The sequence below is a fragment of the Cupressus sempervirens genome, chromosome 10 (assembly GCF_028749045.1).
Source record: "Cupressus sempervirens isolate cs-2001-9-10 chromosome 10, ASM2874904v1, whole genome shotgun sequence".
Lineage (NCBI taxonomy): Eukaryota > Viridiplantae > Streptophyta > Pinopsida > Cupressales > Cupressaceae > Cupressus > Cupressus sempervirens.
In genome coordinates this window covers 780,590,184-780,662,272 of record NC_143127.1, presented here as the reverse complement: position 1 = coordinate 780,662,272, position 72,089 = coordinate 780,590,184, and the positions used below count along the sequence as shown (strand labels likewise).

Below are 72,089 nucleotides of genomic sequence, written 5' to 3'. Positions count from 1 at the left end.
TTCATTTCTTCACTCCACACTCCATGAGGAAGAGGAGTAAGATTACAAGTACCGGAAATGCAGTAAGTTAAATAGGAAGCCATATAAAAATCCTCTCAAAATTCTTTGGCATGTTTGAGTTGAGACCTCATTGAACTAGCAATAATATCTACCCAATCCATCCATTGTTCACCCTTTAAAATGATTTCTATATACCTATACATCCATTCTTTAAAAAGAAGCAATAGTGTCTCTTGAAATTAGGAATATCGCATTGCCATTTTTACTTACAATACTCTTGCTTTTAACATCATAGTGATCAATATGGATTTTTAGGAGTTCAGGACTCACAAAGGCTGAGGGGAAAGTGGTAGCCTCAACCAACCCACTAGTTAAGACTTCCATAAATCCATTTACTTCATTAGCATATTCAAGAAAATTTTCCTATAAATTCTCCAACTTCACCACTTGCAAATTCATATCAAAGATGACTAGTTTTCTACATTTTAGGCTTGAGACATTACCAAAGAAATGCAATACTAACCTCATTCTCAACCAAAAAACAAGGCTTCAAATAGATAAAGCTTTCAAAATATAGAGATTTGCAGAACAAAACAAGGATTGCTAAGTTCTCACCTATATTCTGCTAAGAAATCAACAATTTTCTCTATTTCCCTCAATAGCTCCTTCGCCACACTTTCAATTCTTTGCATGATAATTAAAAAGGAAATTGAAAGAGTTTTTCTTAAAAGAAAGTGTTTACATGCAAAAGTATAAGATGATTAGTAGGCATTAATGACACATCACCTCTTGTTAACCTTCTCACATTCGAAATCCTTGTTGCATGAATTTTTATTTAATGATTTCTTTTTTGGATGTATTGATAATGATTAGTTTAATGCGACATCCAATCAATTTTCTAGTTGAAGATTTCCCACTTTCCCAATAATGATGACTTCCTTCCTTGGAAATAGAAATGTGCTTTTTATGACTATTCTCTAACAAGATCATTAATTGTCTCACAAGATGATGATGTGTTGTTCTTCAAGATTTGAAATTGCCAAACACCTCCACCATTAAAAAACTTTGAACTACTTCAAATTTAGGTTTGAAGTGGTTCAAATTGATTCAGAAGAAAGCTCCATTAGGTTGATGTGCATCACCTACCAAAAAAATTGTTAGTATAAAAACTTTGGTTGAACTGCTTTGAACTACTTCGAATTGAGGTTTGAAGTGGTTCAAAGTGGTTCAAGGGAAGGGATCGTGACCACGAGAAATAGTTACTTCAACCATTCTCTTTGGGAGATGGTGAATATATGGGCGACAAGAAAATGACTTCAATAATTGAATGGGCAAACATTTGAAGGAAAAACCTTTGGGACTTGGCGACTCTATATGCAACTAACAATAGCAAAAAAGATGAATCTTATCCATAGATTCATACCTAACCCTAAGTCCTCTAGTCTTCTTAAGGAGGATGAAACCATAAACTTCATAACAAGCATGTATGGAATTGAAGGAGAAGAATAGTGAAATTTGCATGCGAAAAGCCAAGCATTCCTGGAGGCTTAGAATTTGTCGAGAGAAAATTGCAAAATTAGTTTGAGAAGAACAAAGGATAGAGGATAAAAAATTGAAATATTAGATCAAAGAGGAACAATAATGACACAATAAATATTTGATCTTTAATCTGGCTACCAGAGCTAATCACAAAATCTATGCTGAAACATCCTAACAGGTGATTTTAGTTAAATCTCCTAAGCAGTCTAGTCCTAACAATCTATTGTAAATCCTTTAATAAGGTGACATTCCAATTGGATGTTCTAAAAGTAGTTTAGCCAAGCACACTTCTAACAAGGTGGGACTTAACATTCCTTGTAAGCCTTTAATAGGGAAGGCCTTTCATAGGGCAGATCATGTATCGTGGTCAACACTTTGTCACTATAATTTGTGACACTTTATTGTTGTAGTAGTGAAGAATTGTGGGTGTCATTCTCACCCCAATTTTACCTTCTCATTTGGAGGGTTTTTGGGTAATCATATCAGGTGTAAAGTGTGTGTGTGTGTGTGTGTGTGTGTGTGTGTGTGTGTGTGTGTGTGTGTGTGTGTGTGTGTGTGTGTTTATATGTTTGTTATTTACAATTTAGATATTATATGCATTTAATGAAGTGGTGAAAGTTTTAGTTGTTAGAGTTTGAACTTTTGATTTCACCCCACCACACCCCACCACCCCCCCCGCCCCCACCCCCCCCAACCCACCACACCCCCTTAGAAGTGTGAGATTGACACCATAAAGCTATTTGTAGATGGCCAATCTAGTGAATGTGATGCATCAATTGTAGATCTAATGGAAAAAAATAGAGCACAAGTTGAAGAGATTAGAACTCTCAAGTTGGAGCAAGAATCACAAGCTATACTACTCTGTGAGGTGACTAAACAAAAGAAGAAAGCTATAGAAGACCAGGTCATGATTGAAGAAGACAAAAGAATTTTGGCAAATAGATTGGAAGAAAAGTCAAAAAAGTTATATAGCATCTCAAACATGCAATTGGATACCTTAAGCGAAATGAAAAATGCTCATCATGTGTTGAATGTCAAGGACATTGAAATAACCATGTTGAAGCTCCAGAATGAACAACTGCTAATGACTTAAAAAGAGAAAAGGAATTTGCTGAAAGTTTCAACAACCCAAATAAAACCATCAAGTACTTTGAGAAACTACTATTATCACCTAGATCTAGTAGAGATACATTAGGATTGGGCTGCACAAGCATTGAAGAAGGACAATCATCTAAAGCTGCTAAAGAAAGGAACAATAAAGGTAATAATTCCAAACCTACTTGTCATAATTATGGTAAGAAAGGATATATAGCTAATGTATGCATGAGAAAGAATGAAAATTTGAATGCTAAGCCTAAGAATATGACTGATTTCCACAAGTGCAATAAACAAGGTCATCAAGCACATGAATCTGGAACTAGAACCATGCATGCACCAAAATTTGAAGGACATTGCTACAATTGTCAAAAGTATGAACATAGAGCCTTTCAATGCAAATTAAAGTCCACATGGTCATCAAGAAAGCCAAGAAAACTCCTATAAATAGGATTAAAATACAAGATATAGCTATCACTACTGTCAAGAATATGAATATGTACCTAAAAACTGCAATAGGACTCACTTCAATGGTAGCTACAAGAGATGGTTGAGTCAAACCACATGTTTTAGCTGTCACAAGATTGATCATATTAGTAAGCAATTTCCAACTAGATCCAAGGCACCAAATTGTGAATTTGATAAAGTTCAAGGCAAGGTAGATGTTGAACACATCATAAATGAGATTGAAAAGACATGGAAGAAGATAGATGTTGGCAATACATCAAATGGAGAAGAGATCAGTTCACCCAATGGGTCAAGTGGTCACACTACATCAAATTAAGTAAATAAAAGGTATGTGGGAATGATACTTAAAGTGTGTTGCATTATACATCAATTCCAAAAGAAATTAGCACTAAAATGATTACAATAACATGAATTACGATGCAAGAAAATGTGGAAAAATCAAGATTAAATCTTCAAGTTTTCATGTTATTGCTAAGTATGAAAAGTCTAATTTCATGTATGACAAGTAAAAACCTAGTTAATGTCAAGCTGCTAGTCAAAGATAGTTAGAGCTGAGTCTATAGTAGCTTCCGAGTGAAGGAAGTCTCTATAGATGTTAGATGGAATACTAATTGTGTTGATGTCAAGTTTTACAATTGTACACATACCAAGCATTAATTGGAAAGTTTTGAAGGGTATAAGGTTGATTTTCATCTATTTCTCCTCATTATGAATTCAAAGAAAGAATGAGAAAAGTGAAGAAATGATTCACAAACCAGTTTGAAGTGTTTGCAAGGATTCTAGTGATGATCAAAGACTAGTTCATCAAATTTTAAAGGTATTCTTCATAAATTGAGTTGCACAATTTAAATTTGGTAAACCCTAGTTTGACAAAATGGCCTCTAGTTTGAAGAATGCAAAAGAGAAGGAAGCCTTTAGGATCAATTAGTTAGTAATGAGGTCAAACAACCAAATTTCAAGGCCATCCTAGACATTCCTTATAAACAAGATCTATTAGGCACATTATCCATGAATCTACCTAAAGTCATAATAGTACAAGATGTGAGAAAATGGAGATAAGACAAGCATATGATAAACTATGTGAAAATGAAGTCTTGATGGAAGAATTTAAGATTGTGGAGAGAAAGTTTGACTCATGCACTGGATTTTCCCATGATTTTCAAAACTGAATGAATAAAAATAGTTTTGAGTAGAATTCATGATGGATGTCTATGGTTAGAGGGTGGACTTATCAAGATTTCAAAAATAATTGTTCATAGGGTGACTAGTTGTCCAACACCAGATTGGCCAAAGACCCTACATAGTGACTCCAAAGAGGTAATTGAGAAAAATAAGTGCTAAATGGAACAAGCATAGAATGACCATAGATAACATTACAGATCCTTTACTTGACTTTGTAATAAGGGCTAACTCCCACAAGTTCTATCAGTCAAGTAGGTTATACAATGTACCCTACATAGCAGTTGATGTTGGTTACAAAATTGTCAAGAAAGATCATACCTATGATCTTGCAAAATTTCAATTACAATAGATAAATGAGAACCTAGGTGTCATTAGGAAGACAAAAAGTAAACAATGTAAATTTGGATCAATACTTGTGTGCATATTATTCTATGTACAAACTAAATTCCCATCTTTTGGAAAAGTTGGATGGAAGACAAATAGATCAATGGTTGTCCAAATTAATGAGTATATTGAGAAAATGGGAGAGAACTTTGAGGCAGTTATGAAAAGTTATTTTGAAGACTTCAAGAAGTCTATGAAGCAAAGGTTGAAGATGCCTGTCTCCTTAGTAGACCAACACTACAATGACATATGTTTTCTTGTGGATATTGATTACACATACATTCAAGCAACAGTGCCTAGGGTAAAATGGTTAAGCCCCGTAGGCTATGAGATCAATGTTGATGAAGCCTTAGCTACCATTATTGTACTCCTAGAAGAGGAGATTGATAAAATAGAAAAAAATATTTGGTAACTATGATGTAATGAAATATAAAGTTGAAATTTAGTTGAAGACAACTTCCACACTAAAGAAGAAAGAAAAATTAGTCAAGAAATTAAAGGCAAAATTTGGAGAAATTGTAGAAGAAGATGAAGAAGAAGATGATGAAGAGGATGAAGAGGAAGAAGAGGAAGAAGAGGTACAAACACAAGGAATGGGTGAAGACATTAAAGAGGAAGGTTTGAATGAAGGGGAAATCAAAGAGGCACCCAATTAGCACCTAAGAAGAGAAAAGCCAAGGCACAACCTATGGCTAAACCAAAACAAAAGAATACTGTCAAGGCCAATCCAAAAAACCTAACAACACCAACAACCAGGGCAAGTACATGCTCTACTATTCACAAGGCCAAAGGCTACTGAATAGAAGTTCCCAGTGTAGAAGAAACAAAGGAGAAAATACATTGCAGAACCAAAAATAGATGATGAGAGAATAGAGTCTAAAGATACAAGTCATTTTAGAGTGGTAAGTCATGCACCTAAATCTAATCTTGAGAATATCTTTGATAATGTTAACAACAATGTAGACTTAACAAGATAAAAAATTATTAACTTTGAAAAGCTTGGTAGAGAAGAGTAGAACCAAGTAGAAGAGTCAGTTTATGAAATGATATCTAAGTTCAAGAACACTCCACTTGAATTAGACAATACAATGCCAAAGGAGTTATATACAATTGTAGAAAATAAGTGGCACTACTGCTTGAACCTAGAGAAACAAATAAGGGAATTAACACTAGCCTAGGTGATGCAAGATTTGACAAGAGGAAAATTTTTCAAGGAAAATAAGAAGTATGGTAATAGATTTGCACCTAAATATAGAGCATTTAGCATATTTCAGAACAATATTGAAGATGTTGTGAAGAAATCCACTCAAATGTGGAAATTGATCTATGGATTAAAAATTATTAAGGAAGGAGAGGAAGATCCTTTTGAGGGAAGAAACAATGGAGATGAAGAGGAAGACAAGGAAGATGAAATAGTGAAAGGAAAAGATGATACTACTATGGAGGAGACAAAAAAGAAGATAGATGAGATGGCTATAGCTAAAGAGCAGTAGGAAGAACAAAGTGTGCAAGACACACAAATGTCAACTATGAGCCCTCCACATGATACAGGTATGCCTACAAAAACTATAACTATTAAGGATGTTCCTAATAGTTCATCTTAGAACATCAACCCCTTAACTGGAAAAGATCTTAAAATGATTCTTGACCAATTCACATTATATGCTAGATTATGTGAGAATCCAATATTGGTCAGTGTTGATAAACTTTAGAAGGTAGTAGCTGACATTACAAGGGATAAGGTGAACACAAAAGAACCACCTTCTGCTATCCCTTCAGCTACTAGTCCTCAACCTTTAGTACAAACATTAGAAGACACATCTTCAAAGGATGACACAACATTAAAAATTGATAAAGTTGAACAAAAACAAGTAGAAGAAGAAAAGACTATAGAAGAAAAAATAGGACAAATAGATACATTTGTACCTAATGCACAAACACAATGTGCAACTCAAATAATTATAATTGACTAAGGTAGACCTTATGAAAGCAAGGACACATCAAAGGAGAAGGAGCAAGAGGCCACTCAAGAATTGGTAACATTACCAACATCTAGCACTCCTACAAAAGTCCTTTAGGATCCCAACACTAAATTTGTACCACTGTAGATCTCAACACTAGGCTCAAGTTCATCTAAGGTTGCCAAGGTAATTCACTATGGAGATGCAACTCTAGATGAAGAAATATTGATACACAAGTATGATTATGCAACTATGACATTAGAATAGATAGGCATAATGTAACAAGCCTTAGAAAAGAAGAAAAATCAAGAAATACTCCAAAAAGGAATATAGACAGAGGCAAGCATTATAGAAAATCAAAGATAGCTTTTAGCTTGCCAACACCTAAAGAGTCAAAGCCACTACTAGAATAGTTATCAAATATTGTGGAATAGATGAACAATGAAGACCAGGATACCAATGCTAAACTTATGGAATGGTTTGAAAGGAAATTTCAAGGGAAAGTAAATGAGAAGATATCTAGTGACATAGCACTAGCACAAGTTCAATTGGCTACAAAAATTGAGAAAGTGAAGAAGGTACTTGAGAACATATTCTCATTGTACACTAAACTACATGATCCTAGACTCTTCACACAAGAATGAAGATAGAATTTTGAGTCTAGAGAGAAATATAAAAGTATCAAGTATGCAACTACCTCAGAACCTAGGTTAGAGTGAGAAGTATTTTCACTCATTGCTTCAATCACAAAGTTAACTAGTTGTGCTAATAGTAGAAGAGGCTAATATAAGAGCCAAGTTGATTAACATCCAAGCCTCCCTTACCCCTCATATGGAGCTACTTCATAAAGAACTAGCATATGTATAAACTTTGTTGGAGAAAGATCCTAATCTTTCAACATCAGATAGATTAGTTAACCTTGCAGCAGAGATAGCCATCCAAATAAAGTCATTAGATGTTGTATGTGACAATTGGGATGTTGCTCTAAAAATAATCATGGAGGTTTACAACTCTTTCTTGGACAAATACAAAATTAGTGTATAGACTCTTTGACATAGGTGTCAAAAAAAGGGGGAAATAAATGTGTAAGGAGGGAGATAAATAAGCAAGGGGGAGATAAAGGTAAACCATAGGAGGAGAAAACACAAAGGGAGAAAATAGAAGACTAGAAATAGAGCATATTAGATAAAGAATATTGGCATATTTAATGACAAAGAGTATTAGTGAGAGACATAATTACTCAGAATCAAGAACAATTTTTTTGATACAATATAGACACATTAACTCAAGGGGAGTTATAAATTTTGAGATATATAGTCTATTATAAAATTTTGAAAATTTTGAAGTTTTGTATAAAAGATAAGTTGTGAATATATTATAATCAAGAAGGTTAGATTGATTATGTAAAGTTAAGTGTTTTTGACACTCATGTCAAAGGGGGAGATTGTTGATCTTTTATTGGTTTTGACAATTGAGTGTCAACACACTTAAGACATTCACTAAGTTCATATTAAACTAGTAATGTATGACTACTATGATATGTAAATATAGGCTATGTTGAGTTGCAATGAGTTTTGAGTCACTCGTGTGCTGAGTCACTCAAGTGCCAAGTAGACAATACATGCTAAGTGGTTCAAGTGTCAAGCAAAAAGTAGATGTTGAGTAGTTTAGGTGCCAAGTCAAAGACAGAATTACAATATGTGTTGAGCATTAGTAACCTCAAGTGTCGAGCAACACAGATTTGACATATTTATTTTTTATTGCACAAACAACTATGTAAACCATTTTTCAGCCAACCTAAGGATAGAATATGATCTTTTGAAGATAAGGACAAATCTATATGTAGATTCCCTATACAATTGCTCATAGCTAATTAGAAAAAGGGAAGTATTAGGCAGCAAAAATGATGAATCTCAGCCATAGATTCACACCTAACCCTATGTCCTCTAATCTTTGTAAGGAGGATGAAACCCTAAACTTCATAACAAGTGTGTAAGGAATTGAAGGAGAATAATAGTGAAGTTTGCATATTAAAAGAAGAGCATTCATGGAGGCTTAGAAGTTGTAGAGAGTGAATTGTAGAATCAGACTGAGAAGAACAAAGGATAGAGCATAAAAAATTGACATATTAGAGAGGAGAGGATCAAGAAGGACACAGTATGGATTTTATCTTTAATCAAGCTACTAGAGCTAATCACAAGATCTATGCTACAACAGCCTAATAGGTGATTTTAGTTAAGTCTCCTAGGTAGAGTAGTTGTAATAGACTATTGTAAATCCTTTAACAAGGTGACACTCCAAATGGATGTTCTAAAAGTCCTTTAGACATGTACACTTTTAATAGTGTGTTGAAATCCTCTAACAAGGTGGGACATAATAGTCCTTGTAAGCCTTTAACATGTTAGGCCTTTCATAGGGAAAATCATGTATCATGGTCAATACTTTGTAACTATAATTGGTGAAATTTTATTACTGGAGTAGTGAAGAATTGTGTGTGTCATTCCCATCCCAGTTTTAACTTCTCATTTTCAGGGTTTTTGTTTAATCATATCAAGTGTAAAGTGTGTGTGTGTGTGTGTGTGTGTGTGTGTGTGTGTGTGTGTGTGTGTGTGTGTGTGTGTGTGTGTTTACATGTTTGGATGCATTTACTTTACATGTTATTTACAGTTTAAATATTATATGCATCTAATGAAATGGTGAAAGTTTTAGTTGTTAAAGTTTGAACTTCTGATTCAAACCCCCCCCCCCCCCCCCCCACTCTTAGAAGTGTATGTTCCCATTTGTAATTCCATCAAAAAAAACTGTTAAATGTTACCCTATTAAAGGATTTCAACACCTTACTAAAACTATGCCTTGTTAGAGGACTTAAACTTGTAATAAATTAAGCACCTTGTTAAAGGATATACAAAATCCTATTAAGAATACTTAGTTAAGAGATTTTCACTGATTCACTTGTTAGAATGTTTCAACCTTCAGCCTTTGGTTAGAATCTCTTTGCTAGATATTAGATCTCCTCTTTCCTAATATGTACTTGATCCTCCAAATCAGATGTATCTCTTCCTTCCTTTAACTGCTCTTCTCTATTCTTTCTAACTAATTCTAAAATTCATTCCTCTCTCACAACCTCCTTAGTCACCATGAATGTTCTCTCTGCACTTAGAATTCACCTCTCTCTTCTTATCTACGCATTTTACAAAATCCTTAGGGTTTTCCCTCATTAAGAATACTTGGGTGAGCTACGGTTAGGTAGGAATAAGTGATTGTGATCTTCCATTTTTTCACTTAGAGCATCCCTTTATCTAATTGGTTTCATGTACTACATAGGGATTCTCAATATACCTCCATATATATCTTCCAAAATTATAAAAAAGGCATTAAGCTATCCCAAATATGGTTTACATATGAGTTTGTGCCATTACAAACAACTATGCAAAAAGTAGTTTACTTGGCACTTGAAAGCTCTGATTCTCGGCATTCACTAAATCATTAAAGTTGTAACTTGGCTTCTGAATGACTTGACATACACTTTTTTACTACACATCTAAATCACTCAGCATATATGTCTTGCTTCCACTTGAGTGACTTGGTACATACCATCTACTCGATACATACTGATGCTCGGTACAAACTGCATAAATTACTCAACATTCACTACTTACTCAATGCATATTGAGTTTAGTTAAGTAATGACTTAAGTGTTTTGTCACTACCTTGTCAAAACAAAAATGAGATCAATAGACCTTTTAATGTATTTTTTCCTTACAATAATCCTACACTGCACCTCAAAATTTGTGCCTACTAGTTTGTCAGATAACTGTCCTCTATTGTCCCATCTTTTCGTACATCGTTAAAATGTAATTAAATCTTAGACCATCTATGACGAGAGATATCCAATCACTCAATATGAAAAGTCCATTTAATTACTATAATAAATATAGTACTTAAAATTCATGCAACTTAACCAACTAGAATATGAAGCATAGAGCATTTATTTTTAAGCTTGTTACCTAGATATCAAAATTGCTTCAAATTTTCAAAATCATTTCTATTTTAGACCATGGTAATTCCTTGAAACCACCTCTCTCTAAGTGTTAAAATGATTTTCTTTCCTAGATCTTTTTAAATTATTTTGCCTTCAAATATCTTTGTCTCATTTCAAGCTCCATCTAGCACTTCAAATTTTTGAAATTTGGTTCCTAAGTCTTAAGTTATCAAAGGTTAATGAAGCATTCTAAAATATGTGTTTCATTTTAAAATCTTAACCTCTTCATCAAAAAGGTTAAGATAGGTTCCCAAAATATGTGTTTTGAAATAAATTATTAACCATTAACCTCTTGAAAAGGTTAAGGTTCAGGGTTTAGAATACATTTTTTGAGACAAAATCTTTACGTCACATTTGAAAATGAGTTAAGATAACCTTTCCAAAAACATGTTTCATACCATTAACACTAACCTCTAAAATAAAAAGAGGTTAAGATTGGAACCCAAAACACATGTTTCAGGTTCATTTATTAACTTGTCTACCTAAATTGATGAGCATTAGAAATTGAAAGGTGGCAATATGATCATGACTTTAAAGTTTTGAAGAAGACAATTGATGATCTAAAAAATTGACATTTATCTTTGAACATTAAAACAAAAGAGATGTAAATCCAAAATCTTGAGGCAAAGAAAAGCATGTGAACTATTCGGTAGAATGCCCCAATTCTAGTCATCTATGGGATGGTATTTTTAAATGAAATACTAAGAGTAGTGGAAAACATGGCATCCAAGATCACAGCCTTGTGTTTAGCCATAGTAAAAAAATGTTCTAGTAGTAATAGTGCATAGTTTGGATGCATTTTTGGAGATTTAAAAGTGTTTTCATGGAGAACACAATGATGGATTTTTCCAAAATATCAAGGTAACATGTTGTATGTTTGTTAAAATTCCATCTACAGTCTAGTGAGAGGCAACGCATTAGAGTACAAATCTTCTCTCTTGTCGCATGATGGAATGGTCTACTAGGAATATGTTCAGCACTATTATGCTTGATTAAAAGCTAATATGCATGTTGAGTATAGAAATGTGTGGGTTACAAATGGATTTCCTAATAAAATTCCATGATAGACAATGATATCCTATAGTGTGCATGAGCATAATGATTCTAGAAAATTTTGTGTGTTCTTGATGATGTAGGTCATGAACTAAACTCAAATTGCAAATCACGTCCAAACATTGAATAAAATGCCTCCAGGAAATATGTAAGTAAAAGAAGTGAGTCTCAAACAAAGTGCTTGTGATTTCCTTTCTGCATGCACATCAATGAAGTAAATGAAGTTGAGTCATTAATATTGTGATGATGACTATCTCATTAGAGGAAAAATAGTGACCCCCTCTTTCCAAAACCAGTGCTGATCCACATGACATCTCGTGGTCAAATCCCCCTGACCTGTAAATTTCTATAGAGCTTCAACCCTCAAAAATGTCATCAGAATTCCCTTCACCCGGCATGCATTTTCCCTCGTGACATTTATCAAAGACTTTTCAAATAGTTTTCCCATTTGTACTGCAAAACATTGTAGTGGGATGGCTGATCAAATGGGTTGCAAATATTTTTCCATATTTTTGTACTTGACTATCATAAAAAACACACAAGGGGCTCCTTCTCACTTCAATTTTAGAAATTTCATTGTTTCCCCAAGCAAGGTCCAACCAATACTACCAACATCATATCCATCACTTGCCCACTTCAACATCACCATTGAGTTGAATTGAATTCTAGCTGAGTGGTACTAGATTTGGTCACTCGACTATGGATGGGTAGAGTGGAATGAAAAAAGGTTAGTTTGATGGAATATTTGGAGTGGAAAGAAGATATGATAAAACCATCCAACTATTTGACAAAATGTTTTCTGAAATTGCATGGACATGCATATAAAAATGTGAAATCATATGTCTTGTGGTAGTTCTTTTCATATCAATGGAATTAGTGTCTACATTTCCTATTCTTGAAAATATGACTCAGAAGTTCTTAATGGAAATTATGGGAATTACAATATCTATTGGAATGTGTGGGGTTCTATACTTGTCACTTTGAAACTCATGATTACAACAAAAGTCCATTGGAATTAGTTCAAATAGGAATAAATGCTACCAAGTTGCCTAAAGAGACAAAGAAATTATGGAACCATGGGAGAGTGCATGTTCAATTGCACAACTCTGTCAATTAAAGAAAAACATCATGGAAAAATCATAGAAGATGGGAATTATTTTCAATAAGATGGTGTCCTAATAAAATTAAATGGAGATGTTACAAAGAGCATTAATTCAACAAATTTGGGATACTAGTCAAGTTCTTTCTTCAAAGATGTCAAGAATAACATAATCATTCACTACGTTCTCCTTGGTTGAGAATTTTTTAGTAGTGAGTCTATCACTTTTGGTCAAAGGTTAAGAGTTTTTGTAATTTTGGATTAATATTGTAGAGGTTAACTAACCTCACCCAAATCATGTATTTGGGAAGTAGTTATTAACCATGGAGGAGTAGTTCTTAATCTTGATTTCTATAAAAGGGATCATTTTGGCTTTGTAAATGGACTCTTTGGATTTTCGAATAGGAAAAGAGTTAGGTGAGAATTTTGAATAGAAGACAAATTTTGGAAAGTATGTACAGCTTTTTTCTTTGACATTGAAAATCTCCATTATGTTCTTGATGCAAGAAAATAAAGGAAAATACTATTTGAGTTCTCTTCTTTCAAAATCTAAATTATTAGAAATATTGATCCTCTTAGTAGTGAGCATTTCATTGTACTATGTAGATGTTTATGAATCTTTGGATCAATATTGTGCTAGTGGTAATTCTTAAGTGTATATCTTGATTGCTATTATTAGTGGTTTAAGTTAGTCCACAAAGGTTTTGAAGTCTTCTACTACATTCATATCAATGGCTTTCTATTGATCTTTCAAAGTTTTATTTCATTTTTATTTGACAAATTTTAAAATTATATCATAGGAGGGAGATGTCGCTCTAAACGTAGAGGAAGGCTGCATATCAAGGGCCTATCCAACTATTGTAAATAGTTAGCCACATAAACATTGTTGGGACATTTTCAAGTGGAAAATCTATTTACTAATAGATTTTTGGTGACTTTCCTAAGGATTGATAAAAGAAAGATTAATCAGTTGCTTGTGATGAAACAACATGGTATTGCCACATGAGAATGTTCTTCCAATTCTCTAGCTAAATCTTGGTTTCCATGACTCCTAGGAAGATATTATTTTAGATTTGAACACTCTATCCTAGAGGTATAGATAATTTTCTTAGCAATATCATCAAGTAAATCGAGTTCTAGATGATAAAGAAGAAGAATTCAGGGAAATCTTGCAAAGAGCTCCTATTGGTCAAGACATTGTATTCATTAAAAGAATAGTTGTTATTTCAACAAGGAATAGGAAAAATCTTGGTCACATCCAAGGTCAAGTAAATAATAATTAGTAAGCTAGCTGATAAAGGTACCTTCCCTTGAATGAAGGTTGGTGACTCTATCTAAGGTTCAAATTCAAAACATGGTTTGGTACAAAGGGAAAGTGGAAAGTGATAGTGATAGTGATAGTGACAGTGATGAGGAATATTTTTCATACTCAAAGAAATAGATTCCTAATAAACCTCATAGGTAAATTTCTTTAAGTATTTTTATGGAGGCAACAAGCTAGATCCTATAATGGTTCATTCTTTCTACAATTTTTTCAAAAGATCAAAAAATATGACAAAAAAGATTATTTCTTTCTTTCTCATGATCATGATTCTTTGTTTGACCATAAAATATTCATCCATCTTTGCTCCAAACTTTACAAAAGATAGATGAAGAAGATGGAAAGGATAATCATTTTTTCTCTCACAAACAAAAATCATTTTTAGATAGAAGTTCCACGTGCAAGCATAAGGAAAAACTTGATCAGAAAAGTGGTTCATGTGAATCGAGGATGGATAATCATGATAAAAAAGGTGCCCCAATACTTGTACCTATTGGTCATTAAAATCATGCTTCCATTGATCCTAATCAGGTTGAAATTTTAAAATTCTTATATGTCAATGCACACCTAGATCCTAACAAATTACATCCTTCTTTACTTCAAACACTACAAGAAGTTGAGAAAGAAGACTCATGCAAGAATTATTTTCTTGGTAGAAGAACATCTCCTAATCAAAATGTTAGAAAGGAGTCATCTAGATCTGCATGCATGAAAGAAGATAGGGATTTTATGTGTAATCAAAGAGATGTTCAGGAAATGAGGTCTATAAAAGAAAAAGGGTCTGCTAATGTATCAAGGCATCACTGTGAAATTTTCAATACCCAGGAGAATGTATTCAATCATCTCAATCCTAATGAGAAATAAAAAGAAATACCAATTTTTTCTCAAGGAACTACACAAAATATGATTATAGATGAGAGAAATATGTATCAAGGTGAATTTCATACTACTTCTATTCCTACTTGGTGCCTCAATGCTTTAGATGATGACTTCCTTTTTGGAGAAGACCTTCTTATTCATTCATCCCTAATCATTAATGATGAGAACTCTATTGCTGAAATTGATTGTTTAGAATATTTCTCATGATCTTCTACCACTACCACTAATGAAGAAGTAACTCTCAAGTGAAATCTTGCAGACATCTTAGTTAACTCCTGAGATTGAAGTCTTTACTTTTGAGGATGTTGAGGACTTTCAGAAAGTGGTATGATCATCACAAGAGTAGAAGATCATTTTCAAGAGAAAGATGATAATTTGTGAAGAAATCCTTTTCAAGGTCATATGCAAGTGGAATATGAAGCTTTCCAATGTTGTGAAGATGTTCATTGAGAAGAATCAATGAACCAAGATTGTGAAAGCATTGATGAAAATTTAATAATATGTATTATAGAAATGGGAATTAAAGATAGGCTTAAAGTAAGAGAGGATGACACATCAAGTTCTCACTCTTCCTCATGCACGAAACCTAAATTTGAAGCATTCAAGTTCACAAGTGGAGACTACAATGAAGAAAACATTGTGATGATATCTCACACTAGAGAAGTACTTGGCCTTGAACAAATGTGTTGTGATTTAATGATTGAAAAATGTTAAGATGAAGGCATAGATGATGATGCTCTTTTAAAAGAATTTCCCTTACATCAATATCAACTAATGATAAATTCTCCTAATTAGATAGACTCATTAGAAGATGTGTGCACAAAAATGGAAAAGATGATTGTTTCTTCTTTGAATGATCTAATGGGTGAAGGGGAAGAAATAAATAATGGGAAGAGCCATTGTGACAAGGACGTGCATTAATATTGGAATAATTTCATAGAGAATACAAACACAATTATCCCCATGGAAAAGAAACAGTGTCTAGTGTTAGAAATAAGTTAAAGAATTCATGATGAACAATCACTATAATTTAAATTAGAAGGCTTGTGAGGTGGAGAAAAACATCATATTAGAAGTTTGAGAGCCTTATCCTTCAACTCTTTCAAAATGAAGTCATCAATGACATGCAACATGAAGAAGAGTTGAGTCTAAAGTCAGGGATTTTTGATGAGATTTGTCTATTTAGATACATTCCTTTATCAGGTGATGTGAAGCATGCTAGGAATCTCAAAATATTAATTCTAAGAGAGAACTTATACTTGAGTCCACAGGAACTTGAAATTTTCCACATGTTAGCACACCATGGTATTTATTTTCCCTAGCTAGTGAATGCATTTGCATGATTATACCTTAAGTCACTAGAGGTAGGGAAACTTTCCTTCTATTTAGTCTAGATAGGAGTTTTTGTTGTGTTGTGTTGTTTTGTTGTGCCTCGTGTTCCTTTCACTTGTCCTTATTTTGGTGTTCATTCCCTCTTTTCCAAAGTGGTTCCTCATATGACTCTATAGCCCAATGGATAAGGCACTATTCTAGTTATTCTAGATTTGAGCTTCATCCTTGTCCCTAGATAGAGCTAGTTGTTATCCGGATATCAAAATTGCTTCAAATTTTAAAAATCGTTGTCATTTTAGACTGGTAATTCCTTGAAAGCACCACTCTTTAAGCGTTAAAATGAATTCTTCTACTCAATCTTTTAAAATGCTTTTTCCTTTCAAATATCTTTGTCTCATTCCTAGTTCCATTTGGCACTTCAAATTTTTGAAATCTAGTTCCTGACTCTTAAGTTATCAAAGGTTAATGAAGCATTCAAAAATATGTTTTTCATTTTAATATCTTAACCTCTTCATGAAAAAGGTTAAGATAAGTTTCCAAAATACGTGTTTTCAAATAAATTATTAACCATTAACCTATTGAAATGGTTAAGGTTTGGGGTTTAGAATATGTGTTTTTAGCCAAAATCTTAACCTCACATTTGAAAATGAGTTAACATAACCATTCCAAAACATGTTTTGTACCATTAACCTTAACCTCTAAAATAAAAAGAGGTTATATTGGAACTCAAAACACATTTTTTAGGTTTATTTATTAACCTCCCTACCTAAATTGATGAAGGTTATAAATTGAAAGGTGGCAATACTTTCAATATGATCATGACTTTAAAGTTTTGAAGAAGACCATTGATGATCTAAACAATTGATATTTATCTTTGACTCTGAAACTAAAAGAGATGTAAAACCAAAATTTGGAGCCAGAGACAAGTATGTGAACGATTTGGTAAAATATCCTAATTCTAGTCATCTATAGCATGGTATTTTTCAATGAAATACGAACTTCAATAGTGGAAAACATGGCATCCGAGATTAAAGCCTTGTCTTTAGCCATAGTCAAAGAATGTTCCAGTAGTAATAGTGCATAGTTTGGACATATTTGTGGAGATTTAAGTGTTTCCACAGAGAACACAATGATTGATTTTTCCAAAATATTAAGGTAACATGTTATATGTTTGTCAAAATTCCATTTGTGGTCCAGTAAGAGGCAATGCATCAATGCATCAGAGGCCGGATCTTCTCCCTTGTCATGTCATGGAATGGTCTACTAGTAATATGTTCAGCACTATTATGCTTGATTAAAAGCTAATATGCATGTTTAGTATAGAAATGTGCGGGTTACATGTGGATTTCCTTATCAAATTCCATAATAGACAATGATCTCCTATGGAGTGCATGGGCAGAATGATTCTAGAAGTTTTTGTGTGCCCTCGATGATGCAAGTCATGGACTAAACTCAAACTAAAAATCACATCCAGATGTTGAATAAAATGCCTGCGAGGAATATGTGAGGAAAAGAAGTCAGTGTCAAACAAAGTGCTCGTGATTTCCTTTCTGCATGTGCATCAATGAAGTAAATAAAGTTGAGTACTTAATATTGTGATGATGACTATCTTATGAGAGAAAAAATGGTGACCTCCTCTTTCCCCAACCAGTACGGATCCACATGACATCTCACGATCGAATCCACCTGGCCTGTAACTTTCTACAGAGCTTCAACCCTCAAATATGTCATCAGCATTCCCTTCACGTTGCGCGCATCTTCTCCCATGATATTTATCAGATACTGTTCGAATAGTTTTTCCAGTAAGGAGGGACACAAATATTGCACCAATTTATTCTCGTTACTGAACAAAAATCGATTCCCACCTGCACTGCAAAAAAGTTGTAGTGGGATGGCTGATCAAATGGGTTGTGAAGATTTTGCCATATTTTTGTACCCGACAGTCAAAAAAAACACACAAGGAGCTCCTTCTCACTTACATTTTAGAAATTCCATTGTTTCTCCAAGCAAGGGCCAACCAATACTACCAGCATCATATCCATCACCTACCCACTTCAACATTGCCATTGAATTGAATTTTCGCCGAGTGGAATTAGATTTGATCACTCGAATATGGATGGGTAGAGTGGAATGAACAGAGGTTAGTTCAATGGAATATTTAGACTGGAAAGAAGATATGATAAAACCATTCAACTATTTGACAATTTTTTTTGTGAAATTGCGTGGACATGCATAGAAAAATGTGAAATCATAAGTATTGTGGTAGTTTTGTTCATATCAATGGAATTGGTGTCTAGTTTTCCTATTCTTGAAAATATGACCCGAAAGTTCTTAGTGGAAATTGTGGGAATTATAATATCTATTGGAATGTGTGGGGTGCTATACTTGTCACTGTGAAACTGGTGATTATGAAAAAAGTCCATTGGAATTGGTTCAATTAGGAATGTATACTACCAAGTTGCCCCAAGAGACAAAGAAATTACGGAACCGGCAGAGAGTGGAGAGTGCATGTTCATTTGCACAACTCTATCAGTTAAAAACAAACATCATGGAAAAATAACAAAAGATGGGAATTCTTTTCAATAAGATGGTGTCCTAATCAAATTAAATGGAGATTTCACAAAGAGTTTTAATTCAAAAAATTTGAGATATCAGTCAAGTTATTTTTTCAAAGATGTCAATGATAACATTATCATTCTCTTTGTTTTATATGGATGAGAATTTGTTAGTATTGGCTTTGTCACTTTTGGTCAAAGGTTAAGAGTTTTGTAATTTTGGGTTAATTTTGTAGAGGTTAATTAGCCTCACCCAAATCACGTATTTGGGAATTAGTAATTAACCACGAAGGAGTAGTTCTTAACCTTGATGTCTATAAAAGGGATCATTTTGGCTTTGTAAAGGGATTTTTTGGACTTTTGAATAGGAGAATACTTAGATTAGAATTTTGATTAGAAGAAAATTTTTGGAAAGTATGTATAGATTGTCAAAAATCAAACTATTGCAGTCACTGATTATTAATCTCCTATCACAAATGATTATTAAACTGCTGAAAATAAATTCTCACCTAATATTGAAGAATAACACAACTGCAACTTCACTTCTAAAATACGGAAAGAAATGCACAACACAATGAACACAATATTTTCGGACAAATTGTCCCTGGAAAAACCCCTAAGGGAAAACCAATTCTACAGATGAGGAATTATATTAAACTTCCGCAAATTAAGAGATACAAAATTCCTTGCCTCTCACTGGTAGAACTCTGACAACCTCCTAATTTCTCCCACTGATATTCCCCACTGCTATCCCCACGCTAACACTGCGCCCTTGCTAACACTGCAAGACTGTTTGCTAACACTGCAAACTGCTTCACAAAAGCTTCTTTCCTGTGCTAACACTGCGCCCTTGCTAACACTGCAAGACTGTTTGCTAACACTGCAAACTGCTTCACCAAAGCTTCTTCTCATCCAAATGACCCAATGACCCCTTTCTATACTACTCCTGTTGGTAAACCAACGACCGAGATTAAATCTAACCAACGGCTGAGATTAAGACAACTCAACAGCCAATAATAGAATTGGTTGCAAAGTGTCCAAAAGGAATCACTAAAATTAGTAAATAATAACCATTTACTAATTTTTGGCAAGTGGACAAACAGCTGTCCAAACCACCCATAAATACAACCACTATTCATAGATAAGGACGAACAGCTGTCCAAGCTACCCATAAATAGTGCTGCTATTTTCGGGTCAAAAATAACAGCTGTCCAACTAACAATAATTAACATTCCCTCTTAGCGAGGAAGCTGTTCTACATGACACCCATCTTATCTCTGAAGAAGATAAATTTGGCCTTTCCCAAAGCCTTCTTCAGAATGTCTACTACTTGCTCATCTATAGGTATGTATTGTAGTCGAACAACTCCCCTTTGTACACAATCTCTGATGAAGTGATATTTGATATCTATATGTTTAGACCTATCATGAAACACTGGTTTTTCAGACAACTTGATGCAACTCTGATTGTCACAATGTATCACAGTAGTCTCAACCTTCTGACCAAACAAGGCTACTAACAACTTCCAAATCCATATAGCTTCACATGTCACCATGCTAGCTGCTGTGTATTCTGCTTCTGCTGAACTTAGAGCCATAGACTTCTGCTTCCTACTAAACCAAGATACAACTCCTGATCCCAAGCTGAAACAACACCCTGAAGTGCTCCTTTTGTCTATTGTACTTCTTGCCCAATCTGCGTCAGTATAGCCTATCAACCTGATACCTTCACCTCGAACATATCTGATCCCATACTCGACTGTACCACACAAGTAACGTAGCACATGCTTAGCCGCTATCCAATACATTCTCTTTGGTTCAACCATGAACTGACTAAGAGAGTTTACTGCAAATGCTATATCTGGTCTAGTGTTGACCAAATACATAAGTGAACCAATCAACTATCTATATAAAGTGGGATCTACATCTTTCTCCTTAGATGTATCTACCTTCCTCCAATTCATGATCATGGGTGTAGACATGGCTTTGCAATCCTCCATCCCGAATTTCTTCAAGATTTCAATGCAATATTTCCCTTGACCAAGGAAAATCTCCCCATCTGTCTGCCACACTTCCATGCCTAAAAAGTAGTGCATAAGTCCTAAATCCTTCATCTCGAACTCTTCTGCAAGGTTCCTCTTGCAATGCACTATGAGCCCTAGTGAACCTGTAAGAAATAGGTCGTCCACATAAAGAACAAGAATGAGAATCTCACCCCTAACCATCAAGTAGTAGAGGTTAGCATCTGCTTCACTCTTCACAAAGCCCATTTTCTGCAAGTATGTATCAATGCGCTCATACCACGCTCTAGGAGCTTGCTTGAGTCCGTACAATGCTTTCTTCAATCTGCACACGTGGGTCTCTTTGTTGTGTGCTACAAAGCCTTATGGTTGTTCTATGTATACCTCCTCCTTCAACTCACCATTGAGGAATGTTGTCTTGACATCCATTTGTGTTGCAAGTGAGATTACAGCTCATATAGAAGTATACCTGGCAACTAGAGCAAATGTCTCCTCATAGTCTATTCCCTCCTTCTAAGAGAACCCCTTTGCCACAAACCTAGCCTTGTATTTCTCGATGCTACCATCTGCATCGTGCTTTATCTTATAGATCCAGCGTGATCCAACTACAGCCCTATCTGTTGGTCTAGGTACTACCTCCCACACATCATTCTACATTATTGAAGAATATTCCTCAACCATAGCATCTCGCCATACCTGATGTTCTATAGCTTCCTGATAGCTAGAAGGCTCACTATCTACCAACTGACTACCTAATGCCACATAGTCATTGAACTTGGTTGGTTGTCTTTGCTATCTAGTACTCTTCCTAGGAGCTCCCACAAACTCCTGAGTATCCCTTTGTGTATCTGGAACCACATGGTTCCTGCTGCCAACTGTAGAGGATGAAATGTCAACCTCTAAGTCTTCCAGATGCATTTCCTATTGCACCTGTTGCTCCATACTCTGTGAATCTTCACTAACTGAGTCTACACTCGTACCGATAACTGTACTTGAGCTTTGATGCCCTTGACTTGGTCTTGGAGCTTCTGTTGGCTGCTCACTCTGATCATCTGCTGGCAAATCTCTAGATCTCTTGAATGCCTTGTCCTCCATGAACTTGACATCCCATCTGACAATAACTCTTTTAGTCCCCGGAATGAAAATCCTGTATGCCTTTGAGGTATCACTGTACCCAAAAAAGTACCCCCTCTCTGCAGTCTAATCTAACTTTGTACGTGTATCTCCAGGAATATGACAATATGCCAAACTCCCAAATATCCTGAAGTGACTAACATCTGGCTTCTTCCCTGTGAAAGCCTCCTCTGGTGTCATCTTCCCTAGCACCTTGTGTGGAACTCTATTCTGAATGTAGACTGTTGTATTACACACCTCTGCCCATAAGTAACGGGGCATGTCCTGGTCATGTAGCATAGCTCTTGCTGCCTCCGATATAGAATGGTTCTTCCTCTTAGCAAGTCCATTCTGCTGTGGATTGTAAGGAATAGTCCATTCTCTCTTGATTCCTTCTCTGGTGCAGAACTCCTGGAAGACATTTCCTTTGTACTCGCCTCCATTGTCTGACCGAAGAACCTTTATCTTCTTTCCTGTCGAGTTCTCCACAAGAGCCTTGAACTCTTGGAATCGACTGAAAACCTCATCTTTAGTCTTCAAGAAGTATATCCAGGTCTTTCTAGAGAATTCATCAATAAAAATAACATAGTACTCATATCCTCTGATAGATTTCGTTGACATTGGTCCACAAACATCAGAATGTACTAGATCAAGAACACCCTTAGATTTGGTGTCACTCCTTGGAAAAGATGCTTTCGCAAACTTCCCCGAGACACATCCCTTACATACATCGTCATGCTCTGTGCTCACCTCTGGAACACCTGTCACGGTCTCACGAAGCAATCTAAGTGCTCCATGATGAATATGGCCCAACCTCCTATGCCATAGCTCTCAAGGATCTCTAGGATTATTGTTGCTCATAAGTGCCTTAGGAGTATCAAACTGCAATCTATAAAGGCGACCACTCCTAACTCCAATAGTTATGGGTGATTTCCAATTTTTGTGCTTAATCAACACATGTGTCCCTCTAAAGAGTACATTATACCCCTTATCCTGAAGAACAGATACAGAAATCAAATTCATACCTAAGCCTGGCACATATAACACATCATGAAGAGGAATTATCTTTCCATTCTCCCTCTGAAACTGAACAGTCCCTTTCCCAATAGGGTTGAGTTTGGACAAGTTTCCCATAGAAATCTGGATGTTGGTGTCCTCCTCCTTGTAACTGGAGAAGTACTCTCTAACTCCTATCATAAGAAATGGCGCCCCACTATCTATATACCAAACACACTGTGAGGTTGAGCTAACCATACAAGCTATGAGTGCAAACTCATCTTCCATTCTGCTGGAGAGTTCTTCTGCACTTGCTGAAGCTGCCACCTACTTCTTACCCTTTTTCCTCTCTGGGCAATCACTGACATAGTGGCCAAACTCGTGACATCCAAAGCACTTGACCTTAGAAAGGTCCTTCTTCTTCTTTTCACTTTGTGAATTTGATCATTTGCTAGATCCCTTCTTTGCTTTCCCTTTACCCGCTAGGGCAACATTTTCTTGTTCCACCTCATTTTTCTAACTCTTGTTGGCCCCATTGACAAGACTTAGTCTAAAATCCTCCTGAGTGAAATCAGTCCATAGTCGATCCCAACTCGGTAAAGTATCTCGTCCACTGACAACTTGAACAAAGACACTCCATTGTTTAGTAAACCCATTTAGGGCTATTCTCGCTAGCTCATCATCACTAGGGCTATCTCCAATAGTTGCTAACTCATCCTTGACAAGTTTGAGCCTGGTGAGGTAACTTGTGACATCTTCTCCCTGATTCATCCGGGTATTCTTTAGCTTCTCTCTAAGAATCAACTTCCTGTTAGTGGTAGCATTCTGGTACAAATTTAGAATGGTGTCCCACATCTTCTTTGTTGTATCTAGCTCCGAGATATATGGAACAATATGATCCTTGACACCATCAAGGATAATCCTCCTCACTTTGGCATCGTCCTTCCTATATGCTGCAAGCTATGTTGCATCCGTTGGTATAGGTACACCACTGGTAGCATAAACCTTGATACCATTCTCTTCCAACAATAAAGAAATTCTGGCCTTCCAGACACCAAAATTTGAGGCACCATCCAATCTATCCTGATCTCTCAAACCAGCTGAAGCCATCTCAAGGGTTTAAAGAAATAATAAATCTAAAGAGATCAAAATTTCTTTCTTAGGGAAAAACTCTTCTACCCTTAACAATGCTCTGATACCATGTGAAAAATCTAACTATTGCAGTCACTGATTATTAATCTCCTATAGTAAACGATTACTAAACTGCTGAAAATAAATTCTCAACTAATATCGAAAAATAACACAACTGCAACTTCACTTATAAAATATGGAAAGAAATGCGCAACACAATGAACACAATATTTTTTAGACAAATTGTCCCTGGAGAAACCCCTAAGGGAAAACTAGTTCTACAGATGAGGAATTATATTAAACTTCAGCAAATCAAGAGATACAAAATTCCTTGCCTCTCACTAGCAGAACTCCGACAACCTCCTAATTTCTCCCGTTGATATTCCCCACTGCTATCCCCACGCTAACACTGCGCCCTTGCTAACACTGCAAGACTGTTTGCTAACACTGCAAACTACTTCACAAAAGCTTCTTTCTTGCGCTAACACTGCGCCCTTGCTAACACTGCAAGACTGTTTGCTAACACTGCAAACTGCTTCACCAAAGCTTCTTCTCATCCAAATGACCCAATGACCCCTTTCTATACTACTCCTATTGGTAAACCAATGACCGAGATTAAATCTAACCAATGGCTGAGATTAAGACAACTCAACAGCCAATAATAGAATTGGTTGCAAAGTGTCCAAAAGGAATCACTAAAATTAGTAAATAATAACCATTTACTGATTTTTGGCAAGTGGACAAACAGCTGTCCAAACCACCCATAAATACAACCGCTATTCATAGATAAGGACGAACAGCTGTCCAAGCTACCCATAAATAGTGCTGCTATTTCCGGGTCAGAAATAACAGCTGTCCAACTAACAATAATTAACATAGATTTTTTCTTTGATATTAAAAAACTCCACAATGTTCTTGGTGCAAGAAAATAAAGAAAAATTCTATTTTTGTTCTCTTCTTTCAAAATTTGAATTGCTAGAAATATTGATCCTCTTTGTAGTAAGCATTTTCATGGTGTTGTGCAGATGTTTATGAATATTTGGATCAACATTGTGCTACTGGTAATTCTCAAGCATAGATTTTGATTGTTGTTACTAGCAGTTTAAGTTAGTTCAAAAAAGCTTTGAAGTTGTCTGGTGCATTCATCATCAATGGTTTTCTATTGATCTTTTGAAGTTTGATTTCATTTTTATTTTAAAAAAATTTAAATTATATCTACGAGGGAGTTGCCCCTCTAAATGTAGAGGAAGGCCACGTATCAAGGGCCTATCCAACTACTGTGAACAAGTTTTCCAAATACACACTATTGGGCCATTTTCAAGTGACGAATATGTTTACCAACAAAACTGAATCATTATTAGTTGTTGAAGCTATGTTTATTTATTATTTGATGCAGCCCCATGGCAATAGTTCTCTACCTCTGAAGGAACTAAAAGGGCTTTCATTTAATGCCAGTCACTATAAGGAAATCTCCCAAACTCCTTGGACTCTTTTGTTGAAAATCCTTAAAAATGGGGCAAAGAAGGGAAATCTTCCATTTTTTGACCCATTTCTTATTACTAGTCATCTCCCATTTCCCCTCCCAATAATTCATTCTTATCATTTTGACCAATAACATTTATATAGAAGCTCGTTAGGCCATCTTCCTTTGAACAAATTTAATTTCTTTATAACTCTCAAATTTAATCCTTTATGAAGGATCTCATTCTCATGCTTAAAATCATATTTATGCCTCTATAGATTGAAAAATAGCATTGAATAAGTAACTTGAGTACAACCCCTACTAAGGATTAAAAGTAATAAAAATAGAACTAATAATAAATTCATTTTTTGTATATTATATTTTTAATTTAAAAAATGCTACTAATTTAGTAATTAAATGAAATATAATTTTAATTTGATTAATTTATCATGTCTTATTAATAGAATCACATTTAATATTTAATTATATAATGATAATAAGAAATTTAAGATTTATAAAAATTCATATTGAGTTTAAATAATTTAATATATTTTATATTCCTAATTTCCTATAATATATAATTATACAATTCTAAATATAGTTTACTTTCAAGTATAAATATAACTTGTGAAAAAAATATTAAAAAGATATTATAATTTTATTTTAGCTTAAAATATTACTTATAATATTAAGTACATATATCTATCCAAAAAAAAATTTAATTATTTTACTTTTATATCTTATATGAAATTATGGATAAAATCATATATTGACATTTATAGGAAAAAATATTATAATAAAATAGAATATTTATTTAATAACTTTTATAATATATTGTGATGAATGTTTTAAAGTTTAATATTTTTAAATACATATTTAATATATAATAGAATTATTATTTTTAAATATTAAAGAACAAAATATATTTATTATTATTATAAATAATAATAATAGTCAAAAATATAATAATATAATTAGTCAAAAAATAATAACAATAATTAAAATGATCCATATATAATTTTTATTCCAAAATTTTTATTAGAATCAATCTATTTGTTACCAAATTAAATAAATTTTACATATTAATAATCAATTTGCTTAGTGTGATAGTATTTGAATATATTAGATTAATCACATAAAAAATTAAATAAATTTCTTTTTCTTAATGATTAGTTTATATATTTATGTTAATTAAAGATGCTTCAATAAACAAAGAGTTAGATAGTTTTATATACCTATAGTGATTGATAAACCGTATTCATAGGGATTGGTAAATCATATGCAGTAATGCCATATTCTGAGCTAAGATATCAAAGTTGAATAAAGATCTCAGAATTGAAAACATATATAAATATACACGATCTAATTTAGAAGATAGTAAAAAGACAATAACATAAATTGACAAGAGGAAGGATGAACAAGTACATGTCAAGAGTGCATGGTGAAATTGATCTCAGAATGATGTCAACAGGGACCAGCAAAGTATGTTAGATTTCCCGTTTCACCAGATCTGGGCCGGCAAAGAATGTTTTAAAATATTAAGTGTACATTGTCTGATTTGATCGGATCTGAAGGAGATTTTGGCCTTGCTTAGATGAGATTCGGCTCCCTTGCCCGGTTATAAAATTGTCTCAATTTTATAAGTCATGGTTAATTTTTGAAACTTTCCTAGTTTTAAGCTTTAAATTGGCCATTTTATCTCCAAATCTTTGTGAGTTTTTAAATCTTCATGTCTCCGGTTCATTCCCAGCTCCGCACAACACTTGAAATTTTTAAAATTTGACTTCTGAGCCTCAGATTATTGCAGATTAATGGAGAGACACAAAATACGTGTTTTCAAGTCTATCATTAACTATTAACCTCTCAAAAGATTAATGATAACCCCCAAAAACTCATTTCTCTTAAACTCTCAAAAGGTTAATATTAGCTCCGAAAAACACGTTTTTCCTAACCTCTATGAAATAGTTATTAACCTGTTTGAAATTCCAAATCAGACATCAAAATGGTTCGAAATAGAAAATGGGGGTGATAAAGTTATCTTGGCTGAGCACAACGTCAAAGTTGAGGAAGATGCAGGCATCCCATCATTTTAACAAAAGAAAGAATCAGACTCTTTAAAATCTCAGGCACAAGATGGTGGAAATATTTCTTTGTGATGATTACAGTATATGCATCGAAATGATTAATTGACGAAGACAGTATTCAGGAAGGCTAAATGTGTATATCAAGAAACTCATCTGTGATCAAAGCCAAACCTCCTTCGGTATCTCAATTCAATAAACAAAAGCTTGGAAAATCATTGGTACCTAATAAAAGTTGAATTGCAAGATGCTCGTGAGGAATGAAATAGTGTGAAATGGGATGAACATGCGCGAAAACTAGCATATGCTACAATGTCAATTTTACTTGCATGAAACAAGCATATCGATCATAGAACTTTTATCTGTAAAATAAATGATTACTGGTGTAACCTGAGGCAACCCTGTTCAATTCCCATATTCGCCAAAATTTCTCTGGCAGTTTATGAAGCATCATGGTGATTTAGGTGTGAATGAAAGATAATCAAGTCAAAGAAGTTAAGAGCAAATACCAATAGGTGTAGTTGAGAAAGAATCCGGCGTATTTGACAAAATTCCCCTTCTGAATTAACGGCTCTGACTCCATTAGTTTAGTCAGATCTTTCACTGACCACCCTTCCCCTCTCAATATCATTGAACATACCCGTAGCTCCTTAGAATGATGTGTGTGTATTCAATCAGGTATATCAAAAAGGAACATTGTGGGGAGAAGCACATAACCATATGATAATCACACGACAGTATTAGAATTGAAACATTTAAGTGGTCAACCAACTGGTGTAGCGCGAAGTTTGAAGTCTTGCAAATATTCTTTTCAAATGTCAATCTTGTGAGCACTATACCTGGCTGTAGCACATAACTTATTTGACAAAATGTTCAAAAGTCCCCAACCTCACGCCATGTCTTTGAACCACTGTTATGGCTAATTAGTGGCAACAACATTGCTTACTACATTAGGGTTCTGCCATACATGAGAGTGTTGTGGCCTATAAAAAGAAGTGTATGTTCCTTTCTATGTAAGTAGGTGCATCTGCAATATAAATGGATGAAACAAGTCAATCAAGGGTGATGTACAGTAAGTGTTGAAAGAATGTCTCATGAAAATGAGATTCTGCGATCATTGTTAGATCGAACTGGACTCACAAACAAGAGGCAAACAATAAAGATTCTGGTAGCCAATGGGGATTCCTTGACAGGTGAGAATAGAAAGATCACAAAAGACATCGTGTGGCTTCTCTGGCACGATTGTGCATACACAAGCATACCCCAATCGGTGTAAATGTGAGAATTATGCATGTTATTGGGTCCTTCAATAAAATATGGACTACTAAAGTAAAGCAACCAATACAGTTGAGGGACCTGGTTATTTTAGGTAGCATCGAAATGTTTCCAAAATCTTTAGGGCAATTGCACCAGCTAAAAAATATTGTGGTGGATGGATGTCTTCACACGAGCTTAGAAGCTTTGCCAAAAGAGTTTTGTAATCTTCAATCATTGAGAACTTCTTACAAGCAGGAATTCCAACAAGATATTCTTATCGTTAGATAAAAAGGTACACCAAAAGTTTTGCAATTAAACTTGGTCAAAGAGGCTTTGGTACAGTTTTCAAAGGTGATCTTACCAATGGATGTATGATTGCTATTAAGACACTTGATAAATCTAAACAAAGCCAAATTCAATTTTTGAATGAAGCGGCTGCCATTGGAAGGATCCACCACTTACAAATTGTCAGACTCCAAGGGTATTGCTTGGAAGGGTCTAAAAGAGCTTTGATTTATGAGTTCATCATCAAAGGTTCTCTTGAAAAATATATCCATGAAGATGATCAAAATGTATTGAATTGAAAACAATGGCACCGTAGTGTAATGGATACAGCTCATGGGATTGCATATCTACATGATGAATGTTGAAATAGGATATTGCACTGTGACATAAAACCTCATAATGTATTACTAGATGCCAATTTCTCCCCAAATGTTGCAAATTTGGGTTTGACAAAATTAACAGATAAAGAAGAAAGCCATGTTTCTCTGACAAGCACTAGAGGAACTCCTAGCTACGTGCCTCTAAAGGTGTGGTCTAGAAGCAATTGACCCATGACTAACAAATTAGATGTCTATAGCTATGGTATGTTGCTAATGGAAATGGTGAGTGGAAGAGAGAATTTTGATATCAGAGAAAGCAGATCCAACAAATTTTATTATCTAGAATGGGCATTCAAACAGATGGATATGATAATTGCTCATCAAAATCAGTCCCAAAGGATTGAAAATTTTATAATCTACATCAACAAGAAGACAAGGTTGTAGTATCACTATCAAGACTACAGTCAATGCATGAGCAATTGATGTTGTGAATAATTGTTTCTTTGTCAAACTTGGTGATGATCATGAAGAAGAGTCTGTATCAAATAGCTCAACAAATCAATGATTCGACTATCTGAAGACATGTTCCAAGCCATACATTTCGATTAGTGGTCATTGTCATTTAAGGTTAATTTTTTTGAGGTTAATTACCCTCACCCAAATCACATATTTGGGAGGTGTTTATTAACCACGAAGAGGTAGTTATTAACCTCTATGTCTATATAAGGACTCCTTTTTGCTTTGTAAAGGGGCACTTTTTGGTTTTAAAAATAAGGGAACACTATGCTGAAATTTTGATTTAGAGATAAATTTTGGAAAGTATGTACACTTTTTATCTCTAAAATAAAAAATAAAAATTTCTTTTTTCTTCTTGGTGCAAGGAAATGAAATGAGGTGTGCTTTGGATTTCTTATTCTAAAATTAAAATTGTTATCTATTGTAGTAAAAATTCTCATGGTATTGTGCAAGTGTTTATCAATAATAAATGTGTTTGGTAATACTGGTTGCTTTCAAGCATAGTTCTTGATCACCTTTGTTGTCATTCTCATTTACCTAAGAAGGTTGTGAGGGTGTGTGGTGCATTCATCCTGAATGGCTTTCTCTTGATCTTTGAAGTTTTAGATTCTTTATTTGAAAACCCTATAAAAATTATATCATACGAGGGAGTTGCCCCTCTAAATGTAGAGGAAGGCTACACACTAAGGGCCTATCCAACTATTGTGAATAGTTTGCCACACACTCCGTTGGGAAAATTCTACTATGACAAATCTGTTTACCAACAGATTTTTGGTGACTTTGCTGGGGAGACTGAATGAGAGAAGATTGACAGTCGCCTATAATGAAGCACAATGGTGCTACCACATGAGAACATTTTTCCTATTCTCCAGCCAAACCTTGGCTTCCAAGACACCCAAGAGGATATCATCTCAAACTTGAACACTCTAGCTTGGAGGTGTAGACAAAGTGCACAGTAATATCACCAAGTAAACCAAGTTCTTGAAGAAGAAGAAGAAGAGTTTGGGGAAACCTTGCGAAGGGCTCCTATTCGTCAGAACATTTTAGTTGTTGAAAGAATAGTGGTGATTCCAAGAAGAAATAGGCAAAATCTTGGTCACATTCAAGGGAAAATAAATAACAACCACTAAGTTGGCTAATAAACCATACACCCAGGTAGATAGAAAAAAGGGTCTAGTAGACAAAGATTTTGAAGCCCTTCAGAAGTTAGATTTCAAGCCAGTTACTCCTAAGAAGAAGAAAAAGATCAAGTCTGTTAGTAGGTCTTCTTCACCAACTAAGGCTATTGTTTCTCCTATGGCCTTTCAAGCTTTGATTCTGCCAAGTACTCTCATACCTCTAGCTATAAATGTGTAGCCCTTGAATATCATTCTTCGGACTATGGCACTGTTGTCACTTAGGTTTGCACCCTTGTCCAAGGCATATGCACGAGGACAACCTAGTCAAACATGGAAACAACCTCCAAGCTGTGAGACTTGAACTGCAAGGTTGAGTCTCCAGAGAAGGCTGGCTTCCTCTTACTATCAGGGTGCACCTAACTACTCTTAGAGAGAAAAAGGGAGAAAGAGAGCACGAAAGAAAATCTACCTAGTTCTAATCTAAGGAGGTGATGCACCAAAACAGAGTGTTCAGACCAATTCTCTACCCATACATGCGCTACTGAACTAGAATGAAACTAAGGATATACACATCCAGACTTGCTTTCATCAAATAACCACATGCAGATCAAAAAACTAGGATGAAGGACATAAGAAAGAAGTTCACTTATATATCATTCACAAGCCAACAGAGATACAGTCATGCGAATTACAGATTTCCATAAAATAATGGCATAGGCAAGGAATTCTTGCACTTTAATACCAATGGCTGAAGGAGATAAATGGAGAATTAGACAGTTCAGAGGTACAAGGGTATTCACACAAGAATTGCAGAGCAAAACTAGAGGAAAAATCAGAGAGAAAATTCCCCTACAAAAACTACAAAATCTGCCTTTATAGTTCAGGCATAACTAAGATCTTTTGCCGCTAAAGTGACCCTGGAGCTACCTGCCATTAAGTCCCGCAGAGGACAATCATGGAAATCTGAGGAAAATCTGATCTTTGTTGCAACAAGTTTCTAAGAGGACTAAAAATGGTGACATAACTACGCTCTGGCCCGATAGATGGATCGACTAAGATGGTGGAGTGTTCTTCCTATATTTCGCATTCATTTCTGGTGGTTTTGGATCGATCATGAAGATCAGATCGTACAAAAAAATAGATCACCTTCATTTTTTGGTTCATGAATCAACGGGGGGCCAGAGGGTCAACCTAGTTTCACAAGTCAACTGGGCCATGTGGGCCAATCACTTCTTTTTGTTCTGCCACCTAGGAAGTCCTCTGTGGTTGACCTCCTTTTCTTGAACTAACCCCACCACCCTTCAAACTATTATCATTAACTGTAGCGATCACACTAACTGCCAGCTGTCAACTGCCAACTTTAGCTGAGCCAGCAAGACATGTGTCAACAAGGCATTGTGTTGCCATTGTAAAGATCGTGCAACTTCACCATGGCGACATGGCACCTTCCGTCGATTTTTCTTGATCTGGCGGCAGGCAATAGATATTACTCCTTAGTGCATCGATCAATAGAAACTGGCCACGTATTGCTGTCTGTATTTCCTACATCTCTAACCCTGGACCCACGAGGACACGTGTCCTCCAAGCACCATGTCACTAACATAAAACTCATGCAGCTTATCCATAGTGCAATGGCACCTCTTGTTGATTTTTGCAGATCTGACGATGGAGAAGTTAAGCTTTTCTTGCACTGGCGACGTTGAAGATTTGGTCCCATGTGCTGACTATATTCTGACCTGGCATACATGGTTGTTCCCCATTGGACTAATGAACCACCACCTTGGTCTGACAAGGCACCAACCTGGAGGGTCCGTACTTCTTTGACCCTACTAAGGGACACATGGCGCTCAGGCGCTATGTCACTGTCGTAAATCTTGCACAGCTTTTCCATAGCACGATGGCGCCCATCGTAGATCAATTTCAATCTGACGATCAAAACCACTGTGTAATCTACACATCCTTCCCTTTGAAAATCGTTGGGCCCATGAACCACATATGTTCTCACTCATACACTTGGCACCTCCCTATTAGCCTGTGAACCACATATTCGCCTGGCCTGCCACAAACATTTTTCGGTGATGTAACCTGCCCGCCGTGAAACTTTCTCCGTCGGGCGCTATGTCGCTATGAAGATTTTTCGGCCAACACATGATAGCGACATAGCACCCACGGTATCGTGGAACTTTTCCAACCCACCGAAACATGTTTTCCCAGCCCGTTGGACCCATCGGACACGTGGCATTAGGGCACCATGTCGCGAACGTAAAACTCGCGCAGCTTCCGATGGCAAGATAGCGCCAACCGTAGATCTTCATCGGATCTAATGATTACGAACTTGCAGACCACAAAATATATCATAAGGCTTGGCATTAAAATAGTATTATCTTTGGGAATTAGCCGTTGGACAAGCTGAACATTTGAAATTTAAATCTTTGGCGGGTGAAAAAATGATAACATTTTTGGCGACTCACAAGGGACATGAGCCTGTTCGATGCATGACCAATTGCCTATAAAAATCCATTGGGTCACAGGGTCGAAAAAGTATGAATCTGAGAACTGAAAAACCCTAACCCTTCTACGAGGAGATCAAAACATTGAAAACCCTAGCTCTACAACTGCAACTGGAAACAAAAAACAAAACTTCCTCTGCAACCTGAGACACCTCAAAATCCGCTACCTCATAGGGAGATGGTTGTGCCCACGCACTTCGTGAAAAGCAAGAAACAACAGAAAAGAAACTAAACTACCTATATACAGGAACTCAACCCTCATCAAAAACAAGCTTTAAGATAAATCCTATTGACTGGAATGGGCAAAACCTCACCATTGGGTCTGCTCAACTGAAATGCATTAGCCTGTTTGCAACTGGCAATCAGATAGGGGCCACTCCATAGTGCATCAAATTTGGAATGTCTTCATGGTTTTTCTCTGTCAGAATCCCACTTTAGAACTAAATCTCCCTCTCTAAAGCTTCTGACCCTAGCCTTCTTATCAAAACTCCTTTTCATCTGCTACTGATGTATCTCTAGGGTTTGCATAGCTTTATTTCTCTTTTCTTCTAGTTCAATCAGCTCTGCCATTCTTATTGACATGGCACTATCCTCCATCAATTCCAGCTGATAAGCCAACTCCAAGGATGGGAATTCCAATGAAATTGGGAGTCTGGCCTCCCTACCATATACCAATACAAAAGGTGAATTCCCAACAGATCTCTTGGGTGTTATCTTATCAGCCCACAGAGCAGTCCTTAATTTCTTATGCCAGACCCTTTGATTGTCTTCTATTGTCCTCTTCATGATTCTGATCAGATTCTTGTTGGAAGACTTAGCCAAACCATTACCTTGGGGATAGTAATTTGATGATGTGCTTAGGTAAATATTATGATTCATTACCAATGCACAAATCTGGGTTCCAACAAAAGACTTATCATTATTCGAGGTGATAGTAGAAGGAGCACCAAACCTAGATACAATTCCATCAAGGAATTCAATAACTGATGATTCTGTGGAATCCTTCAGGGCAACTGCCTTTGTCCATCTAGTGAAATAATCAATAGCGGCCAAAATCCATTTATGACCTACACTAGATGGAGGATTAATGGGGTCTATAAAATTCAACCCCCACTGGGTAAAAGGCTGATCCACCTGAATAGGACGAAGGGGGAGAGCTGCTAGCCTCTGTTTACTTAAAAAGAAAGCACACTTCTCACATTTTCTCACATATCCATAACAATCATGGAACAGAGATGGCCAATAATAACCAGCCCTCATGATCTTCATGGCAGTTGTTCCTGCAGAGAAATGGCCACCATCAGGGCCATCATGAAGTTCCTTAATCATCCTCTCAGCCTAATCCACTTCAATGCATCTCAATAGGGTCCCATTAAAATCTCTTCTAAATAGGATTCCATCAATTACAACATAGGGAATGGACCATAGTCTATATTGTCTTCTTTTAGCTCGGTCCAATCCCTGAGGGTATCCATTCCCTAATAAGAAGCTCTTCATGTCATTTATCCAGCTCCTTGGACCATTAGCATTTCTTTCCTCCTCCTGCTCTATGATTACCATAGCAGCCTCTTCATCTGAATCCTAGCCTGATATCATTTCTTTGCACAATCCTCTCCCTCTTACTAGCTTGGTAATCTGAATATCAACATCATATTCCATTACCCTAGTGATCCATCCAGCTCTCTTTTCACTGATATCCTTGCTTAACAGGAAGTCTTTTACACTAGCATGGGGCACAAACAAATGGATCCTATTGTGGGATAAGAGGTGCTTAAATTTCTTCAAGGCTCTGATGACCACAAGGGCCTGCTTCTCTAAAAAGTTGTACTTATCTTCATATTCCTTGAGCCCTTCACTAAAGAAGTCTATGGGCTGCTCCTCATCCTTGTCATTTGTTTGAGTCAAGACAACAGAGATACTTGACTCACCACTTAAAGTGTAGAGGATGAAATCTTTCTCAAAATTTGGGTTTATGAGAGTAGGGGTTGAGGCTATGGCTGTCTTGATCTCTTCAAAACTCTCCTTCCCTTCCTTGGTCCATGAGAAGACCATACCTTTCTTAAGCATAGCTGTAAGAGGTTTCACCATGGTAGCAAGATTAGGAATAAACCTTCTTACAAAATTTATTCTACCAAGGAAACTTTGCAGCCCCTTCTTGTGTTTAGGAAGAGGAAGGGCAAGTATTGCCTTTGTTCTTTCTGGATCAATGGTCAGCCCATCCTTAGATACAATGTGTCCCAATAATTTTCCTTGGCTTGTAGCAAAGACACACTTGGCTGGGTTAAGGGAAACCCCAAAATCTCTACATCTTAGAAATACCTGTCTTAGATGATCAAAATGATCTTCTACATTTTTTGAATATATAGTTATATCATCAAGGTATACTAAGACGAATTTGTCAATTAAATTTTTAAAGGCCATCTCCATTGCCTTCTGAAATGTGGCACCTGCATTTGTTAGTCCAAATGGCATCTTGCAATAAGCATAGGTGCCCCATTTAGTAGTAAATGCAGTCTTATATCTGTTAGATTCTTTAACCAACACTTGGTTATAACCAGAAAATCCATCAAGAAAAGAGAATCTCCTTGAACCACTGACCTTGGATATAATTTGCTCCATGGAAGAGGGACGATGGTGATCTTTAAGAGAAGCCTGATTAAGATCCCTAAAGTCCACACACAATCTAATTTCTCCATTTTTCTTCCTAATAGGGACTAGGTTAGCTACCCATGATGAGTGTTTGATAGGAAATATTATATTAGCCTCTATCAACTTGGATTGTTCTTTTCTCATTAGAGGTTCAATCTTAGGATTCACTGGCCTCTATTTTTTCCTTACTGGTTTGGCCTTATCAATTAAATCTATGGTATGCTGAAACAAACTAGGGTCAAACCCTTTTAAATCATCATATTTCTAAAAAAATACATCATTAAATTCTTGACATAACTGAATGAAGTTTTCTTGCTCAGTTTTAGAACATACCTTCCCCATATTCAGAGATTTTCCATCAGCAATTGTAACTGGGGCATGATCATCCTTTTCTATAGCTAGATTCATCCCTTTGCCTCTTGTTTGATCATCAGGATTAAAGACACTCTCCAAGGTAATGAGACCCTTGGGAAACTTGTTAGAACTGAGATGAATGATCTGATCACCATACTGGTCTTGCAGTCTTGATTGGTTTCTATCTGAGAATTCTACCTCATTCTGCAAGAAACTCACAATTTTCTCATCAGAATCAAACACCTGCCAATGAGTGTTGTTGTCAGGGATGGCAAGCCTCACTACCACCTTTATTTGTTGCTTCTTTTCTTCCTCAAGATTCCCTGGTACATCATAAGCTACACCCACTACTGCAAGTCTATCAACATGTCTATTTTCTTTCCTAGGAATGCTCTGAATATTAAATGCATTGAAGCCCTCAAGAAAATCCCAAACTCTGTGTTTGTAAGACTTGAGCAGGCTATTTTTGGTGATATTCTGGTTTCTCACTTGGTTAACTACTAACTCACTATCCCCATATACACTCAAGGCTTGAATTCCTCTCTTTTGGGCAAGTAAGAGACCTTGAATCGAAGATTCATACTCAGCCACATTATTAGTGCAACTGAATTGGAGCCTAAAGGAGAAGTAGTATCTTAGTTGTGTAGGAGAGATCAGCATAACACCAGCCCCTGATCCATTAATATTTCTTAAGCCATCAAAGTACATACTCCATGTTTCATTTATATCATCATTAGTCCCGATAAGGTCAGGAACTTGAGCATCTTTCTCTATTATGCAATATGTACTAAGGCCTGTCTCAAGAGTCTCTAACATAGGCTCAAATTGATATGCATTTTCCCACTCATCCAAGACTAAATTAGGAATCTCTGCTGTGGAAGTGGCAGGCTTGTTTACTATGTCATTTTCATCCATCTCTAGAATAGGGCAATTCATGTTGATGGGATTGGGGTGGTAAGATTCAGTGTGATGAAGGGCTTGAGTTTCTGCTCTAATTGATGCATTGGCTCCATATCTGGTCTTAAATGGCATATATGACCAATTAGCAGATATGAATCCACCAATTTGAGCAGTGAAGTCTCTTGAAAGACAGATAGCAAAATAGGGCTTGACTTTAGCAACAGATATGTCTTGAATCATAGTGCAACCGGGCATGAATGTAGGGCCATCTCCACATTCCTAAGGATATCTACAGTTTTGACAGTACTACCATCTAATTGTAACACATCCCTAACAATGGGCTCATATTTCATTCCTAAAGCATCAACAACACACCTAGGCATTACTGAGCTACTAGCCCTTGAATCTATCATGCAATTGTGGACTAATTTGCCCCCTATAATTAGAGAAACATAGAATGGAGGAGGTCTAACCTTTTTATTTGTCTCCACATCCCCTACTGGTTGTACTAGACTTGTGGCACTTGAAGTTGAGGCCTGCTTAGGAGAAGGAGGGGTAGTATGTTACATAGCTCTCTTCTTACTTCTTGTGTTATGAGCAACAGAATCCTAGTTTACATTACAGTGCTCCCTAGTCTGATGATTCATGAAAGAGCAGTCATCATGTCCTTGAATATATGAGGCCTCCTTGGGATGATCCTCCTTGTATGATTGATTTACTGCAAGTTCTTGGTCAGTTAGGGCCAAATAAGATTCTGCCTTCTGGCACATGCAATAGGTATAAGAATAGTTGCAGGAAGGACAGAAATCTTGATCTTGGGTCAAGTTATTTTGAGGGACTATAGCTCTGTTTTGATTTGATCTTGAAGCAGAAGCATGACTATTTTGCCTACCCTAATCAAAAGAGCTATTCCACTGATTAGGAGGCCTACCACCATTTGGAGCTTGATATTGCAATTGGGGAGCCTCGCCACTTTGAGCTTGTTGCCTTTCTAAGGCCACCACCTTGTTACTCATTTTTTGTATTATAGAGAAACTATCCTCTAATCTCTTTCCTTGGTCCTTCAACTCCCTCCCCTGCTCTTGCAATTTTTTATCCAAGGTCTTCTCTCTTTTATCTGTATTTAGCACTAGACCTTGGAGCATCTCTTTGAGTTCATCTATCCCATTTGAGGATGTGGAAGCTTGAGGGACTGGAGTAGGGGCTTGTGATGTAGAAATTGTAGGAAGAGGGGCCATTGCTAGTTGGTGGTTGGGAACATCAGGAAAGAAAGGCATAGGGGGCCTTGGAGCCAACTTTCTTCCTTGTATCAGGATGTTCTCAGCTTTTATGGCTATCTCATAGGCATTAGGCAAGGTATCTCCTCCCATAGTTTGGATTGTAGTGGCAATATCACTATTAAAAGCTCTAAGGTAATGCAAGAAGGCATTACCAGGGGTAGGTTTCACTGTAGTAGGTATTCTATCCCATGTCTTTTGAAATCTATAGTTAAAATCAGTCATACATTCATGGGGGGCCCTTTTTATAGTAGTCAACTGCTCTAAAAGTGATAGATGGTCACTCCTATCCTCAAAATATTTGCATAACCCTACTCCTAGTTCATCCTAATCAGTTATAGAACCATGAGCTAAGCCTCTATACCACTATAATGCTTTTCCTTTTAAAGATGAGGCTAGAAGTCTGATAGCAACATCATCCTCTGTAATACCATGAATGTTACAGACATTTGCTACTTCTTGGATATGCTCTAAGGGGGAGATGGAAGTTTCACTAGTAAAATTAGGTATAAATTTGAGTGCAGATACTGGTATATCATGTCTTCGGGCTAACAATAGAGGACTTCCACCATTAAAGGTGGCAAAAGCATGGACTCTTGGTTGTGCCATGTACACAAGTGTTCTATTGATGAGTGTTGATGGCAATCTAGGCTGAGTTTGAGGAACAAGAGGAGTAGAGACAGATCTTATAGGTATATCAACTGTTATTACACCCCTAACCGGTGATAATGAAGTTCTAATCCTCCTTCTTCTAGGATTTGAAAGAGAAAGCTCTTGATATTCAAATTTACCTCTAGAAGACGCCCTTGTTTCAGCTCTGGGCATGAATTGCTGCACTTTGGACTGGAACCAGATTTGTTGATGTTCAAAGTCGCCAAGTACTTTGAAGAATCAGCCTCTTGAAGGCTTGAATACTGAAGCCAACACTACCTCTTCAGCATTAATCTCTGAAACTCTTTCTTCTTGACACCAGTAGACTTTAAATCTTTAAAGGATGAGTCCCACTGGGCATGCCAAAAAATTTTTTTACTTAGGTTTGCACCCTTGTCCGAGGCCTATGTGCGAGGACAACCTAGTGAAACATGGAAACAACCTCCAAGATGTGGGACTTGAACTACGAGGTTGAGTCTCTAGAGAAGGCCGGCTTCCTCTTACTATCAGGGTGCACCTAACTACTCTTGGAGAGGAAAAGGGAGAAAGAGAGCACAAAAGAAAATCTACCTAGTTCTAATCTAAGGAGGTGATGCACCAAAATAGAGTGTTCGGACCAATTCTCTGCCCATACATGCGCTACTGAACCAGAATGAAACTAAGGATATACACATCCATACTTGCTTTCATCAAATAACCACATGTAGATCAGAAAACCAAGATGAATGACACAAGGAAGAAGTTCACTTATATATCTTTCACAGGCCAACAGAGATATAGTCATGTGAATTATAGATTTCCACAAAACAATGGCACAGGCAAGGAATTCTTGCACTTTAATACCAATGGCTGAAGGAGATAAATGGAGAATCAGACAGCTCAGAGGTACAGGGGAATTCACACAAGAATTGTAGAGCAAAACCAGAGGGAAAATCAGAGAGAAAATTCCCCTACAAAAACTACAAAATATGCCTTTATAGTTTAGGCATAACTGAGATCTTTTGCCACTGAAGTGACCCTGCAGCTACCTGCCATTAAGTCCCGCAGAGGACAATGATGGAAATCTGAGGAAAAGCTGATCTTTGTTGCAACAGGTGTCTACGAGGATTGAAAACGATGACATAACTGCACTCTGACCCGATAGATGGATCGACTGAGATGGTGGAGTATTCTTCCTATATTTCGCATTCATTTTTGGTGGTTTTGGATCAATCATGAAGATCAGATCGCACAACAAAATAGATCACCTTCATTTTTTGGTTCATGAATCAACGAGGGGTCAGAGGGTCAACCTAGTTTCACAAGCCAACTGGGCCATGTGGGCCAATCACTTCTTTTCGTTCTGCCACTTGGGAAGTCCTCTGTGGTTGACCTCCTTTTTTTGAACTAACTGCGCCACCCTTCAAACTGTTATTGTTAATTGTAGCGATCATGCTAACTGCCAGCCATTAACCGCCAACTTTAGATGAGCCAGCGAGACACGTGTTAACAAGGTGTTGTGTCACCATTCTAAAAATCGTGCAACTTCACCATGGTGGCATGGCGCCTTCTGTCAATTTTCCTTGATCTGACGGTAGGAAATAGATAGTGCTCCTCAGTGCATCAATTAATAGAAACCGACCACGTATCGTTGTCTTTATTTCTTGCATCTTTGATCCTAGACCCACGAGGACACGTGTCCTCCGAGTGCTATGTCGCTAACATAAAACTCATGTGGATTATCCATAGCGCGATGGGGCCTGTCGTTGATTTCTAGAGATCTGACGGTCGAGAAGTTAACCTTTTGTTGCACTGGTGACGTTAAAGATCTGGTCCCATGCGCTGACTATATTCTGACCTGGCATACGTGGCTATTCCCCATTGGACTAATGATGCACCACCTTGGTCTGACAAGGCACCAACCTGGAGGGTTCGTACTGCTTTGACCCTACTAAGGGACATGTGGCGCTCAGGTGCTATGTCGTTGTTGTAAATCTCCCGCAACTTTTCCATAGCGCGATGGCGCCCATCGTAGATCAATTTCAATCTAACGATCAGAACCACCTCGTACTCTGCACATCCTTCCCTTTGAAAATTCTTTGGCCCGTGAACCACATATGTTCTGACTCATACACTTGGAACCTCCCTATTGGCTTGTGAACCACATATTCACCTGGCCTGCCGCAAACATTTTTCGGTGATGTAACCTACCCGCCGTGAAACTTTCTCTATCGGGTGCTATGTCGCTATGAAGATTTTCCAGCCAACACACGATAGTGATATACTGCCCACGGTATCGTGGAACTTTTTTGACCCGTCAAAACATGTTTTTCCGGCTCGTCGGACCCACCGGACACGTGGCATCAGGGTGCCATGTCGTGAACATAAAACTCGCGTAGCTTTTGATGGCGAGATAACGCCAACCCTAGATCTTCATCGGATCTGACGATTACGAACTTGCGGGCTACAAAATATATCATAAGGCTTGGCATTAAAATAATATTATCTTTGGGAATTAGCCGTTGGATGAGCCGAACATTTGAAATTTGAATCTTTGGCGGGTGAAAAAATGATAACAGGCACATCAAGCACCGCAACCACTAGTCCCATGGGGAGCTTCTATTGGTCCTCTAGCTTTAGGGAACCAATTACATAACATGCCCGTTGGTTCTTGAAAAAAATCTTCCTAAATTTTCTGGTGATGGAAAAGTCACTACTAATCAGCATATAAGTGCATTCTTTATAGCAAGTAGGGTTCTTGCAATTCAACATGAAGATGGTTATGTCCTTCTTTTTGTTGAAACACTCACTGAAGCCGCAGCTGAATAGTTTGGATAGCTATTGGCTGGATCAATTACTTCATGGGTAACTTTGATTCAAGCTTTCAAGAGGAGATTTAAAACTGGTAAAGCTAAACATTTGCTCCTTTCCCAATTGACTTCAATGAAGAAAGAAATTTAGGAGCCCATGCAAGAATTCATTGCTCATTTTAATCAGACGGTGAATCAAATTCTTGTCAACAAAAGACCCACTGAAGAAAATCAAATGACTTTCTTCATCAGTTTTCAACCTTCTGACATAAGCTTTCAAATATGAAGGGCAAGGCCTCCTAATCTAGCGGCTGTGCAAACTTTGGCTATTGAGGTGGAAGACGACTTTCTTAGTTGAGGAAAATGGAGTCGTGATCTACAAAAGGGGAAACGTCAACAAGCTCCTATCGCTACCACTAATCCTTTATATCAAAAATTGGCTAATGATGTGCTACAACTCAAAAAGTAGTTTCCCTATAATCCTCCACCTTTATATCAAGATATTCCAAGGAGAAATTATATGCCATATCAGAAAAATAGACAAACTAAATGGTCACCTCAATCAACACAAAGATTAGCCATCAAACATCCCATATCATCTAATAAATAGGCTACTATGTGTGGTTTTCACCTAACAACAGATCATGATGGTACAAGCTATCCTGAGATGGCCAGATTCATGCAAATGCATTTGACAGCGGAGAAAATAGAAGAATATGTGGCTCCTAAAGATGTAACAAAACCTACTACTAGGACCTCTTCCATTTACTTTCTAGAATATGAATCTAATAATGAAAAAGCCTAAGATATTGACAATCATTCTTGCAATGTGGCTACGCCAAATTGGAGATAGAGATTAGAAGAAAAATGGAGTAAAGAAGAAAAGGAGAAAGCTTCTGATGAGACTGCTAAGCGGATTCTACCTTGAAAGCATACTCCCGAAGAGCCTCCACAAACAAAGGAGATAGATAAGGGTAAAACCTCTCCCATTATTGAAGACTCTTTTGATTTCATTGATCATTGTAAGAAGACCAAAGTACAAATTTCTCAGTTGGACTACCCAAAAGCCAACCCTCATCAATTAGAAAGGTTGATCCAATGTGTTCGTAAAGGAAAAAATTTACCTGAGATCACTATCAACCAGGAATCAGGAGTTTCTCTAGAAGCGAAAGATAATTTGTAAGGGCCCATGACTAAGAAAGAATCTTTTGTGGCAACGTCTTTTTCAGAAAAACTTGAGCCTTTCTGTGTTTCTCTTTATATAGTTGGATGCAAGTTAAGTAATTGTATCATTGATTATGGTGCATCCAATAATGTTATGTCTTCAAAGGTGGCTCATGCCCTAGGTCTTTCATTAAACAAACCATTAGGAAAGGTATATTCTATGGAGGTGAAACAAGTTCTGTTGGTTGGCCAATTGAAAGATGCTCAAGTAGCACTTGCAACACATCCCAAAAAGAAGTTAAAACTGAACATCTTGATCATCGATATTCTTGCTAGTTATGGGATGCTTTTGAGTAGAAGCTTTTGCAAAGATCTTGGTGGTGAGATCAAGATGGACATGTCTCATGCCCTTATCCCGATTGGAGACAAAAAGGTTAAGCTTAATCCTAAACCCAAGGCTAAATATATGATCTTGAAATCAAATGACCCAAGAGCTGAAATATTGTATGTTGATACTAGGCATGGGATGTATATGATGGCATCCACTGAAGAAGATGTAACTGAACCTCTTATGCTTGATATAACCAATGAATTATGGTTAATAGAGTTTGATGGAAGTTCTTCTTCTTCTGGTTTAGGTGCCAGGATAGTGTTGATATCACCCAAAGGAGAGAAATTTCCAAGATCTTATAAGTTAGCTTTTGAAACCACCAATAATACTGCTGAATATGAAGCCCTTCTACTTGGTCTTAAGTATGCAAAAGAAAAGGGAATCAAATGGCTCAAGGTGTTAGGAGATGTAGAATTAGTTGTCAACAAAGTACAAAGGCAATATCAAACAAAGAATTCAAAATTGAAGGCAAATAGAAATAGAGTGTGGGATGAGATTGAGAATTTCAATGCCTTTTCTTTATCTCCTATCCCTCGTGAATGAAATTCTAAAGTAGATTGTCTCGTAGTCTCTGCATCTCTACTTATTCCTCATCCTAAGTTCAACAAAAATGTTTACACTGTAGAAATGATTCATAGACCCAGTGTGCCTAATAATGATTAGCAATGGCATGTTTTTGATGATGATGGACAAAGAATTGAATTTCTTGAGGGAAGACCTCCATTTTTAGACCTCAAATTTGAAGGATCACATAATCATAATGGAACACCAAGAGATGATCCTGAAGTTATTCAATTGGAAGGTAATGTAATCCTGAGAGGGTTAGTCACCCTAGAAAGTCTGTTTGACAAAGAAGACAAAAGGAAAGAGAAAGTTGAAGACACTAAACCCTCTAATTGTTCAAGTTATGAGAAAGTAAATATTGGTTCTGAGGAAAACCCCAAGATGGTCCTAATAGGGAAAGATTTGACATCAAAAGAGAAAGAAGAATTCATGAAGTTATTGAGAGCCTACAAAGACATTTTTTCTTGGAGTTATGAAGATTTAAGGAATTCATGAATGGGAAATTTAAACATCAAATTCCTTTGAAACCTCGTTCAACTCCCTTTTGGAAAAAGAAAAGGCAATTCAATCCCAAGGTAGCTGACGCTATTTTCAATGAAGTTGATAAGATGCTTAAAGCAAAGATTATCTATCCCATTCACCATTCAACATGGGTAGCCAATATCATTCCTGTCAAGAAGAAGAATGGTGAGATAAGAATATGTGTTGCCTTCCACAATTTGAATCAGGTGTCACTTAAGGATAATTATGGGTTCCCTATCATGGACCATATTCTGCAGTTGGTATCTGGCTTAGAACTCATGTCAATGCTAGATGGCTTCTTTGGTTATAATTAGATCAGTGTTGCATCGGAAGACCAACATAAAACATCTTTTACCACTCCATGGGGTATGTTTTCCTATAATTATATTGCATGATGGATCATTCATTTGCGGATTTCAAGAATAAGATTATTGTGATGTACCTTGATGATCTTACAGTGTTTTCAAAGTAGAGAAGGGATCATATACATCATCTAGAAGCTATCTTGCATTGATGTCAAACTCAAGGCATCTCACTAAATCCTAAGAAGTCTATATTCAGGGTGATAGAAGGTAAACTACTGGGACATATTGTCTCTAAATAAGGTATTCGAATAGACCCTGAATGGTTGAAAGCTATCCAACAGTTGTCACTTCCCATGAGTAAACTACTTTGGGCAGATAAACTTCATAAGGAGGTTTGTCAATTATGGATATGATGAAAGGGAAAAAAATTTTACGTGGACAAGGGAAGGTAAAGCTTCTTTTGAACAAATCAAATCTACAATTGCTAATGCTTCTACCCTTTCTTATCCAAATTTTTCTAAAGATTTTCATTTTTATTGCTATGCATTTGAGAACACTTTATCTACTATACTTATGCAACCTGACAAAGACAATATTGAAGCCCCAATAGCATTCATGAGTATCCCTCTTAAGAAACATGAATTGAAATACTCTTTGATCGAGAAGAATACTTACGCTCTAGTTAGAGCAGTGAAGCAATTTAGGTTTTACATCCTAAACTCTCACTCCAAAGTGTTTGTTCCTGATTCAGCAGTGAATACTATTCTGACACAATAGGAGATCGATGTAAACAAAAGGGCCTCCTGGATAGCTAAAATAAAAGAATACGATCTTGATATAAAACCTACAAAGCTTGTCAGAGGAAAAGGTTTGTGTAAGGAAATTGCAGAAGGATCTTCTAAAGGTGAGGAAGGGATGGAGGAAGAAGTGGTTTTAGTTTTATTCATTAGCAATGTTGATGATTGGTTTTCAAATATTGTCTATTTTATGACATATGGAGAATGTCCTGCTCATTTATCACCTAAAGAGAAGAGGACCTTAAAATTGAAATCTATGAAGTACATTCTCTGGGGTGATTCTTTACACAAGAAAGGGATAGATGGTACTTTTTTGAGATGCGTTGATTCTGAACAAAGAAAAGAGTTGCTTCAGTTGTTTCATAATGAAGCATGTGAAGGTCATTACTCAGCATCAGTAACAGCTTACAAAATTCTAAGGAATTGTTTTTACTAGCCTGGGATGTTAAAGGATGCAAAAGAATGGATCAAGAAGTGTGAGTCATGCCAATATTTCAAAGGAAGAGTTCAATTAGCAGCACTACCCTTGAAGCCAGTGGTAATTGAAGAACCCTTTCAACAATGGGGTTTGGACTTCATAGGTCCTATTCATCCTTCATCCACTACTAGACACACTCACATTTTCATGGAAACTGACTATTTTACCAAGTGGGTGGAAGCGATCCCAGTCAAGCAAACAACTTCAGAAGTGGTGTACAATTTTATCAAGCAAAATATTTTGGTTAGATTTGGTGTTCTGAACAAAATTGTAATTGAAAATGCTACCAACTTCTCCTCCCAAGAGATCTCCTCCTTCTGCTATCAATATGGAATCATTCTCTCTCATTCCTCAGATTATTTTTCCCAAGGAAATGGTTAGGCAAAATCAAGAAATAAAAATATTATGACCAGCGTGAGGAAATTGGTAGATGTTAATTAGAGGTCCTGGCACAAGCACTTGTATGATGCACTGTGGGCAAGAGAGCAATGGGATTATCCCCCTTTGAGACCTTGTATGGAACTAAACCAACTCTTCCTCTTCCTTTGGAACTATCCACCTTGAAATTATAGAATGCTATTGAGAATCATGAATTCAAAGATGCTCTTGAAAAATGAATGTTGTATTTGACAAAGTTGGAAGAAGAGAGAGAGGTGATTGTCAAAAGAATTCAGGAACATCAATCCTGTGTTAAGAAGTTATTTGACAAGAAGGCTAAGCAGAGGGCGTTTCAAGAAGGTGATCTTGTCTTGCTTTGGGATAAACACCGAGAACCAAAGGGCTTACATGAAAAATTTGACTCTTTATGAAGAGGCCCTTTCCAGATTAAAGAGATATGTGGAAAGAACTCCTTTATTTTTTCATACCTGAGTGGTACCCAGTTGCCCTTACCATATAATGGGCAACACCCAAAGCATTATCATTAGTAGAAGGTGTTTGTACACCTTTTTGTATATAAGTTGTCCCATTTTTTATGTGTTCCTATCAGTTTGTGTTGCTTTAGTTTTTCTTTCTGTTGTCCCATTTTTGGTGTTCGTTCCCTCTTTTGTACATTCCTCCCTTAGATGACTCTATTTTATAGCCCAATGGATAATGCACTATTTTATTCATTCTAGATTTGAGCTTCATCCTTGTCAGTCCTTGTCCCCAGTTAGAGCTAGTTGTTGCCTGGTTATAAAATTGTTTAAATTTTATAAGCCATGGTTAATTTTTGAAACTTGCCTAGTTTTAAGCTTTAAATTGGCCATTTTATCTCGAAATCTTTGTGAGTTTCTAAATCTTCATGTCTCTGACTCATTCCCAGCTCTGCACAACACTTGAATTTTTAAAAATCTAACTTCTAAGCCTCAGGTTATTGCAGGTTAATGGAGAGACCCAAAATACATGTTTTCAAGTCTATCATTAACCATTAACCTCTCAAAAGGTTAATGATAACCCCCAAAAACACATTTTTCTTAACCTCTCAAAAGGTTAATGATAGCTCCCAAAAAACATTTTTCCTAACCTCTATGAAACAATTATTAACCTGTTTGAAATTCCAAATCAGACATGAAAATGGTTTGAAATTGAAAATAGGGGTGATAAAGTTATCTTGGCTGAGCACAATGTCAAAGTGGAGAAAGATGTAGGCATCCCATGATTTTAACAAAAGAAAGAATCACACTCTTTAAAATCTCCGGCACAAGATGGTGGAAGTATTTCTTTGTGATGATTACAGTATATGCATCAAAATAATTAATTGATGAAGATAGTATTCAGGAAGGCTAAATGTGTATATAAAGAAACTTATCTCTGATCAAAGCCAAATCCCCTTCAATATCTTGATTCAACAAAAAAAAGCTTGGAAAATCATTGGTACCTAATAAAAGTTGAATTGCAAGATGCTCGTGAGAAATGAAACATTATAAAATGGGATGAACATGTGCGGAAACTAGCATATACTACAATGTCAATTTTACTTGCATGAAACAAGCATATCGATCATAGAACTTTTATCTGTAAAATAAATGATTACTAGTGCAAATTGAGGCAGCCCTACTCAATTCCCATATTTGCCAAATTTTCTTCGGCAATTTATGAAGCATCATGATGATTTAGGTCTAAATGAAAGCTAATCATGTCAAAGAAGTTAAGAGAAAATACCAATAGGTGTAGTTGAGAAATAATCTGGTGTATTTGACAAAATTCCCCTTCTGAATTAACGGCTCTAACTCCATTAGTTTAGTCAAATCTTTCACCAACCACCCTTCCTCTCTCAATATCATTGAACATAGCCGTAGCTCCTTAGAATGATGTGTGTGTATTCAATCAGGTATATCAAAAAGGAACATTGTGAGGAGAAGCACATAATCATATGATAATCACACAACAGTATCAAAATTGAAACATTTAAGTGGTCAACCAACTGGTGTAGCGCGATGTTTGAAGCCTTGCAAATATTATTTTCAAATGTCAATCTGGTGAGCTCTATACCTAGCTATAGCACATAACTTATTTGACAAAATGTTTCAAAGCCCCCAACCTCAAGCCATGTCTTTGAACTACTGTTATGACTAATCAGCGGTAGCAGCATTATTTACTACATTAGGGTTCAGTCATACATGAGAGTGTTGTAGCCTGTACAGAGAAGTCTATGTTCCTTTCTACATAAGCAAGCACATTTGCAATATAAATGGATGAAACAAGTCAATCAAGGGTGATGTACAGAAAGTGTTTGAAAGAATGTCTCATGAAAATGAGATTCTGCGATCATTGTTAGATTGGACTGGACTCACAAACAAGAGGCAAACTATAAAGATTCTAGTAGCCAATGGGGATTCCTTGAAAGTTGAGAATAGCAAGATCACAAAAGACATCGTGTGGTTTCTCTAGTGCGATTGTGCATACACAAGCATACCCCAATCGGTGTCTTTTGATAATGTGAGAATTATGCATGTTATTGGGTTCTTCAATAAAATATGGACTATAAAGTAAAGCAACTAATACAGTTGAAGGAGCTAGTTATTTTAGGTAGCATCGAAATGTTTCCAAAATCTTTAGGGAAGTTGTACCAGCTACAAAATATTGTGGTGGATGGATGTCTTAATGCGAGCTTAGAAGCTTTGCCAAAAGAGTTTTGTAATCTTTAATCATTGAGAACTTCTTACAAGCAGGAATTCCAACAAGATATTCTTATCATCAGATAAAAAGGTACACCAAAAGTTTTGCAATTAAACTTGGTCAAAGAGGCTTTGGTACAGTTTTCAAAGGTGAGCTTACCAATGGATGTATGATTGTTGTTAAGACACTTGATAAATCTAAACAAAGTCAAATTCAATTTTTGAATGAAGTGGCTGCCATTGGAAGGATCCACCACTTACATCTTGTCCGACTCCAAGGGTATTACTTGGAAGGGTCTAAAAGAGATTTGATTTATGAGTTCATCATCAAAGGTTCTCTTGAAAATTATATCCATGAAGATGATCAAAATGTATTGAATTGGAAATAATGGCACCGTATTGTAATGGATATAGCTGATGGGATTGCATATCTACATGATGAATGTCTAAATAGGATATTGTATTGTGACATAAAACCTCATAATGTATTGTTAGATGCCAATTTCTCCCTAAAGGTTGTAAATTTGGGTCTGACAAAATTAACAGATAAAGAAGAAAGCCATGTTTCTCTAACAAGCGCTAGAGGAACTCCTAGCTACGTGGCTCTAGAGGTGTGGTCTAGAAGCAATCGACCCATGACTGATAGATCAGTTGTCTATAGCTATGGTATGTTTCTCATGGAAATGGTGGGTAGAAGAGAGAATTTTGATATTAGAGCAAGTAGATTCAGCAAAATTTACTATCCAGAATGGGCGTTCAAATAGATGGATATGATAATGGCTCATCAAAATCGGTCCCAAAGGATTGAAAATTCTATAATCTATATCAATAGGAGACAGGTTGTAGTATCATTCTCAAGATTATAGTCAATGCATGAGCAATTGATGTTGTGAATGATTTTTTATTTTCCAAACTTGGTGATGATCATGAAGAAGAGTCTGTATCAAATAACTCAACAAATCAATGATTTGACTATCTAAAGACATGTTCCAAGCCATACATTTCGATTAGTGGTCATTTCCATTTAATGTTAATTTTGTTGAAGTTAATTAACCTCACCCAAATCACATATTTGGGAGGTGGTCATTAACCATGAAGAGGTAGTTATTAACCTCTATGTCTATATAAGGACTCCTTTTGGCTTTGTAAAGGGGGAATTTTTGTTTTAAAAATAAGGGAACACTGCTGAAATTTTGATCTAGAGATAAATTTTGGAAAGTATGTACACTTTTTGTCTGTGAAATCAAAAAAAAAAAAATCTCTTTTGTCTTCTTGGTGCAAGGAAATAAAATGAGGTGTGCTTTGGGTTTCTTATTCTAAAATCAAAATTGTTATCTGTTGTAGTAAACATTCTCATGGTATTGTGCGAGTGTTTATGAATAATGAATGTGTTTAGTAATACTGGTTGCTTTCAAGCGTAGTTCTTGATCACCTTTGTTTTCATTCTCGTTTACCCAGGAAGGTTGTGAGGGTGTGTGGTGCATTCATCCTGAACGGCTTTCTTTTGATCTTCTAAGTTTTAGATTCTTTATTTGAAAATCCTTTAAAAATTATATCATACGAGGGAGCTGCCCTTCTAAATGCAGAGGAAGGCCGCACACTAAAGGCCTATCCAACTGTTGTGAATGGTTTACCACACACTCCGTTGGGCAAATTCTACTATGACAAATCTGTTTACCAATAGGGCTATGAAAACTGACAAGGTTATTTGATTCTGATGTTGAGATGGCGAGGTTTAGAGCTCAAAAGAAAACCCAGGTTATGGATAATCAAATTTCGTAAGCTATACAACATCTCTATTACCAGTTATACTAGTGAACCCAAGATCCTACTCAATTGAAGGAGTCAAATTAGAATATGCTAGTGATTTCATTTCTGCATAGTTATACTAATAGGCTATGGTTTTGGTTTGGCTATAGAATGATGTTAAGTTTATTATAGATCCGGTTCTGATTAATGTTTTCATAGTCCGGGGTTATACTTTTTCATATTGATTGATTCATTTGTATGAATTCATAATAGTGGATTACACTTTTTTAGAGAGACAGAGATTTTTTGGAGGGTTTAGATTCAAATTTGAATTATTTTCTAAATACCTATAGTTTTTCTTCATAGTGTCATCTCCTATTCTTTCGATATCAATTCCAAAACGATTTGTGCTTGCAGTTGAGCCATGATTTAAAATCAATGGTAAGATGTGTTGGCCGGGATGCAGATAGGAAAGGAACAAAGCATCCCAGCTACATAGGTGTTGTTAATTATTGTTAGTTGGACAGCTGTTATTTCTGACCCGGAAATAGCAGCACTATTTATGGGTAGCTTGGACAGCTGTTCGTCCTTATCTATGAATAGCAGTTGTATTTATGGGTGATTTGGACAACTGTTTGTCCAGTTGCCAAAAATTAGTAAATGGTTATTATTTACTAATTTTAGAGATTCCCTTTTGGACACCTTACAACCAATTCTATTATTGGCTGTTGAGTTGTCTTAATCTCAGCCGTTGGTTTGTTTTAATCTTGGTCGTTGGTTTACCAACGAGAGTAGTATAAAAAGGGGTCTAGGGGGCATTTGGAGAGTAAGGCAAGAAGCTTTTGGAGAAGCAGTTTGCAGTGTTAGCAAACAGTCTTGCAGTATTAGCAAGGAAGCTTTTGGAGAAGCAGTTTGCAGTGTTAGCAAACAGTCTTGCAGTGTTAGCAAGGAAGCTTTTGGAGAAGCAGTTTGCAGTGTTAGCAAACAGTCTTGCAGTGTTAGCAAGGGCAAAGAGAGAAGCTTTTGTGAAGCAGTTTGCAGTGTTAGCAAACAGTCTTGCAGTGTTAGCAAGGGCGCAGTGTTAGCGCAGGGATAGCAGTGAGAAATATCAGCGGGAGAAATTAGGAGGTTGTCGGAGTTTTTCCAGTGTGAGGCAAGGAATTTTGTATCTCCTGATTTGCTGGGGGTTTTTCCAGGGACAATTTGTCCAAAAATATTGTGTTCATTGTGTTGCGCATTTCTTTCCATATTTTAAGTGAAGTTGCAGTTGTGTTATTTTTCGATATTAGCTGGGAATTTATTTTCAGCAGTTTAATAATCATTTGTGATAGGAGATTAATAATCAGTGACTGTAATAGTTTGATTTTTCACATGGTATCAGAGCATTGTTAAGGGTAGAAGAGTTTTGCCCTAGGAAAGAAATTTTGATCTCTTTAGATTTATTATTGCTTTAAACCCTTGAGATGGCTTCAGCTGGTTTGAGAGATCAGGATAGATTGGATGGTGCCTCAAATTTTGGTGTCTGGAAGGCCAGAATTTCTTTATTGTTGGAAGAGAATGGTATCAAGAATTATGCTACCAGTGGTGTACCTGTACCAACGGATGCAACACAGCTTGCAGCATATAGGAAGGACGATGCCAAAGCGAGGAGAATTATTCTTGATGGTGTCAAGGATCATATTGTTCCACATATCTCAGAGCTAGATACAGCAAAGAAGATGTGGGACGCCATTCTAAATCTGTACCAGAATGCTACCACTAACAAGAAGTTGATTCTCAGAGAGAAGCTAAAGAATACCCGGATGAATCAGGGAGAAGACGTCACAAGTTACCTCACCAGGCTCAGACTTGTCAAGGATGAGTTAGCAGCTGTTGGAGATAGCCCTAGTGATGATGAGCTAGTGAGAATAGCCCTAAATGGGTTTACTAAACAATGGAGTGTCTTTGTTCAAGTTGTCAGTGGACGAGATACTTTACCGAGTTGGGATCGACTATGGACTGATTTCACTCAGGAGGAGTTTAGACTAAGTCTTGTCAATGGGGCCAACAAGAGTCAGAAAAATGAGTTGGAACAAGAGAACGTTGCCCTAGCGGGTAAAGGGAAAGCAAAGAAGGGATCTAGCAAAGGATCAAATTCACAAAGTGAAAAGAAGAAGAAGGACCTTTCTAAGGTTAAGTGCTTTGGATGTCACGAGTTTGGCCACTATGTTAGTGATTTCCCAGAGAGGAAAAAGGGTAAGAAGCAGGTGGCAGCTTCAGCAAGTGCAGAAGAACTCTCCAGCAGAATGGAAGATGAGTTTGCACTCATAGCTTGTATGGTTAGCTCAACCTCACAGTGTGTTTGGTATATAGATAGTGGGGCGTCATTTCATATGACAGGAGTTAGAGAGTACTTCTCTAGTTACAAGGAGGAGGACACCAACATCCAGATTTCTATGGGAAACTTGTCCAAACTCAACCCTGTTGGGAAAGGGACTGTTCAGTTTCAGAGGGAGAATGGAAAGATAATTCCTCTTCATGATGTGTTATATGTGTCGGGCTTAGGTATGAATTTGATTTCTGTATCTGTTCTTCAGGATAGGGGGTATAATGTACTCTTTAGAGGGACACATGTGTTGATTAAGCACAAGGATTGGAAATCACCCATAACTATTGGAGTTAGGAGTGGTCGCCTTTATAGATTGCAGTTTGATACTCCTAAGGCACTTATGAGCAACAATAATCCTAGAGATCTTGGAGAGCTATGGCATAGGAGGTTGGGCCATATTCATCATGGAGCACTTAGATTGCTTCGTGAGACCGTGACAGGTGTTCCAGAGGTGAGCACAGAGCATGACGATGTATGTAAGGGATGTGTGTTGGGGAAGTTTGCGAAATCATCTTTTCCAAGGAGTGACACCAGATCTAAGGGTGTTCTTGATCTAGTACATTCAGATGTTTGTGGACCAATGTCAACGAAATCTCTCAGAGGATATGAGTACTATGTTACTTTTATTGATGACTTCTCTAGAAAGACCTGGATATACTTCTTGAAGACTAAAGATGAGGTTTTCAGTCGATTCCAAGAGTCAAGGCTCTTGTGGAGAACTCGACAGGAAAGAAGATAAAAGTTCTTCGATCAGACAATGGAGGCGAGTACAAAGGAAATGTCTTCCAGGAGTTCTGCACCAAAGAAGGAATCAAGAGAGAATGGACTGTTCCTTACAATACACAGCAGAATGGAGTTGCTGAGAGGAAGAACCGTTCTATATCGGAGGCAGCAAGAGCTATGCTACATGACTAGGACATGCCCCGTTACTTATGGGCAGAGGCGTGTAATACAACAGTCTACATTCAGAATAGAGTTCCACACAAGGTGCTAGGGAAGATGACACCAGAGGAGGCTTTCAGAGGGAAGAAGCCAGATGTTAGTCACTTCAGGATATTCGGGAGTTTGGCATATTGTCATATTCCTGGAGATACACGTACAAAGTTAGATCAGACTGCAGAGAGGGGGTACTTTGTTGGGTACAGTGAGACCTCAAAGGCATACAGGATTTTCATTCCAGGGACTAAAAGAGTTATTGTCAGACAGGATGTCAAGTTCATGGAGGACAAGGCATTCAAGAGATCCAGAGATTTGCCAGCAGATGATCAGAGTGAGCAGCCAATAGAAGCTCCAAGACCAAGTCAAGGGCATCAAAGCTCAAGTACAGTTACCAGTAAGAGTGTAGACTTAGTTAGTGAAGATTCACAGAGTATGGAGCAACAGGTGCAATAGGAAATGCATCTGGAAGACTTAGAGGTTGACATTTCATCCTCTACAGTTGGCAGCAGGAACCATGTGGTTCCAGATACACAAAGGGATACTCAGGAGTTTGTGGGAGCTCCTAGGAAGAGTACTAGACAGCAAAGACAACCAGCCAAGTTCAATGACTATGTGGCATTAGTTAGTCAGTTGGTAGATAGTGAGCCTTCTAGCTATCAGGAAGCTGCAAAACATCAGGTATGGCGAGATGCTATGGTTGAGGAATATTCTTCAATAATGCAGAATGATGTGTGGGAGGTAGTACCTAGACCAACAGATAGGGCTGTAGTTGGATCACGTTGGATTTATAAGATAAAGCATGGTGCAGATGGTAGCATCGAGAAATACAAGGATAGGTTTGTGGCAAAGGGGTTCTCTCAGAAGGAGGGAATAGACTATGAGGAGACATTTGCTCCAGTTGCCAGGTATACTTCTATACGAGCTGTAATCTCACTTGCAGCACAGATGGGATGGCAGATCCATCAAATGGATGTCAAGACAGCATTCCTCAATGGTGAGTTGAAGGAGGAGGTATACATAGAACAACCAGAAGGCTTTGTAGCACACAGCAAAGAGACCCACGTGTGCAGATTGAAGAAAGTTGTTCGACTACAATACATACCTACAGATGAGCAGGTAGCAGACATTCTGACGAAGGCTTTGGGAAAGGCCAAATTTATCTTCTTCAGAGATAAGATGGGTGTCATGCAGAACAGCTTCCTCGCTAAGAGGGAGTGTTAATTATTGTTAGTTGGACAGCTGTTATTTCTGACCCGGAAATAGTAGCACTATTTATGGGTAGCTTGGACAGCTGTTCGTCCTTATCTATGAATAGCGGTTGTATTTATGGGTGGTTTGGACAGCTGTTTGTCCACTTGCCAAAAATTAGTAAATGGTTATTATTTACTAATTTTAGAGATTCCCTTTTGGACACCTTGCAACCAATTCTATTATTGGCTGTTGAGTTGTCTTAATCTCAGCCATTGGTTTGTTTTAATCTTGGTCGTTGGTTTACCAACGAGAGTAGTATAAAAAGGGGTCTAGGGGGCATTTGGAGAGTAAGGCAGGAAGCTTTTGGAGAAGCAGTTTGCAGTGTTAGCAAACAGTCTTGAAGTATTAGCAAGGAAGCTTTTGGAGAAGCAGTTTGCAGTGTTAGCAAACAGTCTTGCAGTGTTAGCAAGGAAGCTTTTGGAGAAGCAGTTTGCAGTTTTAGCAAACAGTCTTGCAGTGTTAGCAAGGGCAAAGAGAGAAGCTTTTGTGAAGCAGTTTGCAGTGTTAGTAAACAGTCTTGCAGTGTTAGCAAGGGCGCAGTGTTAGCGCAGGGATAGCAGTGAGAAATATCAGCGGGAGAAATTAGGAGGTTGTCGGAATTCTGCCAGTGTGAGGCAAGGAATTTTGTATCTCTTGATTTGCTGAAGTTTAATATAATTTCTCATCTGTAGAACTGGTTTTCCCTTAGGGGTTTTTCCAGGGACAATTTGTCCGAAAATATTGTGTTCATTGTGTTGCGCATTTCTTTCCATATTTTAAGTGAAGTTGCAGTTGTGTTATTTTTCGATATTAGCTGGGAACTTATTTTCAGCAGTTTAATAATCATTTGTGATAGGAGATTAATAATCAGTGACTGCAATAGTTTGATTTTTCACAGGTGTGAGAAAGAGGAAGTGGGGAATATGAGTATCAGAAATAAGAGAACCAGGGAAGCAGAAGAGGATATGGTTGGGGTCATTTCCCACACCAGAGATGGCAGTTCGTGCACGTGATGCAGCAGCAATGGCATTAAGAAGTGTTTCTGCCACTTTCAATTTCCCTGAATCGATTCTCTCCCTTCCTCGCCCTACAACTTCCTCTGAAACAGACATTCAGGCGGCTGCAGTCGAAGCTGCATATTCTTTTCAACAGCCAGAAGTGGAAAAAGTAGCGCATTTGAGCTCCACCAGTAATAATGATGATGTTAGCAAGGATTTCCAGGGCTTGGAGCTTCTTTTACACAATCCAAATAGTGGGAGAGAAATCTCTGATATTGCAGAGCCTAATAACAACAGCGAGGCTGTTGAGTCATGGTTGGATCGGCCAAACTTGCTGATGAACATAGTAGATGGAGTGCCACTTGGATCTTCTCTTCTCTTTCACAGTCAATTCTGGGAGAGGAGGAAGAAGATCACCAGTTTGTATCTCTTTGGGATTTCACATGAATTATTTTGTAATTTGACAATCATTTTTTAGTTATGAATTCTACAGGAAGACTTTATCTGGTATAGAATGGTAGAAAACAACCTGCAAGGATCAGCTTGGGCAATCCCTGGTTATAAATGGGTTGGTAAGATGAGGCTTTTTTTTGCAATAGGAAGGGAGAAAAGTGTACAGTTTTAAATCATTGTACAAGAAATCCAAAACATTTGGCTTGCTGGCACAAGATAGTATCATGTTCGGGCAATACGATTGAAAGTTTGGGTGTTTACTTTTTAGGCATTTCCATCAATTTGTGAAATGCGGAATGTAATATATTTACTTTAAGAGAAGTGTACTCACTGATGTAAGTTTTCCTTACCCTACCGTATATACACGTTTTCTTGCTTTTGTTTGCAGGAAACAATGTGAATCTTCATGGACCTCTTGGCTATTATTGCTCAAGTACATAGTGCAATGAATATTATGGAGATGAGTGCATCTATTGATCCATGAAACTGAATGTCATTGTCTGAACTTTTCATGGACATCATTTTTTTAACTTTGTTTGCTAGTGCTCTCTTTCCTGGTTTTTTGGCTTACTACATTGGTAAAGTAAGACTGCATTACCCGATGGAAGCAAGATTTTCAAAGATAGCAGATTACCTTTGTCTGCATCCATACATCATTTAGATAGTGAAGCAAGTTGATTCAATTTCAATAGTTGCTTTATTATTCATGCTCACAAGTTGACAACAATGTCACGTGATGGTTTGTCATTCTTTCTGATATGGAATTGTGAATTCATGAAAGAAGGTTAACGGAATGTTCAAAAAGCAATGGCGAAAGCATGTATTAATGTAAGAAATGTTAAATACCAATAAAATGGAAACTAAACTTTAATCATTCTTGTTATAGAATTCCTTTTCAATGCGTTATAGAACATTTCACTAGAAGAATAATATTTTCCATGTAGAATTATGCTATTTTTGGTATAATAAAATATTTTTAAGTAATAAACAAGATATATTAAATATAAATTACAAAACAAAAACTTTTGTTGAGGAAGGATATATATATAGAGAGAGAGGGATGGGGGGATTTAGAAGATGAAGGTGGGTAGACAGAAGGAAATATTCTAGTATTATATGTTCATTGTTAATTGATTTTGAGATGAAGTGGCATTATGGGTCAATGTTCTTTTCTCATTTATAAAAATATGATTAATTGAGCTTCCATCCAATAGACTTTTGTGCCTCAAGAAATGGTATGAGGCTCCATGTTTCATTCCTCTTAAGAGCTTTCATCTTGGTCTAATGTCACTAGATGATTGGTTATGTGGTACTAGTGACTCTGCATTAGTAAGTGTATTGATAGACATGGAATTATCACCAGGGATAACAATGTCTACATCATTGAATGAGAACTTGATATGTTGATGGTACAACTTACATGTCATGAATCCATGGCCTACACAAAAAAATATTACAAGCAAGTAGGATGTCTAATAATTTGAAGACCACATTGTTTTCCATGGGACCCACACAAATAGGAAGCACAATTAGATCCTAGGAGGATCATTCAAATTCATCATATGCTTTTATGGTTATCTTCCTTCTAGGATGGATTGCCAATTCAAACATTCCCAATTGTTGAACTACACTAAAGGTAACAATATTTATCCTTGAACCATTTTCTATCCATACTAATTAGACTTGAGTGCAATGATTTGAGTTTTGATATGAGGGGCAAGATTGTGGTGATGACTCAAGGCCTTCTCGACGTCTTTAGAAAATGTGAGATAGTACAATTAGGAAATGTGGTTTGTACCATAGCTTGGAATATATTAGCATCACTATTTGAAGGGACATTAGCAATGTGTAGAGCTTTCTCTAAGATCTCTTTGTACAAGGGAGACACCTCTAGCAATTTGAAGATGGAAATTTGCATGAGGGTCATTGTAATTGTCTCACAAGGTGATATAGCTAGATGTAGAAGGTGGATCCACTTGTTTGGAAAAAGAGGCACATTTGGCATCATTAGAAACTTAAAGAACAACCTTAGATTTCCCTATGTAATAGAGGTTTTAAGGCCTTACCATGAGAGGCATTTGTCACCCTAAGTGAAACCAGTAGTCTAGCATTGCAAGAATGGTTAAAGAAGGTTTGAATTCTCAAGAAAACCATAGGTCTCTCATCATTGATGTAATAGTTGGATTCTTCATAAAAATGAAGTCCCATAATGTAAATTCTTTCACTTATTGGCTCAATCATGTTGATGATTTTGTCTGTGTTAGCATAAGTATAGTTAATCTTGCCATCATGACCTTTCTTGTTGTTGTTTGATGTATCCCATTTCCCATACTTAGAGATAGGGTCCTTAAAGACCTTGTGATCTGAGTTCTTAGCTTGTCCATCCATGATAACTTTCCCTTCATTAATATTGGGTTCGATAAAATCCTTGGGTTTGAATAAATTATTAGTATTGTGACCCTTATAACAATGTGTAATTGCAAAATTGGTCACCTTTTCACCAATTGGATTTTACAGATGGGTCATAGGGTTGATAATTGTCATGCAACAAGATAATATTATTAGTGTGAAATTTTTTCAAGACCACTTCATACAAGTCAACCATTGGTGTGTAAGAGCATCTTGGTTTAGAGGGTTCATTTGCCTTGTCAAACCATTTAGGCTTTGAGGTCTCTTGTTTCTTAACAACATTTATAGCATTGGATAAGTGAATACTTGGTTTGTTAGTCTTAGGAGCATCTACCACTCCATCATTGACCAAATTTTTGTTTTGGTTGCATGGACTACTCTTATATTTTCCATTTACGTTGTTATTTTTATCCTTATTTAAGACAATGTCTCCCCTTTTGACAACAATGTCATCAATGTGATAGGATCTTTCAACCATGTCATTAAACAAATTAGATAGTTTCTTCCTAAGATCATTATGCAATTTAGGCATGAGTGTATTGATGAAGATGTCATTCTTTCCAATCCTAGGAATTTGTTAAGGATACCTAGAATGTAGCGTTCTCCATCATTGTAGGTATGTGGCAAATGGTTCCCCTTGTCTTTATTTTATGTTGCATAGATACAATATTGTGATAGGGTGTTGAATGTTATATGAATATTGTTGGATGAGTCACTATGCAAGTTCATCAAATATTTTAAGTGGAGGCAACAACTTGGTCAACATTCCATGGCTTGGCCCCTTAAGCTTCTAGAAAATAGTCTCACGACCTAAGTGTCCTCATTCATGAAATCCATGTTGAGAGTATAGAAATTTTGTACATGGTCATGCATGTCAGCATTTTCATCACATTTGTCATACATAGAAACCTCGAGGAAATGGCACCATGTAGAGACTTCTATCATATGAGAGAGCACATATGGTTTCTACAAAGGAGGTTTTGTGTTGCTCTTTGCCATTTGTAGTTGGGAAAGTTTACTTCTTAGCTCTTGCATTTCTTTTCTTATGATTTAAGCTTCATTTTTCTCTCTTTTTTGGATAATTTTTTGATTGTCATAACCATTGGTAAGTTTCCATCCTTGAGAAGTCATGTATTCAAAATATTGATACCTATTTCTCTCTAAGGCTTTAAGTATAAGTTTCTGGAGAAGTAATCTTGTTGGAATCTCATGAGGTCTTCACTAGTAACCTCATTGTCTACCTCACTCTCACGGTGTGATTGTTAGGGTCTAGGTAGTGAAGAACATCCTGTAGTGTGTATCCTTGAGGATCTTGGCAAAGTATTGTTCCCATTGTTTCCATAGGATGAGTTATTCATAAATGGATTTATATACTTGGCCTAATAATCACTATTTTCAAATTCATTTGTATGAGGACTAGTTTCACTATCTGGGTGAGACATCTCACTAGTAGCTATATTCCTAGCTTCTTCTAATCTTTGTCTATCCATCCTAGCTTTCTCTTCTCTAAGCATAGAGAGTTATTCTAGTTGATAAATCCTCTCCTCATGGTTCATGGTGAGTGGAACACTATATGTAGCCATAGGAGTGTTGAAGGGAGTATCAAAGAAAGTGTCAAAGTGGTAAAGTGGGTTTTGCCAAGTAGTTGTGTTAGCCTCTTCCTTCCTATCAAGGACAAGTTCTTTCTCATAGGCTTTCTTATAAGGACATCTAATAGGAGTTGATAATTGTGTGAATGTAAAGAGGGACAACTTCCTTATCCAGCTTGGAGTCTAGTCACACTTACATGTAAAGAAAAACCCTTATTATAATGAGAACACACAAATCCTTTTGGAATCAAAACTTACATAGCCAAAATGTTCACTTGTCAAAAGATAGTGTGGAGCAAATAGGTTTTCAAAAGTTCTTTAGAATTTACAGTGCTAGTGATTTGTGCTAATATTTACACAAGAAGTTCAATAACAAATAGCAAAGAGAATGAGATAACCAAGTTTTTGACAAGTGAGAAATATAGACATTAAGGTCATATTTGAGAGTCTCGACATACATTTTTAGCTTAAGATAGTACTAGATATGAAGCTTTTAGAGTAGATTGTGGTAAGACTAGGTACAAATAGCTCTAATTTAGCTAAAGTGTAATCTAGACTCAATTATGCAAGCAATTGAAATTCAACAATAGTTTATATAAAACTAGATAATACTATACCAACATTTTCTATAATTTGATAGTATGTATAGTAGGGAGGTGATACTTTCTAGATAGGCAATACTTTCTAGAAGGTTATATACCATACTATAAAATTATCAAGGGGATAAAATTTGTTACGTGGTATTATGCTTTTAGAAAATCATAAGTATCATACTATATTTCCCTAAAATCTTGTGTGGTTAAGGTTTAGTAAACTTTGTAACATGTGACTTAATGCCTAAAACATGTACATTTTGATTTGAATTTTATGTGTTTTAGGCAAAAAATACAATTTTGATAGAGGAATATTTTAATTTCCAATATTAGATACAAAGCTTTACAAAAAATTGGAGATACAAGCATATGTCTTCAAACACTTGGAAAAGGGACAAAGAAACCTTGTCAACACAAGTGCTTGTGAAATCTCAAAAATAAAACCCTACAAATGCTAATTCCATCTATATGTTCAAAATGTTTTCATGGGTCTATCACATTCAAAAATATGCCAAGTAGAAGGACCTAGAGGTCATAGCTCATTACTTAACACAACTTGTCCCATGCTTGATGCCCCTCACTTCACACAAAGTGGTTTTCCAAAATATTTGTTTGCTTTGTCATGAAGATTTAATTGGTGAAACCAAAGGGACAAAAATCATGAGTGTAAAAATATTGGGGTGATCTAAGTAGTCCACTAGGATCAATCCCTACACCAAGATTTTATATGAATAATAAGGGTAGCTTCTAATCCTAAGGTATTTAGAAAGGGCCCCATTCACAACTCCCTTCTTGTACTTGATAACAAGACACCTTGTTAGAGAAAAGTAACAAACCTTGTGGCCACAAGAGTACCTTAAGCATTCTGACTTAGTGTTTTCATCATGGTAATAATCCCACAAGTACTTGCACTAAATAAAGACAACTGTTACACCCCAAGGATTTGGCCTCTGTCAAGGGATTTGTGATTATAATGGGTTGGGGTAGTTGGGTTGTTCTCATTCCCACTTTGGGTCATTCCTATTGGTATCTCTCCACCAATGACACACCCTGTAAAGGAGATATCTCACTAGGAGATAGATGAAATGGAACCACACCAAAGAGTTCAATATTTCTGATTCACCTAAGGGGTGAAGAGAATACTCTTCTATTCTTAATGCTTCCCTTAAACAGGACAAGACAATTAATTAAAACCACTAAAATATAGAATATACCACTCAATTTTGAGACACAATAAAGTTTCAAGATTTTTGATTCACCACAATGGTGAAGAGCATACTCTCCTACAAATGATGAGACCTACTCACAAGTTTTATGTTCCTAGGAAGGGAAACAACTAGTAGATGTCGCAAATGTAAATGAAAGAAAACATCAAGCACACCTAGTTTGTTTGTTTTTTATTTTCTTGGGCAGCCCTCTAAAACTATTAGTAGCATATTTTAGCAAATAGATTCTTTGACATGTGTTCTTGTAATAAGTAATTTAGGAAAATCATACAGAAAAAATATGTTAGCTCATCAAAAAGGGTTAGCCAACAATAATAAATCAACAAAATCTAACTGGTCACAAAGTAAATAATCTAGGAAACTCAAACGTAAGATGCATCAAGAACTTAAAATGCTAATAAAAACCAAAACAACTTTCTGTTCTAAGACATGTGATATTTTCTACTACAAAAATATCATATGATACTTCCTAGTATAACCAAGTGTGAGTCTCTACATATGTGATACTCTTTGTCAAATATTTTGATATTTCTTAAAACTATAGTGTGAAAGAGTGTAAACATTTGTGTGATACTTTTAACTACCAAATTTTTGCACAATAGTTGTATATGAAATGTTGTACGATACAAAAAAAGTATCATACAATAGTTTCATTTGCAAAAAATAATAAAAAGCATGCAATGAGAAGTAGAAAAATGAAGAGTAGAAGGCAAAACAAGGTTGTGTTTCCCATGGTGGGCGCCAAAAATGAACACTCAGAAATATGCACTCCTCTACATCTTTTCTTTGTAAGTATCTCATGGATTGTGAGCCCCAAATGTTGACATAGAGCTCCATAGTCATGACATGCAAAGGAATGCAAATAGGAATAAAATGGCTCTCAGCCAAGCAAAATTTTGCAACCCATTTGTGAGTACACCATGAAATAGGAGATTCTAATTCAATATTAAGGATGCTAGTATCCAAGAGCCACTATGAGATACTATGTAAAATGCAGCTAAAATATATGAAATTCTAGAAATGTAAATTAACTAGCAAGACGAGAGTGTTACAAGCCTTTTAATTAAACTGGATGTGCTATTCTAATGCATACAAGGAAAATATACTAATATAACATGATTTGAAGCTACTATGCTATGAAAATGTGAGCGTTAGGCCACAAGATCTTTAAAGCTCCAAGTGTACCTATAGAAAAACTTGCATCATAAAAATAGTGCAAAAAGAGTGGATCCTTAGATGAGGAGAGAGCTCTTCCTTTTAAAGAAGTACAGATGGTGGAGATGATGAGACATGAGGATCTAATGAAGGGTATGTGGGTAGTTAACTTTTGCATAATTCCTGTTCACAATAATTTCCACCAATCATTAAGAGTTGACTATTCTTTTTTCTCCATTTGAGATAAAAGACTTTTCTTTTATTTTTAAAATGGGAAAATTCCTTTTATGCGAGCAATTTAGGATAAGAGATGAAATAGGTCTTTTATTTAATTAATGGTGGGCATGTTCCTCTTAATTAAATAAGAATATAGGACATAGCAGTCAAACTATATGACAAAATTAGATAAATCAATTTTTGAAGATTTGATCAAGATAAATGATTTAATAATTTCAGCAAAAATGTTAGGTAGGGGGCTAATAGTCTAGATGACCAATTTTGGGTGATTACACATGTATTTATACTTGTCTACTTACATCTTTAATATGTGCACTTTCCTTGGACAAGAACCACATTTTTATTCTAGATTTTATAGCATAAAAATACTATACACATGTCTTCAAAGGCCATCTATTCCTATATTGTAATTTTATACATGTCCCTCATGTGATGAATGTATCCTTTGAGCCTAGACATGAAAATAGATTAGGAAAATTAAACAAAATATATAGGAATGGTAGATATAGAATAGTTTGATGTTACAATGCTATGATTTCTTTGGGGTGACTTCTAGAATTTCATCAAAGCATATGTGGCTACTTATTTAGTATTCTCTAGGATAATTTATTTGGTTACTACACTCAATTCTAGAAATCTAGGTATGAGAAAAAAAAAACTTTACTTTCATTGGAAGATAGCATACACACATAATGTCTATTAATAATGTGAAAATAGAAGTGATGATGATATTGATGGATGTACATAATATTATACATCATCCTATCTATGATAAATGTATATCTCTATACATGGAGTAGTCAATGTAGAATCTCTCCACTAGACTATAGGGATGTAATCCCAAAGTTATGAACATGACTAAACATGGCTAATTCCAACGGTTAGAGAAATGATGACTAAACGTGTAACATATATAGTGGATTATGATCATAAAGAATGACCTAAATTTTCTATATATGGGTGAGCTTCTCATCTTTTAGTTGATGTGATATCCCCATTTTGGCACATAAATTAACTAATGAATAAGTATTATACATAAAGACTATGTAATATTAATAACTGATAGTATTATAATTATATTAAGATATAATTTAGAATATTATAATAATCATATATTATATTCTATAATTTATAATTATATATTATATAATTATAAATTATAATTATACATATAAATATATCTATGAATATTATTATATATTAGATATTTATATGCCATAGATAATTAGTACATATTCGTACGACAATGATATATGATATTATATCTTTGTTATATATTAAAATAATATTTAATTATGATTCATATATAACATATAATCATATATAATATAATAATAAATAATATATAGTCATATATTATTATTGTAATATACAATCATATATTATTAATATTAGTATATGTTATTAATATATAATTATATATAACTATTATAATATAATATAACTACCTTGTGAAATATATTAATATTAATGAAAAGGCGCAACTGGATATATATATATATATATATATATATATATATATATATATATATATCGTAAAAGGGGATTGGATAGGAATTATCATGAAAACATATAGGAAGGAAGAAGCAAATCAGAATATATCTTAAGGGGACATTACAAGTGGTATCAGAGCTTCGAATCTGCCAGCTTGTAGGACATATCTACAAAAGAATTGATCAGTTTCAGAGTTAGAAAATATTTATCATTGTTTTTTTATTAGAGACCGTTGGTTAGTGCCTTAGTCAGAGTGGAGGTTATATACTTTAATGGGAGATGCAAATTTATCCTTCAACGAGAATGAATTGCTGAAAATATTAATGGTGAGCTGCAACATTGAAGAAATTATTACATTTCAGAAAATTCAAGTGGTCATGTACATGCAAATCATGGTGAGTTTTGTGCCAGACGAGAGCTTATCAGTGAGCCTAGATAATTTAGTTCTGCGGGACAAACTAAAATACTACGAAATCTTTGGGAAGTTTGCCAGTGGGAAAGTACTTAAACTTGAGTTGCACTATTGTGAGACTGTGACGGGTGTGATGAAGAAAATTGAAGATATGGAAAGTCGTCCCCTGTGTACTTCAAAAATGGATGTTTTGTCGAAAGCAATTGCATAATGCGCATCGTAAACTGATTGATTACGAGATTACGGGCGGCTGCATTCTTCAGCTTTCCCTTGGCATTATTTTTGTTAGAGATTTAAATGGTCCACTTTCTATTCTCCAAGTGAAGAGCTTTGATAGACTTCGCAGCATCAAGTTTAAGATTGGCCGGGAACTAGGGTTTCATCCTGGCAAGATGCGATTTATGAATCCAGAGCACCTTCATGATGATGACTGCTCCCTTGGAGGTTATAACTTTGAGCATCTATCTACCATCGTGTACAAACTCGTGGATAACATTGGAGAGTATTTTAAGTTGAGCTTTATTAGTCCCGTCAAATGGGTAGTTACTAAATCCTTTCTAGACATTTGTTTGAATATATGCACTGTCACCACAGTATTGTATGAAGATATGCACCAACGTACAGACAGGCTACCCGATGTCTCTGCACAAAGGAAAGACTGAATTGTGACATTAGGGTTGAAAGTTCGAAACGCAGAGTGCATGCATGGCAAGAACCATTTATTCATGTCAAGAGATGAAAGAGATGAAAATTATTGGTATCTGACAGTGAAAGAATATTATATGATGTATTTTGCGTGAAGAGCTTTTTAATTGTATTTCAATGTGGATTAATTATCGATATTATTAGTAGCTTTGAAAGACAGAGTCATCATATGATTAATGATACGACTAGGATAGACATCCAAATTTTGAAAGATTTGGATGGCATAATATTTCTTGAGGTTTTGTGTGGAGTTCAGTTGGTATCTCATCAATTTACTTCCTCGCAATCAAATCTTATATTAGGGGAATCATATGTCTACCATATCACAAGGTGGGTACGATAGAAGATACAAGGAAAAATCTTTATTTGAGGTTGGAACTCTTATAGATAAATATCTGCCTTAGCCAAATACTAGAACCTATAGTTAGCGTAATGCAAAAGAAATATATTGGGAGTGTAATAGCTAAAGAATCGTCAAACAAGATTTGGACTAAAGACATGTTTTAAGCTTAGACATATACAAGAATAATTAAAGTGGACAAAGGTGGCGTACATGGTCATCACGTTATCACATACTCAGTGGTGAAAATAAAATATTTAAGTGGAATATTAAGCCATTGGGTCGGTGCCTTGAAAGTCACATACAGTGGGACCCATCGCTTACCAAGCAAGGGTTAAAAGAGGTAAATTTGAAAGAGGTTCAATATAGCACATGAAAGATGAAAGATAAAAATAAGGATTATACAAGAAGAAGATCTTAAGTAGATATGAAGATTACTTCATACTCATAAATTGCCACTTCAACCATAAAGGTAACAAGGTAAATTATATGTTTTCTTCATATATTATGAAATAATTGTTATTGTCTTTGTTATAATTGACACATTTGGATATTTTGATGAATATTGAATAGTTTAAATATTTACTATCAATAATTCTAATCAAATAAGGAAATGACATCGATTTTTAAGTTGATAATAATCAAAGAATTTTGTTAAATAAAATTAAATTATCTAAGATCATCATCTCCAAGTTGAGATAAGGCCTACGGTGGAATGGACTGGGTGACACCACTTGAGGTACCAGATAAAGCCTATAGGTACCGAGTAAGGCCTACGGTGGAGTGGATATCCTAGGGTGCATCATACAAAGGCACCTTCTTGGAAATAGTGATTAGAGAGAAGTAACGATAATGAGGCGAACGGTGAGGCCCACTGGTTGGGTAACAGGGCACCCTATTATGGTTCCTCCTCCCATATTTAGAAAATGATGAGTTAATAAATAGATTGAGACTATAAACACCTTGTCAGGAGATTGATTTATATATAATGTGTACTAATGATTTTTTTGGTTGCAGATTCACAATTAAGGAAATGCATAATGTGTGTCTTATGTGTTTGCATCATGTTTTCTTTGTGTCTTCATCTGTCTGCATCATGTCTAATTCGTGTTTTCATGATCTGTCTACATCGTGTATACTTCATGTTTTTTTCATTCAATGTATATTTCATAAATCTTTTGGTCTTTTGAATGCAAGTATGTGGAAAAGCTTGTGTATCAAAGGTTTTGCTTGAGGGTAAGCAAATTCGAGAGGGGAGGACTCTGATATCCCCATTTTGGCACATAAATTAACTAATGAATAAGTATTATACATAAAGAGTATGCAATATTAATAATAGATAGTATTATAATTATATTAAGATATAATTTATAATATTATAATAATCATATATTATATTATATAATTTATAATTATATATTAGATATTTATATGCCATAGATAATTAGTACATATTCGTACGACAATAATATATGATATTATATCTTTTTTTTTATTAAAGTAATATTTAATTATGATTCATATGTAACATATAATCATATATAATATAATAATAAATAATATATAGTCGTATATTATTATTGTAATATATAATCATATATTATTAATATTAATATGTGTTATTAATATATAATTATATATAACTATTATAATAATATAATATAACTACCTTATATTAATGAAAAGGCGTAACCCTATGAAGTGTTGGATATATATATATATATATATATATATATATATATATATATATATATATATTGTAAAAAGGGGATCAGATAGGAATTATCATGAAAACATATAGGAAGGAAGAAGCAAATCAGAAAATGTCCTAAAGGTGACATTACAGTTGACCTCATATTTATATAAGAGAGATGGAGGATAGAGATCAATTATTCATATAGGGATAGAGTATACAGACCCTAATATAATATGACTTTATTAGATACATGTACCATTAGTAAGAGAGGATTACTAATAAACACTACTAAAAGTATGGATATTTGGGCATTTCAAATACATGAGGCTCATAGTATTCCCCTATACCATTGATTCTAATTTTATTTTATCCCATCCATATCAATTTTGACTCGAGGAATAGTTTCCTTAAGCCTCATTATTGATCACCTAGAAATTTATGATGTGATAATAAAACTATATCTAAACAAAAATAGATAATTCATAAATAGAGTATATCTGGCAAAGACATAATGTGATCAATTCAATTTCAATTGCCAATTTTAAATATTTATGCTGTACTATCGGTAGTGATGTATGTAATAATTTAGAAAGGTATTAAACAATGTATGTTGGTTCTTAGTTATGATACATCTAGAAGGAGTACTACCTAATCCTTGAAAATTTGATTCTATGGTATTTTCCATGCACCAAAGAGGCCATAGAAGAGGTGTGATAATTACCTTCCACAATAGGTAGATAATGTTAGAGTAAATAATTAATATCTAATTATTTATTCTATTGCTTAAGCTTACTTAGGTCATGCATTTATTTAATATTTCATATTTAATGCATGTTGTGGTTAGTTGGTGACAACACGGGAGTTTGTTCCCTTCTAGTTGTCACACTTATCTTCTACCACCTTCCAGCTTGTTCTACAAGCTTCCATGAGCTCTTTATATTCGGGCTCTCTCTCATTGTAACACATTACAATAACAACATCACATTATTGTAAATACATTTCTTCTTGTGTTTGCATTATGATGGCTCTCATGTCCGTTTAGGGTTTTTGCCTGTGCTCCATGCTCCTCCCCTTCTATAGCTTCTCTTTGACAGGTTTCGCATGCAGGTGATCTTGGCGTCTTTGGAGTTGGCTTTCCTAAACTCCAACATGGTATCAGAGCCTTCCTGCTACAACTTTGTTGAAGAAATTTTGAAGCCGTGATTTGAAGTCACAAACCCTAGTTTGTTTGTGCAATTTTTCTTCAAATCAGGGGATCAGCGATTTTATGGAGCACTTCGGGACCGAACGGACATCACCATTGGATCCGGAAGGCCGTTTGCAGTCAGGATTCATATAAAACTTGTCATTTTTGGAGACAGGGCAATTTTGGCAACTTTTTGAGGCCTCCAGGAGTCTGCCGTACGGTCGTACGGACGCTGCGACAGATTTTTTTTTTTTTAAATATATATATTTTCGGCAGCACCGCCGCCGCGCCACCTGCGCGCAGCCCGCAGCTGCCGCAGCAGGCAGCGCCACCCGCAGCTGCTGCAGCAGGCAGCGCCACCCGCGCTCCGCCGCGGCGCGGCCGCCGCCCGTCCTCCGCCCTCCGCCGGCGACTCCTCTGTCTTCGCCGCCTTGCGGCCACCGCCTCCCGGTTCTGCCGCCCCTACGGCCACTTCCACCCGCCAGCTGTGCAGACAACTCTGCAGCCCGTCAGCAATCTGTGGCCACTGCGGGGGTGACACGTGGCATGGGCGCCACGTGGCACCTTGCCACGTGGACCCGCCCCGTCACCCCTGCCACGTCAGCTGCCACGTGGGACTCTTTTTTTGCTGCAATGGCTGATGGGCCGTCAATTTAAATCTCAGGGTCTACTGACGTCAGCATGACGTCATCCCTAGGTCATCATCCTTGCTTGCACTCTCCTTCAAGTTCTCTTTTGGACCTACTTGTGGTTTTTTGGCCATAACTCTTGCATACGGAGGTATTTTTCCGATCTGAAAGAAGCATCGGAAAGCTGGTTCCAAGACGGAGATTTTGGTGCAGGTATTTTTAGGTTTTGATGCTATTTTATTGCCCGTTTTTTCTGTTGAAGTCTGAAGTCCTATTTTTGACTCCGGCATGCATATCTCTTGCGTCCCATGTCTGTTTTTTGAAAACTTTATATTTCTGGAAAGCTGGTTCTGTGTTCTTTTCAGAAATGTAGTCATTTTTCTTTGTTTTTGGCCTCTGCTCTTTCTATCATAGTTTTGGCGTTTTTGCTCTATGGTGGATATTTTGAGTGTTTTAGGCCCGAGGATCGTTTTCCTGGCATGGTTTGCTTTCTTTTCGGCTGTACTTTCTTTTGGTTCAGCTCTTTTTCAGTTTTGATCATTGTAGCTATCTTTTTAAAGCACTTTTTATTCTCGCACTGAGATAAAGTGTCACTTTTGCATTCTCGGAGTCATGAACGTTGTTTTGAGTCAGTTGTACTTGCACTATTTCATAAAGCACCATGGGGGGGATTATTTTTTTGTTGTTTTAGGCATTCTCCCTTTGTCAAGTGAGTGTCCCTTCTACGACATTAGCCCATGCAGAGTCAGTTAGACCGTGTCTTTATCGATGTCTGTATCTCTTTTCCTCTTTCCTCGTTCTTGGTTCGTTTGCAGGAGATTTTGGCTCACCTTCTCAGTTTCCTATCATCACACCCCATCTGCATTAAGGGGGGGTTATGCTGTGTTCTAATGCATCCATGGTTCGATGGTTCGATAGTGTGAACTATGTATTTAGTGGTTGATCCTATATACAAGGCGATTGCAGTGGCTGGCTACCTATGCATTTTGGTGAGATGGATCATCTACCATATAGACATGCTCA

General features: G+C 36.2%; 1 pseudogene; it reads left to right on the top strand.

Annotated features, from left to right (window-relative positions):
- The first annotated feature begins 41,777 nt into the window (after positions 1–41,777).
- LOC149536206 (ethylene-responsive transcription factor ERF039-like) lies at positions 41,778–57,389 on the top strand (annotated as a pseudogene).
- Positions 57,390–72,089: the final 14,700 nt, after the last annotated feature.